The 72089-nt window shown below is 36.3% G+C and overlaps 2 protein-coding genes across 2 annotated transcripts; one reads left to right on the forward strand and one right to left on the reverse strand.

Moving 5' to 3' along the window:
• Positions 1-4656: 4656 nt before the first annotated feature.
• LOC114385954 lies at positions 4657-5596 on the forward strand. The gene is made up of 3 exons (XM_028345980.1): positions 4657-4734; positions 5165-5266; positions 5351-5596. The coding sequence occupies exons 1-3, from the start codon at positions 4657-4659 to the stop codon at positions 5594-5596; spliced, it is 426 nt and encodes a 141-aa protein (XP_028201781.1).
• A 42248-nt stretch (positions 5597-47844) lies between these two features.
• LOC114385955 lies at positions 47845-50983 on the reverse strand. Its single transcript, XM_028345981.1, has 5 exons — positions 50818-50983; positions 49153-49427; positions 48488-49069; positions 48166-48318; positions 47845-48084 (listed from the first exon to the last, which is right to left on the reverse strand). Exons 1-5 carry the CDS (start codon positions 50981-50983, stop codon positions 47845-47847), a joined length of 1416 nt encoding a protein of 471 aa, XP_028201782.1.
• Between the last annotated feature and the right edge of the window lie 21106 nt (positions 50984-72089).

Genomic DNA, 72089 nt, shown 5'->3' on the forward strand with positions numbered 1-72089 from the left:
TTACAACGTACATTACATTTTCATGATAGTATTTTTATGTTACGACCTCTACTAGTTAGCTAACAAGTGTAATTTATTATAATTTTTTGTAATTCATTTTTTTGTTGGTTCCATTGGTTTTTATTCTAAATACCTATTCTTATTTTATAACATATATGGTAGTAGCTATAACATAAAAATTGGTATTGAATCTTAGGTTATGCTTCTTCCCCCACCAATTATTCTTTTTAGTTAGAATAATTGTTATAGTTTTTCTTCTTAATTTATATTATAATTTTGTGGAGGACTTACTTTTTTTTAATACAAAGTATACTATGCTATATTATCATAGTGTGATAAATTATTTTAATAAAATTGTTTAGGTATCCTTTGTAATGGATAAGTAATGGATTTCAAAGGCCCGAAACTCAATTGATTACTCCATTGGTTTGAGAAAATTCTTAGATTTTGCTTTTAAGAATGGAGCTGTAGGAGAAACGATTCGGTGTCCATGTCCAAAATGTGGATTTATGAAATGGCAAACTAGAGACATAGTTGAAGATCACTTGCTATATAAACCATTTCCTCAAAAGTATGTTATATGGGATCTTCATGGTGAAAAGCAAGCATTAGAATCTTCTCAAGTGGAAGATGTTTTCCAAGATAGTGGTGTTCAACCTCAAAACCCAATGGAAATGATGATCAATGACTCATTTGAACAATATAGGCAACATGACCCTAATGTAGGTGCATCACAACCATTAAATGAAGATGAAATAGTAAATGATGAACCAAGAGAAGATCATAATGGCTTTTATGAGCTTCTAAACGATGGGAGTCAAACATTGTATGAAGGAAGCAAGTACACAAAACTGGAATTTATAATCAAATTATATCATATAAAAGTTTTGTGTGGATTAAGCGATAAGGCAATGACTATGATATTGGATTTGTTAAATGACGCATTTGAAAAAGCAAAGTTTCCTCCTTCTATTTATGAGGCAAAGAAAATTATTAACAAGCTTGGTCTTAATTATAAAAAGATAGATGCTTGTCCAAAACACTGCATGTTGTATTTGGGAGATGATGAAAAAAGTTTGGATGCTTGTAAGCATTGTGGTACATCTAGATGGAAACCCAACAAGAAGAAGAAAATAGCTACAAAGGTTTTACGTTACTTTCCATTGAAACCAAGATTGCAAAGATTGTTCACTTGTCGTAAGACTGCAAAAGATATGAGATGGCATGTTTTGGAAGACAATAAAGATGGATTGTTAAGGCATCCAAGAGATGGAGAGGCATGGAAGACATTTGATTTAATCCATCCTGAGTTTTCTTCAGATCCTCGAAATGTTCGCTTAGGCCTTGCTACTGATGGTTTTAATCCTGCTAGGACCTTGAGTTCTACCTATAGCATCTGGCCAATTTTCTTAATTCCATATAATCTTCCACCTTGGATATGTATGAACCGCACTTCCTTCATTCTATCAATGATCTTTCCAGGCAAGCAATCTCCTGGAAATAACATAGATGTGTACCTAAAGCCCCTTGTAGAGGAGTTACGTGAGTTATGGAGTGGTGTGGACACCTATGACTCATCCTTAAATGAAAATTTTAGAATTCGAGCAGCTCTTATGTGGACAATTAGTGACTTTGCTGGCTTAGGCATCTTATCTGGTTGGAACATACACACAGGATTGGCTTGCCCAACTTGCAATTTAGATGTAGAACCTTGTCTCCTTCGAAATTGTAACAAAGTGGTGTTTTATGGGGCATCATCGTTTTCTAAGTAGAAATCATAAATTTAGATTGAACCGTGTTCGCTTTGATGGAAGCATAGAAGAACGAAACCCACCATTAAAATTATCTGGATCTGACATTTTTTGACAAGTGGAACATATTAATACTACATTTGGAATTAGAGCTATTCAAAATGGAACAAGAAAAATATCTAGACAAGAAGTCACAGAGTGGAATAAAAGAAGCATATTCTTTGAACTTCCATATTGGGAGTCTAAATTGTTACGACATAATGTAGATTTTATGCATATTGAAAAAAATGCATGCGACAATGTCATGTATACATTGCTCCATGAGAAGGATAAATCAAAAGACAACCTTAATGCTCGAAAAGACTTAAAAAAAATTGGGCTTAAGGCCTGATCTTTGGCCAGATGATAATGGAAAGTATCACCTTGCTTTGTTTTCACTAACACGTGGTACCAAAAAGTTATTTTTGAAAACTTTGAAGACTATTACAGTACCAGATGGTTACTCAAGTAACATTTCCAGATGTATTGATGAGAAACTTAATAAAATATCTGGGTTAAAAAGTCACGATTGCCATATTATTATGGAACAATTGCTACCACTAGCAATTCATAACTTGTTGCCAGACCATGTGACTTCTGTCTTAGTGGAGTTCTATTCTTTTTTTAGAATACTTTGTGGTAAAACTTTAAATCTTCCAGAACTTCAGTTGCTCCAAGATCGCATTGTGGTTACACTATGCCACTTAGAAATGTTATTCCCTCCATCATTCTTCACAGTTATGGTTCATTTAATTGTTCATCTTATAGAGGAAGCAAAACTTGGAGGCCCAGTGCATTATCGATATATGTATCCAGTAGAGAGGTAAAGATTTAAATAATTTAAATTTATGATGTTATATTACAAATATCTTACTTGTACACTCTTTAATTGTTAGTTATTTCTATAGGGAATTAGGTCACTTAAAATCCTTTGTGAGAAACAAGGCACAACCTGAAGGATCCATAGCTGAGGGGTATTTAGCTGAAGAGTCTCTTACCTTTTGTTCTCGGTACGTTGAAGATATCGAGACAAGGTTCAATAGACCTAAACGTGTTTGTGATAACCCAATTGATAATGAGACTTTTTTTGTGTCCTCTATCTTCCCACAAATTGGAAAACCAGTATGAGCTTGTTCAATGTTCACTTTAACTCCAATGCAAAAATTGCAAGCTCATTGATATGCATGTGCTCCTTAATTGCACTATAGTCACACCATTTGTGGAGTAAGTAAAGTGACATAAACTTTTATTGTTATACTACTTATAAATAATAGTCATGTGTATTGATTATAATAATTAATTTATGTAGTGAATTTAGAGAATTCATAAAAAGGAGTTCAAGAGGAAGAAGACCTTCGTCTACAGAGATAAAGAAAAAAGTCAATAAAGAGTTTGTTGATTGGTTTAGAAAGCGGGTGAGTAGTCATTTAGTGGATAGGGATTTTTTTACTGTCTTTGTTTCAAACTTTAACTTCCAATTTTTTTAGATTATGAATCCAGATACAATGAATGAAATGTCTACTGATCTAAAGTTTTTAGCATGAGGACCCTTGGACAATGCAACAAGATTTACTGCATATAATATTAATGGGTTCAAATTTCGAACCTTGGCTCGAGAAGAAGGATTAAAAACACAAAACAGTGGTGTTTTCTTAACATCTAACACATCATGTGTTTCAAGTAGCGTTGATGGCAACTTAAGGCAAGCAAATTTACCTTATTATGGGAAGTTGGAAGATATCATTGAGATTAACTACTATGGTCGATTCTCTGTTATTCTTTTTAAATGTAAATGGGCCGATACTACACGAGATAGAGGGTATAAAAAGGATTGTTTGAATTTTAATTGTGTTAACTTTGATAGATTGATTCATATTGGTGATCATGAAGAACATGAACCATACATTGAAGCATCTCAAGCACAAATGGTGTATTATGTAGATGATGTAGTTAATGAAGGATGGAGTGTTGTTGTACACATAAAGCCAAGAGATTTATATGACATGGGAGAAGAAGTAGAAGAAAATGCATATGAAAATGAGCCATACCAAGAGCAACAACTTAAACAATTCTCTAGGCTTGATGATCAATATGTACAATTGGCTACAAACCATCTAAATGATGATATAGTTGATTGAATTGTAACTCCTAAAATAGTAAGAAATTCACACTTGTCTAAATATGATATAGTTGATTGACTTATAAATGTTGTTATTATTTCATTTATTAATTATTTTAATATTGTTTTAATTTTGATAGTATGTCATCTTAAATTTTATTATTCTTTATTTATTTTTCTCTTAATATTGTTGTCATGAATATGTAGTCATGCCAAAGGTGAAGCGTTTTAGAAATCCACAAAAATCAGCACCTCAACCACAATGTCATGGACCTCTAACACAAGCTCCAACACATTCTGTTCTAGCAATGAATCCTAAAATTTCTTCCCCACCAAGTGATTCTACACAAGCTCCTGAAGTCCCAACTGGTAATGTCCCTCTTTCTCATGTATCAACATCTGAAGTTCCACAAGAAGATGAAACAACTAGACGTCATGTTGGGCGTGAGTCTACACAATGTTGGACTGTTGAGGCAATAGGTATACAAGTATTGTATTTTATTTTTATTTTTGTAATTATCATCATATGAAGTATATTACATTTTCTTATTGAGAAATTCTTTTATTGTTAAAGACTATGAAGAAACGATCAAGAAGATTAAGGTGAAAGTTAGGGGAGTCAATAGCTTACCTAGGGAGTTACACATCATTGTGAATTTTGATGACCAAGGCCAAGCAATTGGTGAAGCACAAGCCTTGCTTGCAGGATTTCTTGGAACACTAGCAGCTGATTGAAAATTAGTTCCTATGGATTATGATAGATGGTCTGGACCTTCAGGCGTACCTAAAGCTTATTTTGATGATTGCTTTGAAACAATTTTAAAGGTATGTCAATTGAGTATGGGAAGAAAATGGGCTGCAAATAGGCAAAGCTTATGGAATGAATTCAACGATCCAACCAAAACAAGAGATGAAATCATAAAAAAATGTGTCGATAGGCATAGATAAAGATCAATGGGCTCGTTTTGTTAATTATAGTCATAAACCATCAACATTGGTACAATTAGATTGTTTTAATTATTGAATTGTTTTTATAGCTAATTATATGATTACTATTACAAGTTGTAAACTTGAAATTGCTTTGCATATAGGAACTTTGTAGGAGAAATAAAGAAATTTGAAGCAAGCAAGTTATTCCACACACTGGTGGATCCAAAGCTAATCCTAGAAGAAGAAATGAGTTGGTAATGACACTAAATGTTAACTTTTACTAATTAAAGAAGTTAAATGTTTACTTACTCTTTATTTATCTTAGTTGTTAGAAAATGGGAAGCTACCAAGTCGTGGACAATTATATATTGAAACTCATAAAAGGAAAGATGGATCATTTGTAAATGAAGCAGCAAAGACTATAGCGGTATGTTTTTCTTTAGTAACATTGTTTTCAAGGATTGTGCTTAATCTTAAAACTTTTATATTTCATTTTATTACATGTTTGCAGGAACAAATTGAAGTAGGATTGACTCAAAGCATAGTTGATGAATCTGAAGTTTCTCCTCTTGATGCTGTTGGTAGAGTGTTAGGGTTAGAGCACTCTGGGAGAGTGCGATGCATGGGATTAGGAGCTGTTCCTTCTAATACATTCAGGAACACAAGACTTCGAGCTTCTAGTCTGAGCTCTTCTTCATTTGGTGTTGCCTTTCCATCTTCAAACCAATGGCAAGAGAAATACAACAATTTAGAATAAGCTTTTAAGGCCTACATGATAATGAAGGAAGAAAGGATCCCTGAAGAATTAGCTAGTTATTTCACTCCTGATCAAACACATGTAAGTAATTAATATGCATACATCATTATGTATATGTGAGGTATCCTAAAACTTGTTAGTATAATACACAATGTACTCTTAAAACTATTTTACATATGTCTATAGTTTATTAATTTATTCACGCATATTAGTAAGGAAATATATTTTGTAATTGGTACGTGTGTTTATTAAGCTAATTAATTTACAGTTTTGTAGGTAGATTTTATAGTTAATCAACAATATTAAGGTAGAATTTTATTCATTTTGACTAGCTCTTAATACTCTTTATCTCAAGTTAGGTCTTTAAGTAAACATACATGACCAAGGTAATAACCATGCATAAGTTTAGAATATTAAAACAATTGTTTAGAATTGATTATTTTTATTGATGGTCATTATGATTTAGTATGTGTGATACACCCTTGTATATAGTATATGTGACTAAGTGTTTTTCTTTTCTTATTTCAGCCAAATGATGCTTCAAGTGTTCCTAATACACCTTTGGATGAAAGAGGATCTTCTGGTGCTAGCAACCCTTAGTTTGCTTATAATATATTTTGGATTTAAAGTTTAGTACAAGACTAATATTACTTTGTTATGGATTTTATGTCATACTTTGATTTACAATAGAAATTTGAATTATAAATCTTTGAACTATATGCTATTATTTTGGTTATTGAAATATAATTTCTACGTCCTCATTATGAGTTTTTTTATTACATTTTTTTATCGATATCATAAGAAAATGAAAAATTGTAATACATGTAGATTATGAAACTAAAATGAGTATACAAAATCATTATATACAAGAAAATAAGGAGAATTAGAAAATCAATTGTAAGCATGATTTAAAAAAAACCCCTCCATAGTATAGTTTTAAAACCTCTTTTAATAAACCTCCGCATTTAGCATAGGTTTAAAACCTCCTACAAAAAACCTCCATATTTAGTGTAGGTATAAAAACCTCTTCCAATAAACCTCCACATTTAGCATAGGTTTAAAACCTTCTTTAAAAAACCTCCACAGTTAGCGTAGGTTTAAAACCTCTACAAAAAAACCGCTGCAAAATATTCTCGATACCAGAGGTTTTCGAAAACCGCCGCTAATTGCTTGTGGCGAATATAACTGCGGAGGTTTTTGAAAACCTTCATAATTTATTTTGCGGAGGGTAAAAACCTCCACTAAACGAAAAAATAACCTCCATTATTTAACAGATTTGTTGTAGTGCTATTAGAGGGGTGTGTGTAGCTAAGCTCTAACTTCTCAAGGAAACTTTCTCAAGGAAGTTTCTCAAGGAAACTTCTCAAGGAGGTGAGCTTAGCTATTAGAAGGGGTGTGTGTAGCTAAACTCTAGCTTCTCAAGGAAGCTTTCATTTAGTTAGTGCCCTAGGTTATAAATAGAAGCATGTGTAATACTTGTCATAACTTTGATGAATGAGAAACTTGTGAGACTCACTTCAAAGTTTAACTTCTCTCCCTAATCTCCTTCAATTCCCACGCCCCCATTTCTCTCTCATTCTCTTCCTCCATTGAAGCTTCCTCTCACCTCTTCTCCTTTATCATCCGTTGCAACTCCATGGCTAAAAATCACCATTAAAGGACCTTATTGAAGCTCAAAAATTTAGTCTCCATAGAAGCTTCTCAAGCAAGCTTTCATCAAGTGGTATCTGAGCACAAGAGCTTCAAGTAGGTGCTCCTTAAACCTCCATTAACCTCAATTGTTGTTTCTTCATTTTTATCCATGTATTTCCTCACATGTCTTGTGTTTAATGTTGTTAACATGATTCTTTAGAACTTCCATTGATTAAACTTGCTATAGAAGCTAGATTTGATTTTCTATGGTTCAAATTTCTTGTTCTTGTTCTTGAACCATGAATTGTGTTGAGTTTAGGTTCCTTTGAGTTTTGTATTCCTATTTTTTTGTGTGGTTGAAACCTAAACCATAAAATTCTTACAAAAACATTAAAGTAGAGGAAAATCTAAAAAATTTAGAGTGACTTGTTCACCTATTGTAGTTTTGTCATAGAAGTCATGTCTATGTTGGGTCGAGTGGCCTCAGAATAATTAAGAAGGGGGGGTTGAATTAATTATTCATAAACCTTTACTAATTAAAAAATTACTCTTTTAAGGCTTTTACTTTTGTTGTTAATAGAATATGGAGTAGAAGAGAAACTTAACAGAAAGTAAAAGCGGAAATTAAATGCACAGCGGAAAGTAAAAGAGTAGGGAAGAAAGAAACAAACACACAAGAGTTTTTATACTGGTTCGGCAACAACCCGTGCCGACCTCCAGTCCCCAAGTGACCTGTTGTCCTTGAGATTTCTTTCAACCTTGTAAAAAACCTTTTACAAGCAATGATCCACAAGGGATGTACCCTCCCTTGTTCTCTTTGAACCTAGTGGATGTACCCTCCACTAGAACTGATCCACAAGAGATGTACCCTCTCTTGTTCTCAGTCAAACCCAAGTAGATGTACCCTCTACTTGTACCACAAAGGATGTACCCTCCAATGTGTTAAGACAAAGATCTCAGGCTGTTAAACCTTTGATACTTTGTGAATGGGGATACAAAAGAATTCTCAGGCGGTTAGACCTTTGCACACTTTTGTATTAGGGAAAGGGAAGAATCAAAAGAATTCTCAAACTGTGTCGTTTTGAATTCTTTGACAAGGGAGAAGGGAGACACAAAAGAATTCAGGCGGTTAGTCCTTTGTTCTTTTGGAAAAGGGAGAAGAGAGACACAAAAAGAATTTAGGCGGTTAGTCCTTAGCAAATTCTTTTTGGCAAAGGGAGAAGAGAATGAAAAGATGAATAGCACAAGTTTTCAAGGTTTAGAAAACCAAAAAACTTTAGAAAGCTTTTGGTACAAAGAAGAAGAAGAAGTTCAAAGAGATTCAAGGCTTGTAAAGGATTGTATGAAATAAGTGTTCAAGATTATTGAAATGTAAAACAAAGCCTTGCTTTTATAGACTCTCCACGTCTGGTCAAGAAGACCATTAAGAAGAGTTATAACTTTTAGAAAAACTTAAAACCCATTTGAAAAAGTCAAAACCTTTTTGAAGAGTTACATCTTTTGATTTTTCAGAAATAGTCACTGGTAATCGATTACCAAATAAGTGTAATCGATTACACAAAGCTTTTGAGTGAAAGGATGTGACTCTTCACATTTAAATTTGAATTTCAACGTTCAAGGGCATTGGTAATCGATTACCAAAACATTGTAATCGATTACAGCCTTTTGAAAATAATTGGAACGTTGTAAACTCAGTTTGAAAACTTTTTCAAACTCATTTTGCTACTGGTAATCGATTACAACAATATGGTAATCGATTACCAGAGAGTAAAAACTCTTTGGTAAAGGTTTTGTCAAAAAACCATGTGCTATTCAAAGTTTTGAAAAAACATTTTAATACTTATCTTGATTGAGTCTTTTCTTTATTCTTGAATCCTGAGTCTTGAATCTTGATCTTGATTCTTGAGATCTTGAATCTTGAATCTTGATTCTTCATTCTAGGCTTTCTTCTTGAGTCTTGAATTCTTCTTGATTCTTGAACTCTTGACTTGTTCTTGATTCACTTGAGATGTTCTTTGATTCACTTGAGTTGTTATTTGATCTTTGAGCTTTTTGTTCATCACCTTTGTCATCATCTTTTGTTGTCATCATTGTTATCATCAAAACACCTTTGAATCACATTCACCATGAAGCCTTGCTTCTACAATCTCCCCCTTTTTGATGATGACAACTTCTACAGTCTAGTCATGAAACTTGTCACATAAGATTCCTTATGTTGTGCTGAATTTTATTTTTCTTGTTTCTTTGTCTAACTCATTTGTTCATGAGTGTATGAAATTCTTTTAGCCTATTAGTTGATTTGATTCAAATCTTTCATGTTAATTAGTCCTTAACATGTTCATGCAAAATTCTTAGAGAGTCTTTGATTGTGAACCTTTTCTTGAACTTTTAGGTTTCCTTATGATTGTGTCTATTGTGAATTTGAGTTTTGCTGATTGAATTGCTGGCTGAAAGTTTGATCCTAAGTGAACCGTATATTCCATGATTACTTGGATCAGTTCGTGGTTGTGTTCATTGATGATATCCTAGTGTATTCAAGGAATAAGAAAGAGCATGAGAAGCACTTGAGGATTGTGTTGCATATCCTGAGGGATAGGAAGTTGTTCGCCAAACTGTCGAAATGTGAATTTTGGTTGGAGAAAGTGCAGTTCTTGGGGCACGTGATTTCTAAGGACGGGGTTGCGGTGGATCCGAACAAGGTGGAGTCGGTGATGGAGTGGCAACAACTGACAACTCCAATGGAGGTTCGAAGTTTCTTGGGGTTAGCTGGCTATTATAGAAAATTCATTGAAGGATTTTCTAAATTGGCATTGCCTCTAACTAAGTTGACTCGTAAGAATGAGAAGTTTGTCTGGAATGAGAAGTGTGATCAAAGTTTCCAAGAGTTGAAGAGGCGGTTGACGACAGCTCCAGTGTTAATTTTGCCCGACCCTAAGAGGACATTTGAAGTGTATTGCGATGCAAGCGGGCAAGGCTTGGGGTGTGTGTTGATGCAAGAGGGAAGAGTAGTGGCTTATGCCTCACGTCAATTACGTCCTCATGAAGTTAACTATCCGACCCATGACTTGGAACTAGCGGTAGTGGTCTTTGCTTTAAAGATTTGGAGGCATTATTTGTACGGTACTCGTTTTGAAGTTTTCAGTGATCACAAGAGTCTCAAATACTTGTTCGATCAAAAGGAACTCAATATGAGGCAACGAAGATGGATGGAGTTCCTTAAGGATTATGATTTTGGACTTTCCTACCATCCAGGAAAGGCTAATGTAGTAGCCGATGCGCTAAGCTGGAAATCCTTACATGTTGCGACTATGATGAGTTTGGAGCAGAGATTGATAGAGGAGTTCCGAGATCTGAATCTAGCAATCGAGATGCGACCCAAGAGCTTATTTGCGGGAGCATTACAGATCACCAATGAATTCATAAATCACATACGCGAGGCTCAAGAGGATGACCCATTTTTGCAAGGCAAGGTAATGGGGGGTAAGGATGTAGAGTTTGAGAAGGACACAACCGGGTTAATTAGATTCAAGGGGAGGATATGTGTGCCATCTTTAGATGATTTGAGAGTTAAGATCTTGGAAGAAGCGCATAAAAGTCGTCTTAGTTTCCATCCAGGAATGACTAAGATGTACCAAGATTTGAAGAGAAGTTTTTGGTGGCATGGCATGAAGAAAGATGTAGCTGAATATGTAGCAAGATGTTTGACATGTCAAAAGGCTAAGGCTGAACACCAGCGACCATCGGGAGAATTGAAGCCATTGGAAATTCCGGAATGGAAATAGGAGAGCATATCTATGGATTTTGTATCTAGTTTACCCAAGACTAGTCGTGGACATGATGCTGTGTGGGTCATAGTAGATCGACTCACCAAATCTACTCATTTTATTCCGGTGAATATGAAGTATAGAATGGAGAAACTCGTGGAGTTGTACATCAAGGAAGTAGTAAGGTTGCATGGAATTCCTTCTAGTATTGTATCTGACAGGGATCCGAGGTTCACTTCGCGATTTTGGACGAGTCTACATGAAGCCTTGGGGACAAAGCTGAAGCTTAGTTCAGCTTATCATCCTCAAACAGATGGTCAGACTGAACGAACCATTCAGACTCTACAGGATCTACTTCGGGCGTGTATTATAGAGCAACAAGGTAGTTGGATGGATTGTTTGCCATTGATTGAGTTTACTTACAACAATAGCTACCAAGCCAGTATTGGTATGGCTCCTTTTGAAGCTTTATATGGACGAAAGTGCAAAACTCCTATTTGTTGGTATGATGATGGAGAAGCAGTACTTCTTGGACCTGAAATGCTACAACAGATTAACGAACAAGTGAAGTTGATTCGAGGGAAGATAAAAGCATCTCAGGATAGGCAGAAGAGCTATTATGATAGAAGGAGGAAGCCACTAGATTTTCAGGAAGGAGAACATGTGTTTTTGAAGGTTTCTCCCGTAACCGGAGTTGGAAGAGCTCTCAAGGCTAGGAAGTTGACACCCAAGTATCTAGGTCCGTATCAGATTTTGAAGAAGATTGGGCCTATAGCTTATCATATCGCCTTACCTCCGAGTTTATCGAATTTGCATCCTGTGTTTCATGTCTCTCAACTGAGACGGTACAACCCAGATCCATCACATATACTTGCAGTGGACGAGGTACAGGTGAAGGATAACCTCACATATAGAGCACAACCTCAGAAGATCACTGACCGAAGAATGAAGTCGTTGAGAGGAAAGGAGATCGCGTTGGTGAAGGTGCAGTGGGGAACCGATGAGGGTGATTCTACATGGGAGTTGGAAGATAGGATGAGAGAATTGTACCCAAGTTTGTTCATAGAGTAGTTAATTTCGGGGACGAAATTCCTAAAAGGGTGGGAGTATTGTGACATCTTGGAAATTTCTACCCGGAATTTTCGAAAAAGATGTATTTTGAATGATTATATATATATAAGTATTATTCAGTGTATATGCATATATGTTCTTGGTAGAAATAGGAGTAGTGGGAGCAAGATACGCGGGTTAGGCTAATTAAGGAAGAGAAATCCATAACTGGGAGGTTGTGGGTTAATTCTTAATTAATTAGTTTAAAAATATCATTTTGCGTGCGACTTAAAATTTAACGAAACCAACCTCTGAACCACGCTCGGGGTTTTATTCTGAGCGTTTTGATATATATATTGCTTACTTTCGAAAACTGGCCCCGACGGACGCAGAGAAACGCGAGGAACTGGAACCAGATAAATGGCACGCAAACCGAGGAAGGATTTTAGCGTTTCAAAGGGCAGGTTTTTCTCACTGTTTGTGGCTGAGTATGAGTCACAATTAAAAGGGAAAGTGGGCCCTTTTTGCTCCACTCAAACGGAGACATGTGGCATAGCTTAAATAAAATAATAGAAAAAGAGAAAACCCTTTATTTAAAACCAAAAAGCTTTTCTCTCTCCTCACTCAGCCAAAGCAGAAAAATTCAGAAGCTCTCCCTCTCTCTCACGCAGCCTTCTTCTTCTCTTTTTCCTCCACCATTGTTGCCCAACAAAGCTCCAACCTTTGGCCATCATTTCTGCTCCAAATCGCGAAAGAAAGGCATTTTCGGGGTCGTGAAGTGCGTGTCTACGAGTCGGACTTCGAAATTTCAGGTTTGGGTGGACTTCTTTCTCCTTTGATTTTCGTGGGTATGGGGTTTTGGGAGATATGATGGGTAGTTTTGTTAGTTTTCTGCTTCATGGTAGTTATTTGCGAAGACTCTTGTTGAAAGTTTGTCGAAATTGCCATGTTTGGATGAGTTAAACATACCCATTCTGTTTTAGGGTTTTTGTGATGATGTTTGTAATGTTTATATGCTGAAATTGCTTATGGAAAACTATTAGAGATGAATGGTAGAATTAACCTAGGGTTAGAAAGTGAAAATGTGGTGTTGTGAGTGGAAAAAGAGTGAGGCTTTGAGAGTCGGAAGGTTAAATCTGGATTCTGTGGTAAATGGAGGTTAAAGTGAGTTAATATTAGCTTGAAATTCCATTTAGAACATGTGAGAAAGGTTAGGCTGTGCTAGAGAGAAAAACAAATGACCAAAGTGAACCAAGAGCCATTTCTAGGGCAAAATTGGGTGTTGAGGAGTCAAATTTTGATTCGGTGGAATTTTAGGTGTAAATTCAGTTTGAGCAAGTTTAGATTGATGTTATGGACTTGTGTGAGGTGAGAGTTTGCTTCAAATTTACCTTATTCTAAATTTCACTTCTCAAACCTAGAAAACCCATTGAATGGAGGGGTGTTGGACACCTAGATTCTGTGTTGCTGTGTTTTGAAGCTTGGTTTTGGGTTAGACATGATTGATACATGATTTGGGACTTGTAGGAATTGATTTGGACAAGATTGGATGAGAGGAAGTGTGATTTTCGAAATCTGCACTTATGCAGAATTTTGCTGTCAAAATAGGTGCAGCAGGATTTTGGCTTTGTGCAGAAAAATGCTTGTGTGTGGTTGGCTGTGGAAAGAGTGGTACAGAATGAGTTTCGGATGTTTGCTAGTAGATCCCAACGGTCAAAATGTAGGCTTATGTACTATAGACTTCCAGTAAAATTTTGGAGTCGATCCAACGGTTAACGAATTGGATCGAAGGAATTGTTACTGGGGTCTTTAAGTGAGAAAAGCTGTGATTTGGTTGGTGTTTTGGCAGAGTTTTCTGCCTTTGCTCTGTTTTGTTTAGCTGTGATAGCTGTGCTGTTTGAATGTTGTTTTGCTTGGATGTTGGGGAAGCTTGGGAGGATTGATGGGGACCCGATGTTGAGAGAAACGAGGATATGGGCTACGTGGGAGTACGTGAGCTCAGTTGGAGGTGGGCAACAGGGGATGGTGGGTTTATGCGCGCTTTGTGGATGTGGAAAACTTGTTGTGCACCATCGCCCGACCGCCACCTAGTACCACATGTGATGGGTACCCCATAATCCTACAAGCTTAAGATAAGGAAGTGTTGAAGGGTGAAACTTCCTGCTTTTATTCGTTGACCACAGAGTGGTACCTGGAGATATGTCGCGGGGGTCAGGAGACCTTGGGGACGTCAGGTGGGGTGCTATTGCCCAAAACCAAGCTTGACCAATCCTGACCCAACCCGGGCATAGTCGGTCAGTGAGAACCTGTTATGTACCTAAGCAGGCGAGCTCCTGGCAGTCAACAGATAAAATGAACAAAGACCACAAAGCAAGGAGGCTTGTGGTGGCTGACCAGCTGTGAATTTTGTGTGATATATGGGTTGTGGCCTCTGGTAATCGATTACCAAGGGTGGGTAATCGATTACAAGGCTTAAAAATGAAGACAGGAGGCTAAGATGGTCTCTAGTAATCGATTACCACAGGGTGTAATCGATTACCAGGCTTGAAAACGAGGTCAGGAAGCTAAGGGAGCTTCTGGTAATCGATTACCAGGGGATGTAATCGATTACCAGGCTTAGAAAGGGGACTGGAACATTGTGGAGGCCTCTGGTAATTGATTACCAGCCTGTGTAATCGATTACACAGAGGAATGGGTCACTGGTAATCGATTACCAGGTATGTGTAATCGATTACATAGTGCATTTTTGCATATTTCATGTCCTGAGGCTGTGTAGTTCAAGTTTAGCCTCTGGTAATCGATTACCAAGGCTGTGTAATCGATTACCAGAGATGAAAAGCCTTAAGATACTCCTTTTTAATTGCATGTAGTGGTTATGAGACGCATTTGTGTTGCGGCATAGTTAGATTCTTGTGAAAGAGTCTACCCCTTTCTTTTCTTTCTTGTAGATCGTGATGGCGGCGCAGCTAATCCGTAATCGAGTAGAGATGGAGTGCCTAGAGGGAGTTTGGGAGACCCTCGAAGGCAACACGAGGTGCCGATTTTGGGGCACCATTCGATTCACGGCTACTTCTTTGGTGCATCCAGATGAACCTGCACGGACGCTTCAGCGCACTGTGGAGTGGATACTACCCACGCCTACACCATATCGTCTAGTGGAGCCCGTCCAAGTGATCGAGGTAACGTCATCCGAGGAAGACCCCGAGGAGGATCTGGAGGAGCTACCTCTTGAGCCTGCTGTGGATGCCCTTGACTTTCTAGGGGGTGATGAGGATCCACTTCTTGAGGTGGATTCTTCCGAGGAAGTCATGTCGGCATCTGAGGCAGACTCTACGGAGGATGGTGGTCCGGGGGAGATGGCGATCAGCGGAGGCTCTTCATCCTAGTGGACAGCTCTTTGGATTCGTTTTGTATACTTTTGAGGGTGGGTGTATCTAGGACTGACTGTTAGGTTTACTCTTTTGTTTTTGTATGGGTAGACCTGATGTATAGGCATTTGATGATTGTATACATGTGGCTGAAGCCACCACTATGAACACCTTTGCTCTGGATGACACTATGTATTTTGTAAAACTCCCATATTTTGGACAGCTTTAAATGATGAATGCATTTATGATCGATCTTGTTATTTGAAAAGAAAGCATTAGCAACTTTATTTGTAAAAGAGTTTATCGACCGTATTATATTCTTTTGTTTTCACGTGACGACCTAAAGTAATGACTGGTACATTCTTCCTTTTGAAAAAGCAAAATAGTTTAGAGATTATGAGCGGTAAGAAAGAAATGACTCCGAATAGAGTTGTGAACTGGCCATTCAGGACTTTATAGTGAGGATTTTCCTTCTAAACCTAGTTATGGTGAAAAGAGAAAGAAATGAGAAAGAAAAAGAAAAAAAAATTACCATGGGTTTTGTTATTTAAATTATTACTATTAAACCAGTCATTAATTTAGGGACGCCACAAAAACTCTATTGTTTTAGATTTCATTTCATTTTTTGGTCTTTGGTTATTGTTTGTCTCTTTGTTTCCTTGTTTGTGAGTTGCCATATAGGGAATTGGTAAGGAGGATTGGTGCCATCCCTTGAAGAATTTGAGTCAAGAAGCAAGGGGCCAAACACCTTAAGAGCTATTGGACTAAGAAACACTCCAAATTGAGTGAAACACCAAAGAGAGAACAGCTGATGCAATCCTACCCCCAAGGGTATTGGATAGAAGAATCCAAGAAGATTAGGCCAAAGATGTAAGAGAAGGCCCTAGGGTTCTCATGAGCCTTAGGATAGATTTCAGGCCCATGTGCTAAGTATGAGCCCACTTATCTTTGTACATATTAGATTAAGGTTTCATTATTTTTGGGCCTTGTATTTAGGGCTCCATAATGTAGTTAGGATACCTTAGAAATGTAGGATTTTTCAGCCCTTGTATTTTAGGGCACCTAGACTATAGTTTTTGTATTAAGGGTAGTTTTGAAATTTCACATGCATTAAGTGAATATTTGATGTGTGTGTTGGGAAATAAATTTAATTGAATTGGGAGAAGCCCAATCCAATTACATTTTAGAGGGGGAGGTGAGTATTTGCTTGCTACACCCTATTGCCACATCATATAGTCACACTTTGTGCATGTCTTTCATACTTTACATGTCTCATGACACCTAAGCAGACTTAATGGAAAATCTTAGACTTGAGCTTGGATTAGTGGGCTGAACCATAGCTAAAATTCACTAATCATAATTAGTGAAATTTTGGCTCCGAAATTTGGTTCCACAAATTCAATTTCAAATTCAAGTGAAATTTGAATAGAAATTCAAATTTCCCTCCAATTTTGTGTGACACTTAGGCTATAAATAGAGACCAGGTGTGTGCATTTTTTTCAACTTTGATCATTTGAGAATTACACTTCAAAGTTCAGACCTTATTTGAGGCACAAAATTTCGTGCTCTTTCTCTCCCTCTCCCTCCACTCATCTTCTTCTTCCTTCAGGCTCTTATCCATGGCTTCCTATGGTGGTGAACTTCTTCTTGACTCATCTTCTCCTTGAAGTGGCATCTCCAATCATCTTTCTTCCTTCTCCATTCCGATGTTTTTGAACTTCAAGAAGCAAAGGACTCAATTGATGAAGAAGATCCAAGGCCTATAAGCTCCACATGGAGCTACATCAACAACCAACAAAATTGAGGACTTCTTTGTAACTTTGTAATTGGAAATTTACTTATCTTCATTGCTTTCAAATCTTGTAATGAAAAGGCCTTTCATTTAAAGTGTGTTAGGAGCCTCCAATAGGTTACCAAACTTCCATTTGTGTGTAATAATTTTAGGCAATTTTTCCCTTAGGATAGTGAGTGTTTTGTTGGTAACCTTAAATATGGGGGAATTGCTTGGTGAACCCAGCAAATTTCCTAAATGCCGAAAATACCCTTATGGTATTTTTGGTTATAAATAGCAGTAGGATTTTTTCATTTTTGCAGCGCTATTTTTTTCCCACAAAATTTCTGTAACTCAGTGTACGTTGCTTCCGTTAAGGGTGGTTTGGAAGAGTATTTGTTATCCGGTGATGTACGTGCGTTGGTAAGGAGTATACGGTGGATTCTGGTCGGTTTTCGTTGTCGGAGAAGAAGAGGTATGCAAAGTACATACGGATTGCTGATCTGTATGGGTCATATGGATTGGCAATCCATATGGCCATACGGATTGGGTCATACAGAATTTTTTTAATTTTTAATTGTTAAATTAATTATTAATAATTTTGTAAATTTTTTTTACTAGTTTTAGTAATATTACATTGGTTAAAAATGAATATACTAATGATTAATAATTAAACAAATTTATATGAGAATGATTATGTATTTACATGTATAATTGAATAATGTTTTTAATTGAAGGATGTATTTATTAGATTTATATGACATTTTAATGAAAAAGTCCTGTAAAATATTTTTTGTGTAAACAACTATATTTGTGTGAATTGAATTTGTATTTGTTGTTATTGAATTGAATTTGTTAAATGTTTTATTAAGATGGATGAAGACCAGTGGATGTATGATAGTATGATATCTGAAGAAGTTGAAATAAATGTTGAAAATGAGGAAGATGCTGGCGTTAAAGTTGATTGCTCTGATGCCTTTAATACTTCTAAGGTATTTGTGCAATTTGTTGTTGTTGGTACAGTAATTATATTACATAGATGTTTACTCATGGCAAACCTGATTTGAATTGTGTTCTAGTTGTTTGGTAGTCGTGATGAAGTTTGAGAATGGGCTCAATCATTGGTTCATGACATTGGATTTGTTGCCATTATAATGAGGTCAGACACCAATACCGGTGTTTGAGGAAGAGCCTCATTTTTGTTGATAGCTTGTGAAAGGAGTGGGTAGTATAGGCCTAAGAAACATAATTTGGTAAGAACATGCACTGGCAGTAGAAAATGTGGATGCCCGTTTAAGTTGCGTGCGAAACCAGTTTTGGGAAGAGATGGCTGGATGGTGAAGTTAATTTGTGGGATTCACAATCATGAAATGGCAAAGTCATTGGTTGGGCATCCATATGCAGGTCGACTAACAAAGGATGAGAAGACTGTTGTTGCTGATATGACGAAGTCCATGGTGAAGCCAAGAAATATTTTGTTGACGTTGAAGGAGCACAATGACAACAATCAAACAAATTTACAATGCGAGACATACTTACTGTTCTTCCATAAGAGGGAGTAACACCGAAAGGCAACAACTTATGATGCTGCTTGATCAAGACCAGTATATTCACTGGCATAGGCTGAAGGATGATAATGTTGTACGTGACTTGTTTTGGAGTCATCTTGATGCAATAAAGTTAACCAATTCTTGTAATTTGGTTTTCTTGATCGACAGTACCTACAAAACAAATAAGTATAAACAGGAATGACATTCTCCACTGGTTTTGCTTACTTGGAAGGAAAATGTCTTAATAATGTTGTTTGGGCTCTAAAGCGGTTTCAGGGTCTTTTCATGAGAGTTGATGCACTCCCCGGGGTTATTGTCACTGACAAGGATTTTTCTTTGATGAATGCATGGGATTATATGATAGAGGCTTGGGGGAGTTTGGTTGACTGTCCCCACGAGAGTTCTTTTGATGAGTACCTTAAAAACTTTGAAATGGCTTGCTCTCCGTGGTCTATGTTTATGGACTATGTGTGTCAAACATGGGTGATTCCACACAAAGAAAGATTTGTGAAAGCAAGGACAAACAAAGTGATGCATCTAGGAAACACAACCACTAACAGGTATGAATATTGATTTTTGTTTGTTTTCAAATGACAATGATGCAATTGTTTACATGTTTTTGTATATTTCATCTGTAGGGTTGAGAGTGCTCATTGGTCACTAAAGAGACTCCTACAAAACTTTGTTGGTGACATATGCAGTGTTTGGGAAGCAATGAATAATATGATGACACTTTAACACACCCAGATTAAAGCATCTTTTAAGACAAGCACGCATGTGGTTGGGCATGTATTTAAAGTAACCTTGTACAAAAAACTACTTGGCATGGTATCAAGGTACGCTTTAAATGAAATTTCTGCAGAGTATGAGCGTGTAGCTTATGCAGGCAAAAACCCTTCACGATGTGGATGTGTCATGAGGAGTATCCACGGTCTTCCATGTGCATGTGAGTTGTTTAAATATGTTGTTAGCTCCATACTACTGAAGACAATCCACATTTTTTGGCGGAGAATTAGTTTTTCAAATCAAGGGTTAAGTGAGATACAGGTGACCATAACTGAGGAGATGGAAACCATATTGAAACGCTTTGAGCAGCTCAATGTTTATGGTAAAATACATTTGAACTCAAAGTTGCGAGAAATTGCTTACCCTGATATGAACTCCATGTGTCCTCCTCTAGAAAAAGTGAAGTGTGGATCATGCATGTTTTGATGATGTCAAAAAGAAATCACTTGATTGTCATCATCAAAAGGGGGGAGAATGTGAATGTATGATGATTTTGATGATGCCAAAGAAGAATCAAACAAGGCCACTTCAAAGGATAAGCATTTGCTTCAAGATTAATTCAAGATTTCTTTAACAAACAAAGCCTTGTTTCATGATTCACTAAAGATCAAGCCTTGCCTCAAAACAAAGGGTTTCAAAGTCATGCAAGGCTTTAGTAATCGATTACTAGGAAGTGTAATCGATTACCAGAAGGGAAGTTTGAAAAAGAGCTGTTGAAAAGGGTTTTGAATTTGAATTTTCAACATGTAATCGATTACCATATGTCTGTAATCGATTACCAGCAACGAAACTCCTGAAATTCAAATTCAAAAGTCATGACCCTTCAAATTATAACTGTGTAATCGATTAAACAAACATTGTAATCGATTACCAGTGGAGAGTTTTCAAAAAAACTGCCAACAGTCACATCTTTTCACTGGATTTTTGAAAGGCTATCAAAGGCCTATAAATTAGTGACTTGGGAACGAAATTGGTAGAGAGTTTTGCTGGTCCAAAATGTCTTATCCTCTCAAAAGAAAATGAGAGAGATATTCCAAGAGAACTTCATTGTCAAATGCTCTCTCAAAAGAAACTCTTGGGCAAACACTTGCAAATCCATTAAGAGTTCATCCATGGACTTCAATTGTAATATCCTTCTCTTCAAGAGAGAATTCTTCTTCTTTCTTCTTATTCAATGAGATTGATTAAGGGACCGAGGGTCTCTTAAGTTATAAGGAATGCTGAACACAAGGGATGGGTTGTCCCTGTGTGGTTCAGACTTTGTAAACAGATTTTTACAAAGGGAGTGGAAAATCTCAAGTGGGTTGCTTGAGTACTGGACGTAGGCACGGAATTTGCGGAACCAGTATAAAATTGAGTTTGTATTCTCTCTTCCCTTATCTCATTTATTTTGTTGCAATCAATTTTGTCTTTCATGTTTAAAGAACATTATTAAATTAATTGTTGCTTCTTCTGCATTTTGAGCCTATCTCATTTAGAAGGGGGTTAAAAGTTTGTTAGTGTGAAAATTAATTCACCCCTTCTTAAGATAACTGAGGTCACATGTCCTACATGAAGATCAAGGGTGCTCCATAAAAACCACTTACCAAACAACAAAAGTCAACAAAACATGATTCGTCTTATTAGGAGTATGTTGATGCGTTACACTCTGTGCAAAATGGTATTTCCTCAGTGAAACGTAGTGCATCATTATCTCAAGACCCAATACAGAGACAAAATATTCCTATGTTGAATCAATTTCATCCTTGCATCCAGGATTCTATTGAAAACATTATTGATGTCAAAGCAGATGGTAATTGTGGTTATCGTGCAATAGCTGCGTTATTGGGTATGGGTGAAGAATCGTGGTCATTGGTGAGGAATCATTTGCATAAAGAACCGACTAGCTGGTCTGAAGAGTATATCAACCTGGTTGGTAGCATAGACAAATTTAAGGAATTAAAGCGTTCTCTACTTGTTGACGACTTATCTAAGGTGTGTAGTTTTATTATTATGTCATTTATTGTTAAAATAACATTTTAAGTAACTAGTATTTGTTGTCTGTTACATGTAGGTTACAATGGACAAGTGGATGAATATTACAAATATGGGATACGTCATTGCTTCACGATACAACGTGATCATTGTTTCTCTTTCACGACAATAAAGCATGACATTTTTTCTTCTTAGAAGTCAGGCACCACCAGATTCTTTTGTGCATCATGTAATATGCATTGGTCATGTGTATGAAAATCATTTTGTACAGGTAATTGCATAATTATGAATGTAGTAAAACTGCTAAAAATTTAGTTAGGTATCTAACGTTCAATTTGTTTGTCATCATGTAACATGTTTTGTTACGAGACCACTGTCCTTTACCACCAGTGGCGTTGTTGTGGAGTACACATTGTCATTCTCAGGCAAAGCAATGGCCTACTCCGTACATAGCTAGAATGCAGTGTTACTGTTAGTCGGTGAAAACGACTAACTTTTGTGTATAAAACTTGCATAAATTGTGTCAAACTCTCCCTATTTATGGTTATTTTGTACTGTTATAAGTATTTTCTGTTAAGTATAGGTAATAAATACTTAGTATTTCCATTTTGTATGTTTAATAATCATTTTCTCTCAATTTCAGGTTAATTAGCTAAGCTTTGGAAAAGGCTATTTTCACCTTCTCGCTAAGCCAATATGTTGGCTTAGTGAGCATCCGCTAAGCGCAACATTCCTAGGCTAAGCGCGAGGAAGAATCCAGAAGAAGTTGAGTCGTACATGTTTTCTAAGTGCACCGCTTCATCTCTCTAAGCGCACCGCTTCAGTTCATCCGCTAAGCGAGAAAGGCACGCTAAGCCAAAAATCACTAACGTGCGCTAAGCGGTCAATACGTGCGCTAAGCGCATGAGCACGAACAAGGCCACCTATTTAGGCCTGAAATCAGATTTTGTGAAGGGAGTTTGGACAGGAATTCAGAGCTTTGCATGTCTAGGGTTTCTAGAGAGAGAAAGGTTCAAGTTCCAAAGAGTTTTGAGAGATTTTGCTGTGTGAAGATCTGCAGAGATCAGAGCTCGAAGCAGGAGCCGGTTTGAGAGCTTGAGATGAGTTTGTGAGTGATTGTGAGATCCTAGAGGTGAAGGAGACATCCTCACCACTTGTAGTTTTGCAATCTTTCATCTTGATCTTCTCTTTGTTGTTAAGAAGGCTTCCTGGTATGGAAAGAAAAATCCTCTGTTGGATCTTCCCTGTAGGTACCTGATGTAAATATATGTTTATCTATTTAATGATGTTTTATGTGTTCTCTGTGCTATCTGCTTTTCATTCCAGTATGCCTTTACCTTGATCACGTAGATGCATGCTTTGTTAGGGTCATTCAATAGTGGAAACTGGTCTGACTCTAAAGTCCTTGATAGTGTAGGGTTGAGTTGTCGTGCTTTCACGAGGAATCGGGGTGCAATAAGTTAGTTGAGTATGTGTGTCTTAATACAGTCCTAGTTGATTTAAGTCTTACAAGAGGAATCTACGAACGATGCTTGATCAGGATTAGGCTAAGCTATCATGAGGAATCGGGGTTTAGTATTTCAGGAGACACATAAGAACACATGAGCATTGTTAGATAGAGAATATCTTTTTAGCATCAGGCACCTATTAGGAAGACCAACGTGTTCTGTACTAGTTTTTTTTACACATCATTTTTCTCGTGTGATTTTTCTTTCTTTTTGCTCAAATAGTTTATACACTTGTTCATATTCACACTTACTTTTACACAATAGACGCCTATTTGCTGAATTAGCTTACCAAATAACACAAGTTCCCTGAGTGTTCGATACTCGGTTCTTACCGTTTTATACTACTTGTGCAATCCGGTGCACTTGGCGGAAGCCTAAACAGTTACACAACTTTGTCTAGGCTGAATACTGAATTTGTTGTTTTAGGTGAACCATGAACATAAAATTTTATTAGGATTCAGGTTTGTGTAAATTATTATTTTTTTGACATTCAGAATTTTGCTTTTAGTCAGTATCTTTTAAAGGCACAAAACAATTAAAAGCTTTAAACATTACATTAACTTCAACATAGTGGAAACAAATAAAATTTGCATGAAAAACTACAATTAAGTAATACTAATTTTGCATTGAATCATGTTGCGATTGAGACACTTCGTCTTGCATTTCCATTACCTGTTTACTTAAAACAATTAAAATTTATATTGACCCAAATTGTTTCCTGTAGTTAGACTGTACTAAGACCTTTAGCAAGTCATCGCTAGTTTTCAGCTCAATAATTTCAAATTTGATAATTTTATCTAAATACTTATAGTGGCTTGGTTGTCGAAAAAATAATCGCCTTACCATTTGTGATTCATGAATACCATAAGGGGGAATCCCATGAGGTGCAACTTGCTTGATCAAATCCTTTAGTTCATCGATGGTACATCCGGAAGGAATGTCAAACTTTTTTGGATTTTTTCCTGTGAACGAGTAACCGACAAACTCATGTTGGTGTGGCATGTTCCACCTCCCGTTGTAATATAGCAGGACATCATGAGCAGGGGTCATAGTGACTTCAAGTAAGTTTAATATACAATCTGGTGTTATACCAATGGTGCATAATAAATCAATCAGGCCAACACACGAAAATTGATGATTACACATTAACATTGTGTTAACATCATCATCATTTTTCAATTGTATACATTGAAAGGGAAATTGGTTACCTGTATCTGTGAATGGCTGCCAGTAGTAAATTTCATCCAAATATTGTTTGTTGGTTAGCTTAAGGGTATTGTGTATTCTAGTTTTTAGCGTTTCAAAATCACAAGCGTTAGGTACTCGAATGGGTACTGGAGTGGAAGTTTGAAAATAAACACTGCTATCATTGTGAATAATCGATCCATTTGGAGAAATAAAACCCAATGTGGAGTTCACAATTGTCTGACTGCTTGTTTCTCCCAAAAATTCCATACTTTGTTCTAAAATTTGGGTTGGGAGATAATGTGTGATTTTTTAGAGTGTTGGCGTGAGTCATATATATAGATGGTTTTCACTAACACTGCTTCAATTTTTTTTAAAAAATAGAGACGCGTGCAAATGATTTCTGTTTGTGTTGTCAACTATAACAATGTGGTGTTATGCTTTATCTTGCATCAGAATGTGTTGTCAAGTCTGACAATGTCGTATCACGCTTTATCTTAATATGCATGCATTTCACAATGTGTTGTCAATTCTGACAACGATGTAACATACATGCATAATTTATTTTAGTTGCACTAATTAATTTATTTCTTAACGCAACAATTAAGTAATAATTAAGGATAAATGAAGAACAACAATTTATATCACATAATGATTAAAATTAAATAAAAAAGTGTCACTATCCATAAATAAATATACAAAATAAATAAAATATCCAAAATAAATAAATATACGAAAATTATACACCGAAAATTTTCAAAGCCAAAATAAAACTTCAATGACCATCCGTCTGCCGCCTTCGCCTCGATCTGTGACCTACAGTTGGCTGGCCAATGTAGCGTCTTGCGATGCCCACGCATTCTTCAACAATAGTATAGGCTTCTGCTCCTTCGGTCAAGATCCTCAGGTTTAGTAACCTGTCCAACCTATCAGCAATTGCTACAAAGTCATCCAAGCAAGTGAAATAAAACAAACATAACAATTGTTAGTAATCAAATTCTAAACAAAGCAACAAACAAAAAAAACCAAAAAAAAAATTACCATGTTAGTCGCCTTATATGACTAACTTTTGTATAGAAATCATTTTCCAAAACTTGTATAGTTCCCCAATTTATGGTTATTTTGGAGTAATCTTGTAAATAAATCTTGTTCTATGGTTAAAGATGTCTCTAGAACATTTCCATTGGATTTAATGATGAAATCTGTGCATTTTCAGGTGGAAAAGAGGCTAAGTTTTGAACTGCAAAAAGTAGCAGTTGGGCTAAGCGCGCATCCACCACGAAGCGCAGCTTCAACGCGCTTAGCGCGAAGGAGAATCTGGTAGGGCATCAGCATCAAGGCCGCACGCTAAGTGCAAGATCAGTGCGCTAAGCGCAACATGTGTCTTCAACCAGGCTCAATGCAAGACTGGCGCTAAGCCCAAACCCACTTACTCGCGCTAAGTGCGAGGGTGGCGCTAAGCGCAACGTCGCAATTTCAAAGCCTATTTAAAGCCTGTTTTATGCAGAATTAGGGCAGACACTTTTGGCATTCTTTGCTCAGACTTGTGCACACTATTCCAGAGTGCCTATTTCAGTAAAAGAGCCCTAGAAGCAGCAAGAGGAGCAGCTTGTGCATTGAAGCCTAGGTTTTGAAATTAGGGAAAGATTAGTGAGTTGGAGAGTGAGTGTGAGATGCTGAGAAGAGGAAGAGGAATCCCCCTTCTTGTGTAAGGAACTATCATTCTCTGCTTTTAATCTCATTTATTGTTAGGGTTTCTTTGTGATGGCTGGCTAAACACCCTAGTTGGAGATTTCTAATGAACAGTTGATGTAAATACTTAATATCTAATTGATTATGTTTTCTATGTTCAATGCTTTCTTCAATGCTTAATGTTTGTATGTTTTTGGTCTGATCATCCATTTGTGTGCATAGTTAGGTGACTGTAGCATTGGGAAATGTACTGTTGCCTTAGAACTCGATTGAAGCAGGATCGAAACTTAGTCTCACAAGAGGGATCTGCGGATTAAGTTTTGGTTTTAATTATGTTGTTACAATAATGCTATTTAGTCTAGGCCTAGTCTTACAAGAGGGATCTGCGGATGAAGCTTAGGCTAAACTTTCGTAAGCTGCTTGAACTGAGTCTAGTCTTACAAGAAGGATCTGCGGACGAAACTCAGTTTAAGTTAGTCTAAACCTAAGAAGGTCGTCTAAATTGGGCCTAGTCCAACAAGAGGGATCTGAGGACGAAGCTTGGATTGATTCGGTCTAGGGATCGAGGTTTAGTAATTTAGGCTATAGCATAGAACACAAGAGCATGATTAATTAGAGAAATATATTTATATGCATCAGCTTGTTTGTTAGAAAGACCCAACATTTCTACCTACTGCTGTCACTTTTACTTTGCATTTTATAGTTTTTAGCATAAAAGTTTAGTTTAAATTCTGTTTGAAATTATCAATCATACATGTTCTCTCAACAATGCTTCATTTATGAACTTAACTCAGGCTAACATTAGTTCCCTGTGTTCGATACTCAGATTCATCCATTTTAATTTTTAAATACTTGACGATCCGGTGCGCTTTCCGGCAAATCAGATTTCCCTTGAATATATTTGTGCGAAGAAAAAGTGGAACAAAAAGTAACTGCAGGGGAAATCCAACAAAGTATTTATGGCACCGTTGTCGAGGAACTAAGCTGTTAGTAGGGTTTAGTTCAGTTTTGCAGCATTGCTTTATTTTTGCTTTCTTTGATTTATTGATTCTTTTGACTAACATAGTAGTTATAGCACATTCATTGTTCTTTTGAACTGGATAATTGTTGTTCTGTTTTCTTGTATGCAAAGAAGATCTACTGCAGGTGATCTGATCCCCATTGATTTGGAAATTAACGCCACTTGTAGAAGACGTAATCAAGAGAGAATTAGAATTTTTTTGCAGGATTTAGAAGCAGCATCAATTCTAGAGGAAAAACCTCAATCTTCTTAGGCATCTTCTAGTTTTCCTATTGCAGGACATTCTCATTTAGACCATATCGAAGACCATATCATGGTTGAAGAGCCAAGAAAAGTCACCTTGGAAGATTATTCAAGTTCTAATGTGCCATAATTTTTCACCAGCATTGCATAACCAGAAGTTCAAGCACAAACCATTACATATCCGCCATCATTGATTCAGTTGATTCAAAATAATTTGTTTCATGGTTTACCAAATGAAGATCCATATGCACACTTAGCCACCTACATAGAAATATACAATACTATTAGGTTGGCTGGAGTGCCTGAAGATGCAATCCGATTGAGCTTGTTTTCATTTTCTTTACCGGGAGAAGCTAAGAGGTGGCTTCATTCATTTAAAGGCAATAGTCTCAAGACATGGGATGAGGTTGTGGAGAAATTTCTCAAGAAATATTTTCATGAGTCTAAGACTGCAGAAGGCAAAGCCGCCATCTCTTCTTTTCACCAATTTCCCAATGAATCTTTGAGTGAGGCCTTGGAAAGATTCCATGGTTTATTGAGAAAGACTCCCACTCATGGATTCTCAGAACTTATACAGCTCAACATTTTTATAGATGGGTTAAGACCTCAGTCCAAGTAGCTGTTGGACGCTTCGGTAGGTGGGAAAATCGAATTGAAGACCCCTGAAGAAGCCATGGATCTCATTGAAAATATGGCTACAAGTGACATTGCTATTTTGAGAGATAGGGCCCACATTCCTACTAAAAAGAGTTTATTGGAGCTAACTTCCCAAGATGCATTGTTGGCACAAAATAAGTTGTTGTCTAAGCAACTTGAGGCATTGACTGAAACACTAAGTAAGTTGCCAACTCAAATTCATTCTGCACATACTTCACATGCTTCTGTTTTGCAGGTTGCAGGATGTACCATCTGTGGGGGATCTCATGAATCTGGATGTTGTATCCCAATTGAAGAACAAACCACTCATGGAGTCAATTACATGGGAAATCAGCCTAGAAACAATTTTAATGCAGGAGGATTTTCTGGATTCCAACATGGCCAGCAATACAATCAACAACAGGGACAATGGAGGAACCACCCTGGAAATCAATTCAATAGAGATCAAGGTGGACCATCTCCAAGGCCACAACAACAAGGGCCTAGTCTCTATGATCGCACAACGAAGCTGGAAGAGACTCTAGCTCAGTTCATGCAGGTTTCTATGTCCAACCAGAAAAGCACAGAGTTTGTCATAAAGAATATGGAGGTCCAAGTGGGACAGCTTGCAAAGCAATTGGCGGATAGATCATCAAGCAGTTTTACAGCTAACACAGAGAGAAATCCCAAGGAGGAGTCTAAAACTGTGATGACTAGAAGCAGAATGGCAATCCATGTGGATGAGAGTGAAGCTGAGAAGAAGATGAAGGAACATAAACAACAGCTAGCACCTAAGCCAACACTTGAACCAGTTTCTGATTTTGTATAACTTGAAGAGATTAATGAGGAGGCTGAAGATGATAAGGAAGAAGAGACACCAATAAAAGAGAAAGAAAAAGAAAGAATAAAAGAAGAAGAAAAACAAAAACAAAAAAAGTTGAAAAATGAAAAACAAAAAGAGAAAGTTGTTGATGATGAGATGAGGAGAGGCAAGAATGAGGCAAACACTGAAAAGAAGAAGGATACTAATCCAAATGAAGGTAAGGAAGTACCTTATCCTTTGGTACCTTCCCGGAAAGAGAAAAAAAGACATTTGGCCAGATTTCTTGATATCTTCAAGAAACTGGAAATTACTTTGCCCTTTGGAGAAGCACTTCAACAAATGCCCCTCTATGCCAAATTTTTAAAAGATATACTGACAAAGAAGAACTGGTACATCCATAGTGATAGAATTATGGTGGAAGGCAATTGTAGTGCTATGATTCAACGCATTCTTCCACCTAAGCACAAAGATCCTGGAGTTGTCACGATACCGTGTTCTATTGGTGAGGTTGTTGTAGGAAAATCTCTTATAGAGTTGGGAACTAGTATCAACTTAATGCCTCTCTCCATGTGTCGGCGACTTGGAGAGCTTGAGATAATGCCTATACATATGACCCTTCAGTTAGCTGATCGCTTCATCACAAAACCGTATGGAGTGATTTAAGATGTTTTGTTGAAGGTGAAACACCTTATATTTCCGACTGTTTTTGTGGTGATAGACATAGAAGAGGATGCTAATATTCCTCTCATTCTTGGCCACCCATTCATGTCTACTGCAAGCTATGTAGTAGATATGGGAAAGAAGATGTTGCAAATGGGCATAGAAGATCATAAAATCAGCTTTGATATATTTCATGAAGATAAAGAGCCACCTGACCGGAATGTCTGTTTTAAAGTTCATGTGATGGAGGAAAGAAGACCTGAGAAGAAGGTCCTTGAAGTGGGAACTTTATTGGATCCTAGATAACAGGATGATGCGTCAAGCTAATGATGTTAAAGGAGCGCTTACTGGGAGGCAACCCAACTTTTCTTTCCCTTTTCTATCTTCATTTTTTATTTCTTGCATGTAATTAGGATATCTTGCTTGTGATTGTGATTTATTTCAGCTTGTTTAGTAATGAAAAAAAGGGTTTTTAAATTATGTGTGAAGAGATAAGCAGAAAATGACTTAGAAAAATTTTCAGATTGCTTATCCGCTAAGTGCAGACCCTATGCTAAGCGCCATTTGTTCACGCGCTAAGCCGAGCTTGCTCACGCTAAGTGCAAAGACCCCTGATTGAGTGGCTGAATGGTTTAGCTAAGTGCACATCGTTGCGCTAAGCCCAACATCTTCACTGTAAGTTGCACCTTAAGCAGTGGGCTTAGCATGGATGATGCGCTAAACGCCACTTCCTCTCTGTGAAAATTTATTATAGCTGCACTAAGTGCGCCATCCTGCACTAAGCCCCAGATTCATTCTGTAAGTTGAGCTTTCAAGCTGAGCTTAGCAGGAAAGGATGCGCTAAGCGCCAACATCGTTCTGTTTTGAAATCATTGGACGTGCGCTTAGTGCATGTAGTGGCGCTAAGCCTGAATCATTCTCTGTAAGTTGAAACCTGGTTGCACGCTAAGCCTAACTTCGTAGGCTAAGCGCATTTTGCAGGACCAATCAAAATGTTGTCATCGCTAAGCGCGCTTTGCTGCGCTAAGCCTAGGTATGCCTCTAGAACTTGAATTGTTAGCTATGCTTAGTGCGAAGAGCTAGGCTAAGTGCTTGAGTTTTTTTTTAAAAAAAAAAAAACAAACGTCAGGAGTTTACGCTAAGCACACAGCTGCGCTAAGCGCTTCTGTCGTGATTTCTAAAAAAAATAGGCACTGCCTTAGGCAGATACCGAGTTTTCTTTCTAAAAATTTTGTACCTCTGCCTTTCCTTTGCTTCATTGTCACTGTGCTCAAGTGCTATTGCATTGCATTCCTTTCTTCCTCATACTTTGCACACATCCAAGTAAGTTCATTGACTACCTTTTTCATCTTATTTCATGCTTCAAACCTTAGGATAGTTGATTTATGGTTTTCGTGATTTGTATTGTTGTTAGGTTAAGTTACTTAGTTTTAGGGTTAGGTATTTTAGGACTTTAGGTAGTTTACAAGCCCATTAGGGGAAATGTGGCAGAAATGGGTGAAAACCCCTATGTGTATTTCTGGGAATTGCAATGAACACGCTAAGTGCACCTGCAACGCTTAGCCTGTTCATCACAACTGTTAAATTTTTTAGGATTTCTGATGATCGCGCTAAGCGGACCATGTCGTGCTAAGCACGTTCATCGTGGCTGTTGAACCAAAATGATGCAGACGCTAAGCGCGTCTGTGCGCTAAGCATCAATAGTATACTGAGATACTCAGAGTAGTTCAGGCGCTAAGCACAACTTACTGAGCTAAGCGCCACTTAGGTTCTGTTTCTTTACCTTTGTAATAAGGCTAAGCGCAGGCCTCTGCGCTAAGCCCAAGTCCTTTACTATTTCTAAAATTGTAGGTTTAGGTTAAGCGTGCCTTGCTGCACTAAGCCTAATCTGCAGACAAAAAGATTTTGAGTCTCTAGGCTAAGCGCGAGTTTGCTACGCTTAGCCCATGAGTAATTTTGTGAAGGGGCTAAGCGCCAAATTGCTGTGCTAAGCGCCCAACTCTGTTTTCAATTTTAATTTTTCTATTTTCTTGAGAATAAACATGTGCTAATCTCTTGTGTTTTGTCTTATATTTTGCATATGGCTTCTAGGAAAAGAAAGGCACCTTCTACACCCTCTCAAGTGCGATATGACAGATCAAGATTCACATCCTAGGAAGCTTGGGAAAGATACACAGACATTATTGTGCCTAGGAAATTGCTACCTGAGAGAAATGTGGTGGTCTACCCCACAGAATTTGATGAATTCCTAGATGAGCTGGAAAGAAGACACAAGAGGGAGGAGTTGACTGACTTTCTAGATGGCAACATTGATGTTGCCATTGTAAAAGAATTCTATGCAAACCTGTATGACCCCGAGGACAAATCACCTAAGCAGGTGAGGGTGAAAGGTCATCTGATTAAGTTTGATGAGGATACTCTTAACATATTTTTGAAGACCCCTGTTGTTGTGGAAGAGGGGGAAACACTTTGTGCTTACTCTAGATTTGCACTCCTGAGGCCTGATCCTCAGGAGTTAGCTGCTAAGCTCTGTATCCCAGGGAGGGGATTTGAGCTTAATGTTGATGGTTATCCGATGAAGATTCTGAGGAAGAACATGACCACTCATGCTCAGACTTGGAGCGTTCTTTCCTTTTCAAACCTTATTCCCACTTTCCACACTTCTGATGTCACTCTTGACAGAGCCAAACTCATTTATGGCATCATCATGAAGATGGACATGAATGTGGGGTACCTCATCTCCCACCAGATCTCCCTCATAGCACAACATGACACATCTAGATTAGGATTCCCTGCCTTGATCACATCTTTATGTAAGGCTAGGGGAGTTTAGTCAGATTCGAGGTCCCTGGAGAGCCTGAGTCCTGCCATTAATTTTTCATATATTAAGAAGAACTATTGGAATCTTGATGATCCAATAATAACTTTTAGAGGACCTAGGAAGGCCAGGGGTAAGAGATCTGAGGCCCCTTCCACTTCAGCAACATCAGAGGCACCAACACCTTTTTCTTCTTCAGTACCCCCCTCTTCATCAACTCATATTCCAGTTATTCCCCCAGCACCTCTGCAAATGCCACTCCCAGCTCCATTATTTGCAGGACCATCAGACTTTTTATTCACACCACAGATGCTTTACTCCATGATCCAGAGCATCCACAAAGGGTAGTCCATTATCATGTAGAGCCTTTAGAGCTTGGGCTTGCCCTCCATTATGAGCATGGAGGAGTTTCAGGCTCAGGTGTCTTAATGCGGTCCTGGTTGAGTTTAGTCTTACAAGAGGAATCTGTGAATGATGCTTAATCAAGATTAGGCTAAACTATCATGAGGAATTGGGGTTTAGTATCTTAGGAGACACCATAAGAACACATGAGCATTGTTAGATAGAGAATATCTTTTTAGCATCAGGCACCTATTAGAAAGACCAACGTGTTCTCTACTTGTTTTTACACATCATTTCTCTCACGTGATTTTCTTTCTTTTTGCACAGATAGTTTATACACCTGTTCATATTCACACTTACCTTTACACACCAGACACCTATTTGCTGAAATAGCTTACCAAATAACACAAGTTCTCCGAGTGTTCGATACTCGGTTCTTACCGTTTTATACTACTTGTGCGATCCGGTACACTTGCCAGAACCAGCGAACACGTTTTTGGCGCCATTGTCGGGGAACTTCTTTTTATTTGGGAAGTTAGCTCATTTTTAGGTGTCTATTCTTTATTTGTTATTTTTTGATTGTTTTTTTGAATATTTGTTCTTAATCCGTATTTGTCTTTTCTTGTTAAACTGGATAACCGTTGTTCTGTTAGTATTCTGGATGTATAGACTCCCCTGTAGGTGATCTAGTTATTCTTAAATAAGGCAACTCTTTCACCACTATATCATGAAGATTATTATCTCAATTCCGTTAATGAATTGTGATCTAGCCGAAGGAGAGCATCATAAGGATAATTGTTATTTTTATTCTATAAATAACTTTAACCGAAAATAGGAACTGGTCATGTATGATTACCATGAGGAAGAAAGAGTCCCTGATCTTGAAAGTATTTTGGCAGACTTCATGACATACCAAGCTAGTTCTAAAGGTTACTATTATTTTATGCAACAACAAGGAACTCAATTTGAAAGGAACCAGTCTTCTATAGGTTATCAATGGGAGTCATACCGCCAATCTGATTATCACAATGAAGCAAATGGAGTTCTTAATCTGGATGATCTGTTAATGCAATTCAAAGATACTGTAGAGTCAATACAACAGGCTTTTAGAAGAACTGAAACTTAGATTAGTAAATTAGTGTATGACATGACTAACACTGCAGCCAGGAAAGAGAAAGAGCATGCAAAGATTGAAATACATCAAGAAAGCATTCGTCAAGTTACCTCCATCCATCATCAATTGACCAATGAAGAGGAAAAGCCTGAAGTCTCCAATACTCCAGAATATCCCTACTTTGCCACTGGTGGCTATGTTGAAGGAAAAGATAAAGGTAGATTGGAACTCAGCATAGAGGATCAAAAGATCTCTTTCGACCTCTTCGAGGCCATGAAACACTCAGATATGGATGATGCCTATTTTGAAGAAGAAGAGGTGGAGCAGGAAATAGCATTGTTAGCCTCAACCATGGTACTACAGTCTCCTTTGGAAAAAGAACCTGTCTACGGGAGCGATTGCTTAGCTTGTGATGAAGAGCTCGATGATTCAAAAGACAATGGTGTTGACCAGGTGGTTTTTGAAGAATTGGAAAAACTGAGACCAGCAGAAAAGCCCAAAGCAGAATTAAAAACCCTTCTAGCACATTTAAAGTATGTATTTTTGGGGGAAGATGAGACCAAACCTGTTATAATTAGCAACTCTTAGAAGAAAGAAGAAGAAGATCAATTGGTGCAGATTCTAAAACGACGTAAAGCGGCTATTAGTTGGCACATTTCTGATCTAAAGGGAATCAGTCCATCATATTTTATGCACAAAATCAATTTAGTAGCCAATTATAAGCCTGTGCGACAACCCCAGAGAAGACTGAATCCTATAATGAAGGAGGAAGTAAGAAAAGAAGTGCTCAAGTTATTAGAGGCAGGCCTTATCTATCCAATTTCAGACAACTCATGGGTTAGTCCTATTCAAGTTGTTCCAAAAAAAGGATGGATGACAGTAATAAGAAATGATCACAATGAACTAATTCCTACCAGAACAGTCACAGGATGGAGAATGTGCATTGACTATAGAAAACTTAATGAATCCACAAGAAAAGATCACTACTCGCTTCCCTTCATGGATCAAATGCGTGAGAGACTTGCAGGGAAATCTTTCTACTATTTTCTGGATGGTTACTCGGGTTACAATCAGATTGCAGTAGATCCTCAAGACCAAGAAAAGACACCTTTCACATGTTCCTTCGGTGTTTTTGCTTATCGCCGCATGCCATTCGAGTTATGTAATGCCCCCGCTACTTTCCAGAGATGTATGATGGCTGTTTTTACGGACATGGTAGAAAAATGTATTGAAGTCTTTATGGATGACATTTTAGTTTTTGGTGCATCTTTTGAGAACTGTTTAGCAAATCTAGAGAAAGTGTTACAACGCTGTGAAGAATCTAATCTGGTGCTTAACTGGGAAAAATGTCACTTTATGGTTCAAGAGGGCATTGTGCTGGGACATAAGATTTCTAAAAAAGGAATTGAGGTGGATAAAGCTAAATTAGATGTTATTGATAAGCTCCCACCCCAAGTCAATGTGAAAGGCATACACAGTTTTTTGGGACATGCAAGGTTTTATTGGAGATTCATTAAAGACTTCTCCAAAATTGCTAAACCCTTAAGCAATCTGTTGAACAAGGAAGCTGTGTTTGTATTTAATGAAGAGTGTCTAAAAGCCTTTAAAACTCTCAAAGCTAAATTGGTTTTTGCTCCTGTGATTACGTCACCAGACTGGGGGCAAGAGTTTGAATTGATGTGTGATGCAAGTGATTATGCAGTAGGTGCTGTACTTGGGAAGCGGAAAGGTAGAATATTCCACACCATCTATTATGCTAGCAAAGTTTTGAATGATGCTCAGATTAACTATGCCACAATTGAAAAATAATAACTGGCAATTGTGTTTGCACTTGAGAAATTTCGGTCTTATCTGGTAGGATCAAAAATAGTAATTTACACTGATCACGCAGCAATTAAATATTTGTTGCAAAAAGTTGATTCCAAGCCACGATTAATCAGATGGATACTGCTGCTTCAAGAATTTGATTTGGTCATCAAGGACAAGAAAGGGTCTGAAAATGTGGTAGCAGATCATCTATCCAGATTGGTGAATGAGGATGTCACTTCAAAGGAAGATGAAATAAAAGATAAGTTCCCTGATGAATCTTTGTTTTTGATTGTAGGAAGACCCTGGTTTGTTGATATGGCTAATTTTAAAGCAGCATGGGTCATACCTAAAGATCTCAATTGGCAGTAGAGAAAGAGGTTCTTCTATGATGCTCAACATTATGTTTGGGATGACCCACACTTGTTCAAAATAGGTGTGGATAATCTCCTTCGGAGATGTGTGACAAGTGAGGAGGCCAAGGGCATATTGTGGCATTGTCACAATTCACCATGTGGCAGGAATTATGGCGGAGGCAAAACAATAACCAAGGTCTTACAGTCAAGATTCTTTTGGCCAACACTTTTTAAAGATGCCCATCATTATGTCTTGAAGTGTGACCAATGTCAGAGAATGGGAGGAATTTCCCGAAGAAATGAGATGCCCCTACAAAATATCATGGAAGTTGAAGTTTTTTATTGTTGGGGTATTGATTTCATGGATCCATTTCCTTCGTCCACATGGAATAAATATATTCTAGTAGCTGTTGATTTTGTGTCTAAATGGGTGGAAGCTATGGCCACTCCAAGGAATGATGCTAAGACAGTGGTGAAATTTATCAAGAAGAACATTTTTTCTCAATTTGGGGTACCTCGAATATTGATCAGTGATGGTGGTTCGCACTTCTGTAATACTCAGCTTCAAAAGGTATTGGGTCAATACCATGTGAATCATAGAGTGGCGTCCCCCTACCATCCGCAAACTAATGGGCAAGTCAAAGTATCCAACAGAGAATTAAAGCAAATATTAGAAAAAATAGTGACATCAACCAGGAAAGATTGGTCAGCCAAATTGGAAGACGCATTATAGGCTTACAGAACTGCATACAAAACTCCAATTGGTCTGTCTCCTTTTCAACTAGTGTATGGCAAATCATGTCATTTACCGGTTGAAATGGAACACAAGGCATATTGGGCTCTAAAATTTTTGAACTTTGATGAGAAGGCATCCAGGGAGCACAGAAAGATTAAAATGTTGGAACTAGAAGAAATGCAATTAACAGCTTATGAATCCTCACAACTTTACAAAGAAAAAGTCAAGACATATCATGATAAGAAATTGTTAAAGAGAGAATTCAAACCGGGACAAGAGGTGCTACTTTTTAATTCAAGATTAAAATTATTTCCTGGTAAGCTGAAATCCAAATGGTCTGGACCTTTTATTATTAAGAAAGTTCGATCTTATGGTGCAATAGAGCTATATGACCCATAATCTCAGAATCCGGATAGAACATGGGTTATAAATGGCCAGAGGTTAAAATTGTATCATGGTGAGGAATTTACAAGAAAACAAGGCACTGTTCATTTGATCACCCAGTGAGGCAAAAACGTCAAGCTAATGACGTTAAAGAAGCGCTTCCTGGGAGGCAACCCAGTTTTAATTTCTATAATTTTTGTTTTCATGCATTTAATCATTTGAAACTTGTTGTATGATCTGTACATAGGAGTATATCAGCCTATCTTTGAATGCTTAACATAAGTGTTTCAATTTCTTGGAAAAGGACTGAAAAATAACTTAAAAAACATTTTCTGAAAAACAGTCCTTTCACTAAGCTCAAGCCTCACACTAAGCACATCTCTGTTCATGCGCTAAGCCGCGAGTCTCAAGCGCTTAGCGCCCAACCTTTGCATCTGAGGCTGATTTGGTCCGCTAAGCTGGCCAAGGTTGAGCTAAGCTAACTTTAATTCAATCTGAATTCAGCTAAGCTTCAGCCTGATCGCTAAGCGACAACTTATCCATGGCTAAGCATGACCTATTGTCGCCAAGTGCAATTCCTTACGACCAAAATTGAGGTCCATGAAGCTAAGTGCCAGTCATGGTAGCTAAGCGAGTTTCAGTGCGGCAATATGAGCACTAAGCGAGTCTCTCTCAGCTAAGCGCATGCTCCTCTGTACTTAAGATGCATCATTTTAGCTAAGTTGGCCAGAGCCTGGCTTAGCGAGAGTTGTAGCTTTTCTAATCTGCAGACCTCGCTAAGCAGACTTACCCTTGCCCTAAGCCAAGTCTCTGTTAAAAAAAAAATTGAATTTGAAACGTCGGCTAAGCGCGCGGATTCGTTAAGCAACAGGTCTTGAAAAACCAAACGTCTCTCTTGCTTAGCAAGACATTTCGCTAAGCGCAAGTGTCAAAAATAGCTTGGTTAAGTGTAACATCAGTATATTGACAAGCTCCCAAGGAAGAGGACAACTATGGTATTCTACATAAACACTCTCTTCTCCTTCGTCCTCTCTCATCCAAAAAAAATCTCCCAATTTTGTATCTACATTTGTGCTTGCTGCATTGTTTCTTGCTTCAACAATACAAATGGCATCAAGAAAGAGAGCAAGAACTGAGGACATCCCTTCATCATCCAACCCATCTCCTTCGACAACAGCCATGGAACCAGATGCCTAACAAGCACATTCTTTAATTCCTATGTTGCAAAGCTTATTCAGGGGATAGTTGATGATCGTATACAACCAATAGGAGTTGGCTCACAACAGGCCAATCATATCTATGGAGCAGTTTCTGGAAAAAGTGACATGGCCTGAAGCTCAGCTCCCTCTGGAAAGAGCCCATAAGGTTGTTCCTCCTAGACTTGTACCAGCTAGGACTGAGCCGACATCAGCTGAACCACAACCTCCTGTAGTAGATCCACCTGCTTCTCCGGAGCTTGAGACATTGTCTCCTTTGGAACCACCTCTGATAATCATCCTCGATGACTCAGCTAATGAAGCTACTGCTCCTCTTGATTCACCATCTTGCAACATAGAGGATGGTTCTGACTTTTCTGACTGGATGGACTGCTGAGGAAGTTGTGACTCATACTGACAAGAATGTTGATATCCTTGGTGTTTTTGTGTTCTTTTGTTGCCTTTTAGATTATTATTATTATGGTCATGGTTTTAGTACTATAATCCCTTTTTGCTAGTTTTATTTATGAACAGTTAATATGCTTATTCTAAAGTATTTTGAACAATTTAACTTGGTTTTTAATGACATGGCAGCGAAACACTTTTATCTTTTTGTGAAAAATGGTTTTATGCTTTTATTTTGAATTGAGTGCATGATTGTGATGGAGTTTGTGTTTCTTTTCATGAGTTTGAGCAAGTGTGTGTGTTAGACAAAGAAAGAACAAGAATATGAACTTGCATTTAGAATTGTTAGTCAATAGACATATTGATTGTGAAAGAAAAGCTTGAACCAAAACCGGTGAGAGTGTGACCTTAAACTGTGAGTGAACGACTAGCTATGAGTAAGAATCTTTGCATGAATCTCTGAATTTTAGAATGAAATGTATAAACTAGGACATGATGAAGACCATAATTGTACATCCACAAGCCTTTTGACCAAAAAGCTTACCTTGAATGATAATTATATCCTTTGCACCCTTTTTGAGCTGAATGATATTGTCAAAAATTTGAACCCTGAACTTAAATAAATGTCTCCTGATACCTTATTTAGATTCTAGGAGAGCATATGGTTCAAGGCAAATTTACCCCAAATTTGGGGGAGTGGAACTAATTGGGATGCAAAGAAAAAAGAGAAAGCATCAGCACACACAACAATTAAGTTGTATGTTAAAAAAAAAAGAGAGAAAGAAAAGAATAAAGTGTGCTGATGTAACAAGGTCAAAAGCAAATGAAAGTAAAAAGCTAGTGAGCAAGCTAAGTGTATTAAAAAGACCATTGGGATAAGTTTGGGATTTGTGCTCTCTGAGAATCTAAACCTTTGAATCCTAGAAAAACCAATGAATTTTTGTAGCCAAGCCTCACTACAAGCCTGAGAAAGCCCTTTTGATTCTATTTATACATTTCTGACTTTATGGCATGAGATGAAATTCAAAGATTGGACCTCTTACTAGTTGTTATGAATGGATAGCTTAAACACTTGTGCTTGAGTGAAATAGTAGCCGTGAGACTGGGGTTTAAACTACTTTCCTTGATATCTGTTTTATGCCTGAATCCATCTATTTGTTTAGGTTACATTTCATTCTTCTCTTTGGATAACTACATACCTTGTGAAAGACAAGTGATGAGAGCATTTTACTCCATTCTCTTATTATGCAATCAGTAACTTTTGTAGCACACACCTTTGTACATAGTCACTGCATGTCATTGTCACTGGAGGACAAGTGAGTTGTTATCTCTTTGCTTGAGGACAAGCAAAACTGTAAATTTGGGGGAGTTGTTAGTCGGTGAAAACGACTAACTTTTGTGTATAAAACTTGTATAAATTGTATCAAACTCTCCCAATTTATGGTTATTTTGTAGTGTTATAAGTATTTTCTATTAAGTATAGGTAATTGTAGAAGCAAGCTTCATGATGAATCAAGATTGATTCAAAGAGTTTTGATGATAACAAAGATGATGACAAAAAGCTCAAAAGTCAATAACACTTCATGATAACAAAGATAATGATCTCAAGAATCAAAGAATGAGTTCAAGATTGAATCAAGTACACTTCAAGGATCAAGAGGAAAGTTGAATTCAAGAATCAAGAATTAAGATCAAGATTCAAGACTCAAGATTCAAGAATCAAGAGAAGACTTAATCAAGATGAGTATTAAAAAGTTTTTTCAAAAACTGAGTAGCACATGAATTTTTCTCAAAACCTTTTACCAAAGAGTTTTTACTCTCTGGTAATCGATTACCAGATTATTGTAATCGATTACCAGTAGCAAAATGTATTTAAAAAAAAACTTTCAAACTGAATTTACAATATTCCAATTAATTTCAAAATGCTGTAATCGATTACAAGTAGTTGGTAATCGATTACCAGTGTGTTTGAACGTTGAAATTCAAATTTAATTGTGAAGAGTCACATCCTTTCACAAAAAAGCTTTGTGTAATCGATTACACTGATTTGGTAATTGATTACCAGTGATAGTCTCTGAACAAAATCAAAAGATGTAACTCTTCCAATAGTTTTCAAGTTTTTCTAAAAGTTATAACTTTTCCAAATAGTTTTTAAGTTTTTTTAAAGGTTATAACTCTTCTAATAGTTCTCTTGACCAGACATGAATAGTCTATAAAGCAAGACTTTGATTTGCATTTCAAGTATCTTTTCAATTCATTCTTTTGACAAAAAAACTTTTGCCAATTGATTTCTGAATCTCTTAGAACTTTTTCTTCTTCTTCCTTTGCCAAAAGCTTTCCAAAAGTTTTCTAGTTTTTCAAACCTTGAAAACTTGTGCTATTCATCTTTTTCATTCCCTTCTCCCTTTGTCAAAAAGAATTCGCCAAGGACACAATCTGAGAATTCTTTTTGTGTCTCTCTTCTCCCTTTTCCAAAAGAACGAAGGACTAACTGCCTGAATTCTTTTGTGTCTCCCTTCTCCCTTGTCAAAGAATTCAAAACGACACAGTCTGAGAATTCTTTTGATTCTTCCCTTTCCCATATACAAAAGATTTCAAAGGACTAACCGCCTGAGAATTCTTTTGTATCCCCATTCACAAAGTTTCAAAGGTTTATCCGCTTGAGAACTTTGTCTTAACACATTGGAGGGTACATCCTTTGTGGTACATGTAGAGGGTACATCTACTTGGGTTGTTGACTGAGAACAAGAAAGGGTACATCTCTTGTGGATCAGTTCTAGTGGAGGGTACATCCACTAGGTTGTTCAAAGAGAACAAGGGAGGGTACATCCCTTGTGGATCTTTGCTTGTAAAAGGATTTTTACAAGGTTGAAAAGAAATCTCAAGGACCGCAGGTCGCATGGGGACTGGATGTAGGCACGGGTTGTTGCCGAACCAGTATAAAAACTCTTGTGTTTGTCTTCTTCTTCCCTACACTCTTTAATTTCCGCTGTGCACTTTAATTACCGCTTTTACTTTTGGTTAAGTTCATTTTTATGTTCTTTACTTTCTTAACAACATAGTAAAAGCCTAAGAAGGGTAAATTTTAATTAGTAAAGGTTCGTTAATAATTAATTCAACCCCCCCTTCTTAATTATTCTGAGTCCACTTGATCCAATAGTAATAAATACTTAGTATTTTCATTTTGTGTGTTTAATAATCATTTTCTCTCGATTTCAGGTTAATTAGGCAAGCTTTGGAAAGTGCTATTTTGTACCTTCTCGCTAAGCCAATATGTTGGCTTAGCGAGCGTCCGCTAAGCGCAACACTCCTGGGCTAAGCCCGAGGAAGACTCTGGAAGAATATGAGTTGTACAGGTTCGCTAAGCGCACCGCTTCATCTCTCTAAGTGCACCACTTCAGATCATCTGCTAAGCGAGAAAGGCGCACTAAGCCAAAAATCACTAATGTGCGCTAAGCGCACGAGCACGAACAAGGTCAACTATTTAAGCCTGAAATCAGATTTTGTGAAGGGAGTTTGGATGGGGATTCAGAGCTTTGCATGTCTAGGGTTTCTAGAGAGAGAAAGGTCCAAGTTCCAAAGAGTTTTGAGAGATTTTGTTGTGTGAAGATCTGCAGAGACTAGAGCTTGAAGCAGGAGCCGGTTTGAGAGCTTGAGATGAGTTTATGAGTGATTGTGAGATCCTAGAGGTGAAGGAGACATCCTCACCACTTGTATTTTTGCAATCTTGCATCTTGTTCTTCTCTTTATTGTTAAGAAGGCTTCCTGGTATGGAAAGCTAAATCCTCTGTTGGATCTTCCCTGTAGGTACCTAATGTAAATATAATTATATCTATTTAATGATGTTTTGTGTGTTCTCTGTACTATCTGCTTTTCATTACAGTATGCCTTTACCTTGATCACGTAGATGCATGCTTTTTTAGGGTCATTCAATAGTGGAAACTGGTCTGACTCTAAAGTCCTTGATAGTGCAGGGCTGAGTTGTCGTGCTTTCACAATGAATCGGGGTGCAATAATTTAGTTGAGTATGTGTGTCTTAATGCGGTCTTGGTTGAGTTTAGTCTTACAAGAGGAATCTGCGGGCGATGCTTGATCAAGATTAGGCTAAACTATCATGAGGAATCGGGGTTTAGTATCTCAGGAGACACCATAAGAACACATTAGCATTGTTAGGTAGAGAATATCTTTTTAGCATCATGCACCTATTAGGAAGACCAACGTGTTCTTTACTTGTTTTTACACATCATTTCTCGCGTGTGATTTTCTTTCTTTTTGCATAGATAGTTTATACACCTGTTCATATTCACACTTACCTTTACACACCAGACACCTATTTGCTGAAATAGCTTACCAAATAACACAAGTTCCCCGAGTGTTTGATACTCGGTTCTTATGGTTTTATACTACTTGTGCGTTCCGGTTCACTTGCCAAAACCAGCAAACAGAGACCAACCCTCTTCTTCTGGAGGGGGTGGAGCCTCTGCAGCCCAGGAGCGTGATACTTAGGAGCCGCCAGCACCAGCACCAGCAGAGGAGGAGGAGACTACTCCAGATCAGACTCCACAACCATCTCCAGCCCCAACACATATACCTGAGGATGCTGCACCAGTTGCGAAGTTAGAGTAGCCTATCCAGGATTCATCAACAGCTCCAGCACTGGATCTTAATGAAGACCAGCCACAGGAGGAGCAGGACGTTTAAATTTTTGCATTCTTAACATTTTAGTTTATTTTCAGTTATTTTATGATTTATGTCATTTAAATTTCAGCATTTAAATTTCAGTAGTGTAGTTGTTTGTTTACTTGTACAAAAAGCTTGATTGAATAGTGAATTGGTTGAACTTTGTATGCAGTGGCTTGTTTGGTATGAAATGAGTGTTTGAAAATGATTTGATTGAGCAAATGAATGAATTGAATGGATTGGGATGATTAGTTGATCGTTTTGATCAAGTTTGCAGTCATTAGAAGAGAATGAGCATGTGATTGGAAGTATGTCTGAAAATGTTAGTTGGTTGTCAGATTGATTGTGAAGGAATGCATTAATTGTATCTCGGTGAGAGTGTGATCTTTAAATTTTGAGAGAAAAAACTATCATTTAGTACTGAGTTTTGCATGAGTCTCTGAAGTATGGACTGGATGCATGAATTTGAGGATGATGAAAGCCATGTTTGATTATGAATAGCCAGTTAGCCAAAAGGCTGACCATATGTTTGAATCAATTATCCCTTGCACCCAATTTAAGCTGAATGAATTTATTGATTGATTGAACCTGGAGCCTATTCAGTTGTATCTTCTTCTACCTTATTTTAGGTTGTAGGACAGCATCATCCACAGAAGCTAGGTTCAAAGCAAATTTGTCCCAAATTTGGGGGAGTTATTATCAAGGTAAATTTGTCCCAAATTTGGGGGAGGCACTGGGTAAGGATTGAAATGGTCAAAGAAAATAATATACAGACACTATTTATGTATATAATGTTAAAAAAAATTGTAAGTACAAATAAAATTAATAAGTGTGTATTGTTGGATCAAGTGGCCTCAGAATAATTAAGAAGGAGGGTTGAATTAATTATTCCTAAACCTTTACTAATTAAAAATTTACTCTTCTAAGGCTTTTACTATGTTGTTAAGTAAATGAAGAATAGAAAAGAAACTTAACCAAAAGTAAAAGCAAGAATTAAAGTGCACAACGGAAATTAAAAGAGTAAGGAAGAAGGAGACAAACACACAAGAGTTTTTATACTGGTTCGGCAACAACCCGTGCCTACATCCAGTCCCCAAGCGACCTGCGGTCCTTGAAATTTCTTTTCAACCTTGTAAAAATCCTTTTACAAGCAAAGATCCACAAGGGATGTACCCTCCCTTGTTCTCTTTGAACAACCTAGTGGATGTACCCTCCACTAGAACTGATCCACAAGAGATGTACCCTCTCTTGTTCTCAGTCAACAACCCAAGTAGATGTACCCTCTACTTGTACCACAAAGGATGTACCCTCCAATGTGTTAAGACAAAGTTCTCAGGCGGTTAGTCCTTTGAAACTTTGTGAAGGGGGAAACAAAAGAATTCTCAGGCAGTTAGTCCTTTGAAATCCTTTGTTTTAGGGAAAGGGAAGAATCAAAAGAATTCTCAGACTGTGTCGTTTTGAATTCTTTGACAAGGGAGAAGGGAGACACAAAAGAATTCAGGCGGTTAGTCCTTCGTTGTTTTGGAAAAGGGAGAAGAGAGACACAAAAGGAATTCAGGCGGTTAGTCTTTGGCGAATTCTTTTTGGCAAAGGGAGAAGAGAATGAAAAAGATGAATAGCACAAGTTTTTTAACAAAGAACTTTTCTTGGAAGAAAAAACTTTGAACAAAAAACTTTTAGAAAGATGAAATAAGAAAGTTCTGAAAGAAATGAAAGAAGATATTGAAAGATAGAATGGTTGAAAGAGATGATAGATTTGAATGAGATTGTTGTAATGTTTCATGCCAAGGTCACATATTTATAGTTTCTTGATAACTCAAGTCAAAACTTGTAACTCTTGGCAATTCCTTTAAAACTAATCACTTAAAAAGATATGACTTTTGAAAGAATCTTCAGAAACAAATCACTTGAAGAAATGTGACTTTTGGAAATGAATTTTTCGAAAACAGTCACTGGTAATTGATTACCATAAAAGTGTAATCGATTACACATCAACAAATGTGACTCTTCATTTTGAATTTTGAAAATCTTAACGTTTTAAAACCACTGGTAATCGATTACTATAATCTGGTAATCGATTACCAGAGAGTAAAACTCTTTGGTAATGATTTTGTGAAAACTTCTTGTGCTACTCAATGTTTTGAAAAACTTTTTAATACTTATCTTGATTAAGTCTTCTCTTGATTCTTGAATCTTTGAGTCTTGAATCTTGATCTTGATTATTCTTGAATCTTGATTCTTGATTCTTGAAATCAAATTTCCTCTTGATCCTTGAAGTGTTCTTGACTCAATCTTGAACTCATTCTTGAATGTCATCATCCTTGTTATCATGAAGTGATCTTGACTTTTGAGCTTTTTGTCATTATCTTTGTTATCATCAAAACTCCTTGAATCAATCTTGATTCATCATGAAGCTTGCTTATACATGTATGCTGCAAAATCATGAAATTAAGCTAAGTGCCTAAATAAAGGGCGACTATGGGTTAGGAATGAATGAAAAAGTGAAGGTTATTCTATGGATGAATGCTCTCCTAGAACCTAAGCTTTTGAATCCTAGAAAAACCATGAATTTTTGGCAGCCTAGCCCCATTACAAGCCTAGAAAGTCCTTCGGATTCATTTTGTGTGTTCATTGCTGTATGATATAAGATGAAATGCAAAGGTTGGAACTTGTGTTGGTTGTTTATGATGGAATAAGCCTAAACACTTGAGCTTGAGTGAAACAATAACTATGAGGTTTTGGTTGATGATCCTTCCTTGATTTCTGTCATGCTTACTAGCTTATTTCAGTTGCGACTTTAATGCTTATGCTCCTATCTTTGAAAAGCTGCATGCTTGTGAGAAGTAATTGATTTAAGCATTCCATGATATTCAGTTCATATGGTTGAATTCCTTTATGAATCAGACACCATTTTCTTTTGATTGACCACTGTCTTTATCACTTGAGGACAAGTGAGTTGTTCTTTCTTTGCTTGAGGACAAGCAAAACTGTAAATTTGGGGAAGTTTGTTAGTCGCCTTATACGACTAACTTTTGTATATAAATCATTTTCCAAAACTTGTATAGTTCCCCAATTTATGGTTATTTTGGAGTAATCTTGTAAATAAATCATGTTCTATGGTTAAAGCTATCTCCATAACATTTCCATTGGATTTAATGATGAAATTTGTGCATTTTCAGGTGGAAAGAGGCTAAGTTTTGAAGTACAAAAAGTAGCAGTTGGGTTAAGCGTGTATCCACCGCTAAGCGCAGCTTCAGCGCGCTTAGCGCAAAGGAGAATCTGGAAGAGCATCGACATCAAGGCCACGCGTTAAGCGCGAGATCAGTGCACTAAGCACAGCAGGTGTCTTCTGCCAGGCTCAGCGCAAGACTGGCGCTAAGTCCAAACCCACTTACTCACGCAAGCGCGAGGGTGGCGCTAAGCGCAACGTCACAATTTCAGAGCCTATTTAAAGCCTATTTTGTGCAGAATTAGGGCAAACACTTTTTGCATTCTTTGCTCAGACTTGTGCACACTATTCCAGAGTGCCAATTTCAGTAAAAGAGCCTTAGAAGCAGCAAGAGGAGCAGCTTGTGCATTGAAGCCTAGGTTTTGAAATTAGGGAAAGATTAGTGAGTTGGAGAGTGAGTGTGAGATGCTGAGAAGAGGAGGAGGAATCCCCCTTCTTATCATTCTCTACTTTTAATCTCATTTATTGTTAGGGTTTCTTTGTAATGGCTGGCTAAACACCCTAGTTGGGGATTTCTAATGAACAGATGATGTAAATACTTAATATCTAATTGATTATGTTTTCTGTGTTCAATGCATTCTTCAATGCTTAATGTTTGTATGTTTTTGGTCTGATCTTCTATTTGTGTGCATAGTTAGGTGATTGTAGCATTGGGAAATGTACTGTTGCCTTAGAACTTGATTGAAGCAGGATCGAAACTTAGTCTTACAAGAGGGATCTGCAGATTAAGTTTTGGTTTTAATTATATTGTTACAATAATGTTGTTTAGTCTAGGCCTAGTCTTCCAAGAGGGATCTGCGGACGAAGCTTAGGCTAAATTAGGCTAAACTTTCATAAGCTGCTTGAGCTGAGTCTAGTCTTACAAGAGGGATCTGCGGACGAAACTTAGTTTAAGTTAGTCTAAACCTAAGATGGTCGTCTAAATTGGGCCTAGTCCAACAAGATGGATCTGAGGACGAAGCTTGGATTGATTCGGTCTGACGAGGGATCGAGGTTAAGTAATTTAGGCTATAGCATAGAACACAAGAGCATGATTGATTAGAGAAAAATATTTATATGCATAAGCTTGTTTGTTAAAAAGATCCAACATTTCTACCTACTGCTATCACTTTTACTTACTTTGCATTTTATAGTTTTTAGCATAAAAGTTTAGTTTAAATTCTGTTTGAAATTATCAATCATACATGTTCTCTCAATAATGCTTCATTTCTGAACTTAACTCAGGTTAACATTAGTTCCCTGTGTTCGATACTCGGATTCATCCGTTGTAATTTTTAAATACTTGACGATCTGGTGCGCTTTCTGGCAAACCGGATTTCCCTTGAATATATTTGTGCGAAGAAAAAATGGAACAAAAAGTAACCGCAGGGGAAATCCAACATACCACTGAATGTCAAGGATGATGCACATCAATGTCTGCCTCATTAGGTGCTGCTACCACCATCGGTTGTTGATACATATCTGGTTCAACAAATTCTTCATGTTGCTGAACTCGAGGTACTCTAGGAGGATGCCCTGGCTATGCCAAACTCATGAATGGGTGTGATATCATGTAAAACCAATCCATGTAATCTGGCAAACAGTGGCCAGGCACTGCACATAATTGCCCTACAAGTGCAATATACTCACTAAACTGCTTCCATCTATCATCAATTTCTGCAACAGACAGCAAAGACGCAGCAAGGTGTGGCGGAATAGCCTGGATGTAGCTGAACTGTCGTATAACCGTCTCCGATCGGTGAATGACCGTCAAGGGGCCCTATCTGAGATGGTTAGAAAATAATGAGATGATCTCAAATTCTCTAAATGAATGGTGGTCACCGTACGGAATCTAGCACACCGCGTCAAGGGTCAGTCTTTCCAGACACCTCCGATACGTGGAAACGGGCAGTGCCTTGCCAGAGGTCCATCGACATGCACATGATCTTCTCTCATCATAATCCTCAGTAGGAACAATGGAAGCAATAGATGGAAAATGCTTGTAGATCCAACACTAAATATATTTTACAAACATATTTATTAAAATACACGACAACATTTAATAATAAACTTCAATGAAAAACTTTTTGTGACATCTTCACTAACCTATAACAGAGTGATATATCCTGCAAGCTGCCTAGCCGTGCTCTTGACTTGTCATTTAAATTATCATACATTTGCACAAGTGCAGCAGGGCCCCATGCATAACCTCTACTCTGCGTCAAATCATGCAATGCATCCAAGAATACCACGTGCACGTGTGTGGCACTCTTGTTAGCAAAGATTGTGCATCCAAACAGATGCAATAAATACACTCGCGCTGCTACAATCCAGTCACATGCCTCGATCTTCAGCTTATACACGTCGCGCAGCCACGATAGTCGAACATAAGAGCCATGACACTGAATCATCTCAGCTCTCGCCTCTGTAGCGCTGACCTTGAGCAATTCCACCAACATCTCGACAGCGTCATCGACTTTGAGTAGCTTGAAGCTGTGGAACACCCCTGCAACGGGAAAATGTAGCAACGATGCAACATCATCCAAGGTGATAGTCACCTCTCCGATGGGCAAATAGAAACTGCTAGTTTCCTTATGCCAGCGTTCCATAAAAGCAGACATTAGTCCCCGATTGCCCGTATCTAGGGAACAAGTGATCAAAGGACTCAGTCCACTAGCCGCCACAAGGCCTTCAATCTCTGGGGCAGGCCTCCCAAACTTAGTCATCTTCCTTCCATGGGAAGATAGCTTCAACTCAGGACGTTCCTACAAACAATAATATCGACAATAAAATTAAAAAATTATTAACTACTAAACTATGTTCTTTATGTTTTCTAAAAATTACATACCTCTCCATTCCACACTCTCAAAGCAATGTGATTTTCATAATCTTTGAGAACTGATGTGTCATGGGATCCGCCTGGAAAACCCTCAACATCAATAACACCTTCTTGAACAGGTGCTTCTGGCTGGTTGTCGACTAATTTCTCCTCGGGTGTAGGAGGGTCCTCAACAACAACCTGTTGTTGTCGCTGTCTACGGGCCGATGTAGTAGGCCATCGCCGTTGGGGGGCATCATCGTCATTGTCGTCTCTCCTCCCCAACACTTTTCCTATTGCTCGGCCTAAAGCTCAACCAAGACCTCTAGTTCTAACCATTATCTGCATAATACTTATCCTATTTTTTATATTCAATGGCCCAAATTTTAATAAATGATTTCAATCATTTTTTATAACTTACACATTTGTTATACAATTAAATTATTTTTATAACTAATTTTAATTAATTTAAATATAGTCTTACATTTGGAAATCTTAGGTAATCTAATCTTATTCTTAATTTGATAAATGTAATCTAATCTTTCTTGTCTAATCTTACTCCTAATATGGGAAATCTAATCTAATCTTAGTAATCAAATCTTACTAATCTAATCAAATGTAATGTTATTTTACCAAACATAATTAAATAAAAAACTAGCCAAATAATATAAATAAGGGAGACCTAAAGAAAAATAATCAACAACACTAACCAAATCAGTCCATACATAATCAATTTTCAATAATGATTAAATTTCACAAATGATTATGATACTACAACAAATAATTACACTAAATTTTATTAACAAAATCACTAAACCATAAAACATTTCAAAATAAATACAACAAAAATAAATTTAAAAGCTGATTTTTAAATTAATTTAAACAAAAAAATTTCAAAAAATTCAGCCATCTTTTTAAAATTTAAAAAAACAAAAAAAAAACATATGGATTAGTGATCCATATGGAAAAGTATTTTTTTTAAAAAAAAAATCTAACAGTCCTTTTTAACTTTCAAAAAAAATTAAAAAAAAAACATATGGATCAGTGATCCGTATGGTTCATACGGATTGTCGTCCATATGGCAAAGTTTTTTTCAAAAAAATTATACACTCCTTTTTAAATTAAAAAAAAAACAAAAAAAAAACATATGGATTAGTGATCTGTATGGCCCAGTTTATTTAAAAACTTTAAACAATCCATTTTAAATTTCCAAAAAAAAAAGTAAAAAAAAAAACCATATGGATCAAATGGTTCATATGGATTGACAATTTGTATGAACCATACCGTATGGCAGTAGTGACAATTATTTTTTTATCAAAAATTTTAACCAACGAATATTTAAACATATTTTTATAATTTAAATTTTTTTTAAAAAAATCCAATTAACATAAAAAAAACCCATACGGATTACTGATCCTTACGGGTCATATAGATCAGTAATATGTATGAACCATATGGATCAGTGATCTGTATGGCTCATATAGATTACTAATCCGTATGAACCAGTAATCCGTATGGGTTTTTGTCTACAAAAACCCATTTTTCCGGTGAAGCTTCACCACAAAATCAAAACCAACAACAATAGCCACCCAAAACCAATTACAAACAACAATACAATCATGCAACAACATCACAATAGCAAAAAATCATTGAACACTTCAACAAAAACAGCTTCAAAGGGAAGGGACCACTTACCTGGAAGAAGAAGATCACCCAATGACTGGAAGAACACAGGAACAACCACCAACGGAAGAAGTGAACGGCGGAAGAACACCGGAATAGGAACAACCACCAACGGAGGACCGGAAGAAGAACAAGCAATAATCGTGAATGGGTGGAAGAGGAAGACGAACACGCGCATAGGCAGAAGAAGATGAATAAGCGGATGAGAGGAAGCTGAAGATGAAGAAGTGCCCTATGAACAAAATGCAGGAAATGCATTGTACGAACGACTAACTTTAAGATTTTATAGTAATAGGGTGAAGGGCATTTTGGACTTTTCGCCATGGGTGTTGGGTGCCCCAGCAAAAATGTTGGGTGCACCAAGTAACACCCTAAATATGGTCATCCAAACACTCTTAGGATCTGCCTAGTTTACATTTCTTGCACTTTACTTTCATAGCTTATTTTCTTTACTAGTCATGCCTAGTTTATCTTGTTATTGCATAATACTTTCTTCATCTTCAACTTTTACCTTAGCTTTTACCTTTGCAAACCCCCAACAAGAAAGAACCACAACTTAGGAATCAACATGAGTCATCATTCATCTAGTGTTAATGGTGAGGGTACTAGTCATAAGGACCCTCTATCTAGAATCTTAGATGAGTCGAGTTCCCTTAAGTTATGGGAAGAAAAACTAGAAAGAAAAGAAAAAGGAAAAGAGAGGGTAGAAATAAATCATGATGAGAGGGAACAAATAAGGGAAGAAGAAAAAAGGAAAATACTAAAAGAGTTAAGAAAAGAAAAACATGCCTCCTATAGTAGTCATGACTCTTGCAAGAGCCTAAGTGAAGAAATTCGTGACTATTATGAAGGGAGGCATAGGTCACATCTGATACCTCATTCCCATAGGAGAGAAAAGGAAAGAAAGCCTCAAGAGGCTAACATTAACCTCCCATACTTCCATGGGAAGGACAATGTAGAGGCTTACTTAGATTGGGAAATAAAGGTAGAGCAACAACTTAAAAGGAAGTCTACTTCAAAATCTTATGGCTCTCACTCTTATCCAAAGAAAGAGCAAGGTCAAGGCATCTTAGGGGTGACACCTTCTAAGCCCAAAGATGATAAGGGGAAGACAATAGAAAAGCAACCCCCTAAGGCTAGTATGCAAGAGAAGACTAGCTCTATAATGTTCTTTAAATCTCTTGGAAGAGACACATTACTTCTCAATGCCCCACCAAGAAAACCATGATTATGAGGGGCCAAGACATTTATAGTAGTCAAGATGAGGCTACTACTTCACCTTCCTCTAGTGAAAGTGAAGAAGCAAAAGGAGAAGAATCTAGTGAAGAAATCTACCCCCAAGAAGAAGGACAACCTTTAATGGTTAAGGAGGAGTGTAATGAGGTAAGTGTCTCCTCCAAGAGGTTAGCTAAGAAGGAAAGTCATTTTGCAATAAAGACAAACATAAAGAAACTTCCCCTCTTAGACAACCTCCACATCTTTTCCTTTGTAAAAAGACACTTGTTAGCACTGCCACACCTCTTGGGCTTGAGATTATTCCTGAAGTAAAGAAGTTGTTGGATGAGGGTTTGGTCGATAAGAGCTTAAATCCTTGTTCTTTGTTGGTGTCCAAAATAGGTATTATTAAGCACCAAATCCATAAAATAGGTGGTATGATGAATGTGTTGAGTGGTGCAACCCTCTTTTGTAAAATCACTTATGCACCCATGATTTGTGTACATAGGGACTCATTAGGTAGGTTTGTTCTTATTTTTGGTTTCAATACAACCCTAGGTGCTCATATGGGAAACCTTAGTTTTGTCATACTTTTTTGTAGGAATAATCAACATGAAAATATAGAAAAAGGTATGTTTTATTGCATTACTTTCCTTCATTTTTTAAATAGTGATCTAGGGGTTCCCACGGACCCTAAGAGAATAAAGGTCATTCCTGAGTGGTCCACTCCACCAAGTATAAGAGAAATCTAGGACTTCCATGACTTAATGAACTTTTACAAAAGGTTTGTCACATATTTTTTCTATACTTGTAGCACCACTCATTGAGTTTGTGAGGAACCATGTTCCCTCATGGGAAGATGCCCAAGAAAGGGGTTTTCAGACCTTACCCTACTCTAACATACCAAACACCACTAATATATATGTTTTTATTCTTTTTATAGGTGTCGAGGGAAGAAACATAGAGTATCAAGAAACTTTGGATTTGAAGTCAAATCCTTTCCAAGGGGGAGGGGATGATGCAATCCTACCCCTCAAGGGTATTGGATAGAAGACTCCAAAAGGATTAGGCTAGAGCGCTAAAGAAGGCCCTAGGGTTCTCATGAACCTCAGGGTAGATTTCTGAGCCCATGGGCCAAGTTTGGGGGTCCACTCTTATTTTTAAATATTAGAATATGTTTTCTTTCTTTTGGGTCTTGTATTTTGACCATTCTAGTAGTACAGGGTTTTAGCCTTGTATTTCTGGGCATTTTGCGTAGTCTTTATAGTAGGGACCTTTTGTATTTTCATATATTTTGGCATGGGGTGAGCTTAGCTATTAGAGGGGTGTGTGTAACTAAGCACTAGCTTCTCAAGGAAGCTTTCATTTAGTTAGTGACCTAGGCTATAAATAGAAGCATGTGTAACACTTGTCATAACTTTGATGAATGAGAAACTTGTGAGACTCACTTCAAAGTTCAACTTCTCTCCCTAATCTCCTTCAATTCCCACGCCCCCCTTTCTATTTCTCATTCTCTTCCTCCATTGAAGCTTTCTCTCTAAGCTTCTTATCCAAGGCACTCTCTTAGCGGTGAAGCTTCTCCTTCCATGGCTTATTCTCTAGTGGATGACACCTCCTTTCACCTCTTCTCCTTTATCTTCTACTGCAACTCCATGGCTAAAATCACCATTAAAGGACCTTATTGAAGCTTAAAGATCAAGCCTCCATAGAAGCTTCTCAAGCAAGCTACCATCACTATTATATGAAACACAAAAACCTTAATGCAGAAAGATTCACTTTTACTCCTTATTAAACTCTTGAAATTAATTTAATTAATGAAAATACGTATAATTTTTTTGTGAAAACCAACATATCATATGGACATCAACCAAAAGGTTCTCAAGACATATAACATAAAGGTACATGTGCCCCAAGGCCTTACATCATCAAAACATCATAACCAAATCTTCAACAAATCTCTAAGGGTCCTATTAAGGGAATAAATATAACAGATCTAAAATCATATTTAAACCATAAGTTGGTCCCTACTAAGACAAAGCATAAATAAAAGACTGAGGTTCAGATCTTGTCCTTAAGTCCATCACCAAGTCCATTTCAACCCTAAGTGACATGCTCCTCGGAAGCTACATCAAAATCTGCTCCAGTGTCAAATGACACGATCATCACAGATCAACAAAAAATGAAAGGGTAAGCACATTTTGAAAAAAAACATCATATAATTGAAAATAACATAAGATCACCATTTCAGAAGATATATAGAAAATCTTCACATATCCAATAACAATGTCATTATACAACTCATCAAGTAACACGTCATTTTCAAGTTGCAAATATTAATGCACATGTCTAACTATCATGTTATGCCATGTTGACTCTTTACTCCCGGAAGATTCTACCTTTGAGTGGTTAGCCCAAGTACATCCCTTAACATAGTCGTACTTTATGATCTGACCATTCGAAGAAACTTGAATTAACCCTATGGAGGAAGTGCAGTTTTATAAAAACTGGATGAACGTGTATAGTGGCTTACCTCAGCGAGACTTGGAAGAACCTTAACCTATTTAGGGATTCGCCTACCCATCCATTCTATAGGCCCATTCCCATTAGCCACCACCAGCAACCTCTAACACTAGGTTGAGGGCCTTTTTTGCACCCTCAACTTAGGTGTCTACTCACATGCAATGCCATTCATCAATACATGCATGTTATGATGATACACTATATCACATTCCATATATCATCAGTTTATTATTCACATCATTGTTCAATTCATCATTAATTCACTAAACATGAACTCTCACATAGTTCATCTAAACATCATGAAATTTTCCACACCATAAGTTACCATAATCAACACCAATAATATGAATATGTATTACATGGGAATAACAAGATATATAAACTCCATTCATCCAATTTAAGGTTCACATACACTTCAAGAAGTAATTAGGATTGGATATCAAATGAGATACACAAAATAAAACTTGATAGACAATGTTGCTTTAGTGTGACTTACTATATGCTTAAGCATGGTATTTACTTCTCTTTCTATTAGTTCTCGCTTAAGCACACCCTGACCTCACTTAAGTGTGAGCTTATAGAAGCTAGCTTCCCTGCCTTGCTTAAGTGCACCATTGGCCTCACTTAAGCATGACAGGTTTGTAGCCAGCGTAATTTCTGTCGAAAATCCTCTAGTGGATCCTAATTTGAATTCCAGCTCAAATCTTTTATTTCTAAACATGAACATCGAATCAAACCACATTTTAGGAACCAAAAAATGCAATTTAGCACACATAAACACAAGATTAAATATGGTTTAAGCTTTCCTTACTATCAATTCAATGAGTTAGCTTTAGGATGAAGAAGAGGAATAAAGGGGGAGATTTTGGGTCCAAAATGAAAGCCTTTATTAACTCCTACAACATTTCTGCATCATCCATACCACCACAAACCCTAAAACCAACACAAAACACATTAAAACCTTGTAAATGAACTCTTTCATGGATTTTTGAAGTGTGTCCATTGTGGGAAAACAAAAATGAGATCAAAGAGAGTAATATTAAGGATTACCTCACCTAGGAAAAACCAACAAACCCTAAAGGGAGAAGAAAAGAGCTCCCTTTTTGCACAACACCAAAACTTTAAGCTCCTACAATGGTGGTTTCTTGGAGAAGAGGAAGTGAGGGAAATGAAATGTTTTCTTTTGAGATAAGTTTATGAATATGAGGGGGTTTTGAGAGTTTTTTATGACTCTCTAGCTTCTCTATTTTTTGCACCTTGGCTTCTACTAAGCACACCTACTTCTCTCTCATAAATCAAAAGCTCATCCCTCTAGGCCAAAACACACCAAAAACTCACTTACACACCAAAAACTCATAATGAAATTGAACAGTATTTTGCCAAAAAATGAGAAGGCGGAGACGAGTAACCTTTTGGCTTAACTCATCTCCATGAAGTATAAGGGCAAAAGTAGTATAAGAGAGTACATAATGGAAATGTCTAACTTGGCATCTAAACTAAAAGCACTTAAGTTAGAGCTTGGTGAAGACCTGCTTGTGCATTTAGTTTTGATCTCACTTCCTACACATTTTGGGCAATTCAAAGTGAGTTATAACACTCAGAAGGACAAATGGTCCCCTCCCTGAATTCAACAAGGACTAACCGCCTGAATTCTTTTTGTGTCTCTCTTCTCCCTTTTCCAAAAGAACGAAGGATTAACCGCCTGAATTCTTTTGTGTCTCCCTTCTCCCTTTTCAAAGACTTCAAAAAGACACAGTCTTAGAATTCTTTTGATTCTTCCCTTTCCCTTAAACAAAAGATTTCAAAGGACTAACCGCCTAAGATATCTTTTGTTTCCCCTTCACAAAGTTTCAAAGGACTAACCGCTTGAGAACTTTGTCTTAACACATTGGAGGGTACATCCTTTGTGGTACAAGTAGAGGGTACATCTACTTGGGTTGTTGTAATTGAGAACAAGAGAGGGTACATCTCTTGTGGATCAGTTCAAGTGGAGGGTACATCCACTTGTTTGTTCAAAGAGAATAAGGGAGGGTACATCCCTTGTGGATCTTTGCTTGTAAAGGTTTTTACAAGATTGAAAAGAAATCCCAAGAACCGCAGGTTACTTGGGGACTGGATGTAGGCACGGGTTGTTGCCGAACCAGTATAAAATTCTTGTGTTTGTTTTCTTCTTCCCTACACTCTTTAATTTCCACTGTGCACTTTAATTATCGCTTTTACTTTTGGTTAAGTTTCTATTTTTGTTCTTTACTTTCTTAACATTATAGTAAAAGCCTAATTTGAATCTAGTAACATTAAGAAGGATAGATTTTAATTAGTAAAGGTTCATTAATAATTAATTCAACCCCCCCCTTCTTAATTATTCTGAGGCCACTTGATCCAACAAGTGGTATCAGAGCAGGTATCTTGTAGAAAGTTTAACAACTTCAAGATTCATGGCCTCTTTAAATTCTTTGTTTATCAAAAGTAATTTCAGGAATAGGTTATTCCAAGATCATGATGAAGACCAAGTCAACTTGTGTCTCATGACAAAATCTCATGAAAACAACAAAGAAAAATCTGTAAGGAAGAAGTGGTACATCGACAGTGGATGTTCCAAGCATATGACGAGAGATGTATCCAAGTTTACAACAATTTCTCCCAAGAAAAGTGGACATGTTACATACGGTGACAACAACAAAGGAAAAATCATTGGAGTCGGCAAAATAGGTACGAGTTCCTCTACTCCCATTAAAAATGTGTTACTTGTAGAAGGTTTAAAGCATAGTCTATTGAGTGTTAGTCAATTATGTGATAAAGGATATAAAGTATCCTTTGATTCTGAAAAATGTATTATCAAGCATGAGCATGACAAAGATATTGAGCATATAGGTTTCAGAGAAAATAATGTTTACATGATTGATTTAAAACAAAAATATGAAAATAATACATGTTTTCTAAGTAAAGATAGTGATACATGGTTATGGCATAAGAGAATTGCTCACATTAACATGGATCATCTAAATAGATTAATTTCAAAGGACCTAGTTGTTGGTTTACCAAAATTAAAGTTTGAAAAAGATAAGTTTTGGGATGCATGCCAAAAAGGTAAACAAACAAAAGTATCTTTTAAATCTAAAAAGATTGTATCTACTACTCAACCATTACAATTATTGCATATGGATTTGTTTGGACCCTCTAGGGTCATGAGTTTTGGTGGTAGTTATTATGCCATAGTAATTGTTGATGATTATTCTAGATATACTTGGACTTTATATCTTACTCACAAAAATGATGCATTTCATGCATTTAGAAGACTTGCCAAAGTCATCCAAAACAAGAAAAATCTCAAAATTATCTCCATTAGAAGTGATCATGGAGGTGAATTTGAAAACAATGATTTTGAAATGTTTTGTGATGAACATGGCATAGAACACAATTTTTCTGCACCTAGGACACCCCAACAAAACGGTGTAGTAGAAAGGAAAAATAGATCTTTAGAAGAAATCGCTAGAACCCTTTTAAATGACACACCACTTCCAAAATATTTTTGGACAGAAGCAATCAACACCGCATGTTATATTATGAATAGAGCCCTAATAAGACCCATTCTTAAGAAAAACCCCATTATAGGAACTAAGTGGGTATTTAGAAATAAACTAGATGAAAATGGTATAGTAATTAGAAATAAAGCTAGGCTAGTTGCAAAAGGGTACAACCAAGAAGAAGGTATAGACTATGAAGAAACATTTGCACCTGTAACAAGATTAGAAGCCATTAGGATGCTTTTAGCTTATGCATCTATTATAAACTTCAAACTATATCAAATGGATGTCAAGAGTTCCTTCTTAAATGGTCTAATCCAAGAGGAAGTATATGTAGAACAACCTCCTGGGTTTGAAAATTCACAAAAATTAGATCATGTCTATAAGTTAAAGAAAGCACTTTATGGGTTAAAACAAGCACCTAGGGCTTGGTATGAAAGATTAAGTAAATTCTTATTAGAAAAGAATTTCATTTGAGGAAAAGTAGATACCACCTTATTCATTAAAAAGAAGGATAATGATATCTTATTGGTACAAATATATGTTGATGATATAATCTTTGGATCTACTAATGAATCTTTGTGCAAGGAGTTTTCTATTGATATGCAAAGTGAGTTTGAGATGTCCATGATGGGTGAGTTAAATTAATTTCTTGGACGACAAATCAAACAAACAAATGATGGGATCTTTGTCAACCAAGCAAAATATTGCAAGGAACTCATTAAGAAATTTGGAATGGAAAACTCAAAACACTTGGCTACTCCTATGAGCACCAGCTGCTACCTTGACAAAGATGAATTCGGTCAACCCATTGATCCAAAGCAATACAGAGGTATGATTGGATCTCTACTCTACTTATCTGCAAGTAGGCCAGATATTATGTTTAGTGTATGCATGTGTGCAAGATTTCAATCAAATCCAAAGTTTTCACATCTAATGGCAGTAAAAAGAATCATAAGATATCTATTAGGAACAGTTAACTTAAGATTATGGTATCCTAAGAATTCTTTATGTAATTTAGTAGGATACTCAGATTCGGATTTTGCTGGATCAAAAACAGGTAGGAAAAGCACTAGTGGCACATGTCTATTCATAGGATCTGCTCTTGTCTCCTGGAATAGCAAGAAGCAAAATAGTGTAGCATTATCCACAGCAGAAGCAGAATATATTTCTGCTGGTAGTTGTTGTGCACAGATTCTGTGGATGAAACAACAACTATCTGATTATGGAATTGTATTAGATCACATTCCCATAAAATCTGATAACACAAGTGCCATAAATATATATAAAAATCCAGTCCTTCACTCTAGAACCAAACATATAGAAATTAGGCATCATTTTATTAGAGATCATGTTCTAAAAGGTGACTGTGTTTTAGAATTTGTAGATACTAAAGATCAACTTGCAGACATCTTCACAAAGCCACTAAACAAAGATTCTTTCTACAATATTAGAAGAGAATTAGGACTGTTAGATGCTAGTGACTTAACAAAATGATTTATATTTTTATGACATTTGAACATTTAGTATTTCTTTTAATATTTGCTTAGTATGAATGAACATTTATGAATTATGTTATATGACTATGTGGTTTACATTTTAATTTGGTTTATTCATGTCTTGCTTCATGATTAGTTTAGAATCTTTTATGATTGATTTACAATGGATGCTATGTGTATGTTTTTTTTAAAAAAAATCATGTATGTTTTACGCACATTGGGTTTTTGTTGATGCCAAAGGGGGAGAGAAAATAGGGATTAAATCAAGAACTCATATGCTTGAGTAATTTAATTTCAAGTGAAGCTTAAACTCAAAAACAAAGGGGGAGAATATGGAGAATTAAGTGAGTGATCGACTAGGAAAAAGAATGTGTATATGTTTCTTGATTTCAGGGTTGTCATCATCAAAAAGGGGGAGATTGTAGAAGCAAGCTTCATGATGAAGAATCAAGTTGATTCAAGTAGTTTTGATGATGACAAAAAGCCCAAGAGAATGATTTCAAGATTGAGTCAACAAGTTCAAGATCAAGATTAATTTCAAGTTTCAAGAGAAGATGAATTCAAGATTCAAGAAATGACATCAAGAAGAATCAAGATTCAAGAGAAGATGATTTCACAAGGGAAGTATTGAAAAGAATTTTTCAAAAATAAAACATAGCACAATTTTGTTTTACAAGAAAAGTTTATCTCAAAATTTTCTAAGTTACTAGAGTTTTTACTCTCTGGTAATCGATTACCAGTGACAAAGTTTGATTTCAAAAGCTTTTAACTGAATTTGCAACGTTTCAATTGATTTTTAAATAGTGTAATCGATTACAATATATTGGTAATCGATTACCAGTGTATCTGAACATTGAAATTCAAATTAAATTGTGAAGAGTCATATCTTTTCATAAAATGCTTTGTGTAATTGATTACATGGTTTTGGTAATCGATTACCAGTGACAAGTTTTGAATAAAAAGTCAAGAGATGTAACTCTTCCAATGGTTTTCAGGTTTTTCTCAAGGTTATAACTCTTCCAATGGTTTTCTTGACTAGACATGAAGAGTCTATAAAAGCAAGATCTTGACTTGCATTTATATAACTTTTTAAGAACTCTTACAACTTTTAGAATTTCTTGAACTACTTTTGAGAAATCTTAAAACCTTTGCTTCTCATCTTTCTTCTTCTTCCTTTGCCAAAAGTTTTCTAAGTTTTCTATTTTCCAAACCTTGTTCTTCTGCAGAAAACAAAAGAGTGCTATATCTTTTCATTCTCTTCTCTCTTTGCCATAAAGAATTCGACAAGGACTAACCGCCTGAATTCTTTTTGTGTCTCTCTTCTCCCTTTTCCAAAAGAACGAAGGACTAACCGCCTGAATTCTTTTGTGTCTCCCTTCTCCCTTTTCAAAGAATTCAAAAAGACACAGTCTAAGAATTCTTTTGATTCTTCCCTTTCCCTTAAACAAAAGATTTCAAAGGACTAACCGCCTGAGATATCTTTTGTTTCCCCTTCACAAAGTTTCAAAGGACTAATCGCCTGAGAACTTTGTCTTAACACATTGGAGGGTACATCCTTTGTGGTACAAGTAGAGGGTACATCTACTTGGATTGTTGTAACTGAGAACAAGAGAGGTTACATCTCTTGTGGATCAGTTCAAGTGGAGGGTACATCCACTTGGTTGTTCAAAGAGAACAAGAGAGGGTACATCCCTTGTGGATCTTTGCTTGTAAAGGTTTTTACAAGGTTGAAAAGAAATCTCAAGAACCGCAGGTTGCTTGGGGACTGGATGTAGGCACGGGTTGTTGCCGAACCAGTATAAAATTCTTGTGTTTGTCTTCTTCTTCCCTACACTCTTTAATTTCCGCTGTGCACTTTAATTATCGCTTTTACTTTTGGTTAAGTTTCTATTTCTATTCTTTAATTTCTTAACATTATAGTAAAAGCCTAATTTGAATCTAGTAACATTAAGAAGGATAGATTTTTAATTAGTAAAGGTTCATTAATAATTAATTCAACCCCCCCCTTCTTAATTATTCCGAGGCCACTTGATCCAACAATAAATAGGAACTCTAACAGGTTAAAATCTAAAGCAAGGTTATGGTCCCCAATACACCAAATCAGAAATTGTATTCTCTTCTCCCTATCTGACGAGAAACCTAAGGTCCTAAAAGAAAAACAATAATTTGGTTGAGGAAGAACACAAAATCAACAGTTCCTCAGACTCATCAATTCCGCTGCTTATCATGGATCTAGGTATTTTTCACAATCTCTCTTGATAATCTAACGTAATGTATTTCCGGTGTTTATTGATATTTTATTAAGATCGCTAAAATGCCAAACATGGTAACCTTAAATTTTGTGAAACTAATCTGTTTTGTTTTTTTTGTTTGTTTCTTACTTTAATTCTGGTTGATTGTGTTGTTGTGAAAGGGCAGAGCGTCGTTGGAATCGTTGGCGAAAGGAGCAATTTGATTCTCATGGTGGTTTTTTGTTACCGAATTGTGGGATCAATGCCAACGCTGCTGTACAACTCAGACGTTTCCGTCGCAACTCTTGTCGCAATGATGAATTTGGAGGTTGCAAAATACGGCAAAGTCGTAGGGACCAACAAAGGTGGCGGTGGTGGGAAGAAGAGGAAAGCTAAAAGTATCCGAAAGCGTTACTTTGTAATACAAAGAAGACTTCGTCAGTGTTAGCATTCTGATGCAAAGAACGCGATTGAGGGATGTGAAGGTACGGAGAACTTAAGTTTAAATAATAATTTAGTTAGTGATGTTCCTATGTGGAAAACTACTGAGGATTTTTCTTGGCTTTATATACTTGTTAATGTTGAAGGTAAAGGTCGCAGTTTGGAAGGGAGAGTGAATTCGAAAGGCGAGTGTGGCAATGGTGGGTTGAGAATAAATGCTCCTGATGATGTTGCATCGAGAGACGATGCTAAGAATGATTCGAAATGTCTCTTGAACTCGACAAATGAGAAAGGAGTAGATGGAAGTAAGTAAAAACATAATCTTATCTTTTTACGTATTTTTCTACATTTATTTTGTTATCCTTTATTTTAGGGATATATATATATATATATATATATTAAGTTTTCAATTTCATATAAACTTTTTTCAGTTACATAAAAAATCTAATTTCTTTTTCATTCCTTTTCTTTTGTGTTTTTTTTCTTTCTAAAAATTATTTCTGAAATAAGGGTAAAATATCAGAATTTAAATGGTCTTTTATGCAAAAAAAAAAAATATTTTTTTTATTTTTTTAATTATTGGTTGATTACTTATTTGCATAAACTTTATTTGTGTTTCGTATAATTTATAACATTTTACTTTTCAAAATGTAATTGCAGTCCAATATTAGTAATTGTTTATTCTCTATTTTATTTAGCCTTTAACTGTTACTTGAGTAAATGTACACTATGACAATTTCTATTCAATAGATAACCTCCCACGTGCTTTGTTTTGATCCCACTCTTCCGTATATTGATCCCACTCTTCCGTATAACTTCTCTTATGCTTTTTTTTAATACAATTATTATTTATATTTTTAATATTTATTTATTGCAGTTTTTGTGTAGCAAGACAAATATATCACCTCATAATGCTTAAGTCTATAGGCTTTGTGGTACTCAATCATTCTATAAACCTCCCTACTAAAGTAAATTAGATTTGCAAAACCATTTTATTCTAGACTTCTATGTACATTGTATAAATGGCAATTCTGGTATATACTATAGAATAAGTTGATGATGGATCAGTTGTCTTTGATCTATAATACCAACGATTAATTTGTTTCTCAGGATCTATAATTTTCTATATAAAAAATCAATCATATCCAAATAAAAATATGATAAAATAAATTTTAATATTAATTACTTTTTATGAAAAAAGTATCTTAATTAATTATATTTGCCTTGCATTGTGGGCTTCTATGTGCAATGTAGGTGATTTATGTATGTGTTGGATGTGAAAAATCCTATAAAAGTTCTATTTGGTAGAATATAAAGGTGTTGTGACAAAATTATCATGAAAGGAAAACAATCCATAAAATTTATGTTATCCACGAGATTGACTGACATTCACAAGGAAAAAAATGTTATTTTTCAAATTTCACCTCAAAAAAATATTTTTTAATGCATTTCTTAAATTGTCGCATTCAAGATATTCCACCAATAAGTTTTCAGATAAACAAAATCAGTATAAATATGCATGGATAACTTCTATAAATAAAAACTTTTTTAATGTTGTGTAGTTTTAACATGTATATTTATCTACATCATTTATTTTAGTGACTCAACTATTTTGATAATCTATAAGTATAATACAAAAAATGAGGCTGCACTTCGGTGTCATTGCATGAAATCACAATATTGCCAATACAATGAATGTTATTATAAGAAAGGAAGGAGTGATTTTACTAATTATTTTTTAAAAAAAATTTAATATGGTTGAAGCTAATTTTTTGATGGTGAGAGAGATGAAGATACCCTTTCATACAATGTATGTATAGAAACACATGTCCATCTTTATTAGCTTTCAACTTACCATATTGTCATAAATACGTAGAGGAATAAAGAAAAAAATTATATGAATAAACATGTTTTTAGAAAACAACTAAACTAAAATTAATATAAACAATAATGTATAAAAAAATATTAATTTTAAAGAAATAGAAATACGAACAAATAGGCACGACAGCACGTTTCCGCTAGTATATAATAATTTTGGTACATAAATTTAAATTATATTATTAGTTAAAGTACTAAAAATTAATTAATTACTGTTCAAATACTTTTTAAAATATTTAAATAATAATTATAATTTTAATACCTTATATAATTTTTTACAATCTTAAGAAAAGTACCTAGTAATTATATAATTTAGTTAAAATTATTATCTTTTTATAATATTTATAATCTGTAAAAGAATAAATCAAGATTTATTTTTAAAAAATATGTAATTTGAATGATACAGTAGTTTTGTCATTTGAACATACTACATCCGTTTCTAATACAAGACTTTTTTCTAATACAAGAATTTTTTTTTAACTAACTCACATTTTAAGAAAGATGGTTAATGCAGTTAATAGTATTAACTTTATTTACAATTTATATTATTTTTTAAAATTATCCTTAAAATTATCATCATCTTTCTCTTTCTACTTAATTACTTTCTACCTAAGGAACTAATATGTGTCAATATTCTTTTTGGATCCATATAAGAGAGAATGCATTTATCTTTTTAATTCATAGCATTTATTATAAATTAAGGATATTTAAGTAAAAAAATAATTAATACAAAAGATAACTTGAAAAAAATCTTATAAAAAGGAACAAACAAATTTAAAAAAAAAAAAAACCTTATATTTAGAGACAAATGTTGTCATTTATATTCTATTCTATTATTACCTTGTCGGTTATATGATGCACATCAACATTAAATAAGATTAAAACTTATATTTCTCTTATCATATCATCTTAATCTACTCTTATATTTTATTATATCTTATTCTATTTTGACCATCAAATGAGTCCTTAAAATACCATTTTGGAATATGAATTGGAAAATACATTTATGTTTATTGAATTATGGATGTGGTAATCCCGAAAGAAAAGCCTATGAAAAAAAGAAACACATACATGTAAGGTTAGTTTAGAACATTTGAAAATATTAAAGGAAAATAAGAGGTGTAGGGTGAGTTTTGAAGGGTGCAGGAAGAAAGACACAAATCCCCCTTACTTTTAAGGAAACTACTTGCCCAAACTACATTGGGTCTGCTAGAAGTCATGTGTGAAACCTTGGGGTGATGCAAGGTGCACCCAGCATTTAACGTGAATGGGCAAAAATGCCCCTGCTTTAAATTTAAAAAGAAAGAACATGCAGCCATCTCCTTTACGCGTTCCATTTTCTTCTTCCTTGCGCCTGTTTTCTTCCTCCTTGCACTGCCGTCTCCTCCACGTGTGGTCGTTCGAGCTTCTTCTCCTCCGTTGGGTGTCGGCATTGAGGACCTGCATTGAAGGGGCTACTCCACCGTCGAGGTAAGTTTCTTCTCCCCGTTAATGGCTGCCGTTTCCATTTTTGGTTTTTGTATGCTTACGGATGTTGTTGATCCGTATTAGAAATAAGAATCAGTTTATTCATACGGGTGTAGTTGATCCGTATTAGAAATAGGAATGAGGTTTATTCATACGAATCAACACTACTAAAAAAAAGCTTTCTACATCGCCCAATTAACATCGGTTATAGCTAAAACCGATGTTAACGAAAGCGCGGTGGCATTTTTGTAATTAAATGGAGTTACTTAACATCGGTTTTAGAAAAACCGATGTTAACTAATTCATGTTAACATCGGTTATTTAAAAAACCGATGTTAACATGATGTTAAGATGAATATGGTAACATCGGTTTGGGCAAAACCAATGTTAAGCTCATAGAGTTAACATTGGTTTTGAGGAAGCCGATGTTAAGGAGTTGATTTTAACATCGGTTTGTTAAAAAAATAATGTAATGTATTTGATGTTAACATCGGTTTTGTAGTAACATCGGTTATCCATTAAAAACCGATGTTGTTATGTTTATAAGTTAAAAAAAATTGAGATTTCACAAGCCGCGCGCGTTCGAAAACCTTGCCCTCCCTTTTCTCTTTGTCATCCTCCTGCCTGAAATCGCTCCTCTTTCTCCTCCTGCCTGAAATCTGCCGAAAACCGCTCCCTCGACACCCACATTGTCGTTGGTCGAAGCCACAGAACCCCCTACACTGCCGGAAAACCCACATTGTCCTCGCTGGAACCCACAGAACCCACATTGTCCTGGGTCGAAGAAAACCCTACATACACTGTTGCTACTAGGGTGCTGAAACACTCGTCGCTGCTCAAAGGTCAAAGCTTTCTCCGCGAGGTACGTAGGTCAAATTCGTTTATGCTAAGTTTCCTTGTGAGTGGTTTGACCCGAATTGAGAGTGGCATCGGATAATAAACAAAAGGTTTTTGTTTGCGATTCTACAGGCTCTGCTGACGTGCGTGTGTTGCTGGGTTCTCTTGATCAAGGTAACACTAACTTGTATACTTCATTTGACCTATTTTATTTTTTCTGGGTAATAATAAGTAATGTTGCATGATTTTTAGTAACGTGTTATTCTGTTTGCACTATAACAGAGAATGAACCATGATTTCTGTAGATGGATCCACAGGGGTCTTGAAATTGCCTGCAATTGCTTTAACATTTTACTGTCCAACAGAGGGGGCTTGACTGTTGTTGTTTGAACATATTTTTTGTTTCTTGAGCAAGTAATGCTTAAGTATAGATAAAGCTCCCTCCAATTCTTAGAAGACACCCCTACCTAGCAAGTATTTTGTTAAATAATGTTATTGAAGTAAATTTTTTATTAGATTTAATTAAATAAATGTTTAGTATTTTTTTCTTTCCTATTAGTCTGTTGATAGGTAACTGGAATAAAAGAAAAGCTAGGTGTCTATTGATGGTGTTGTTATCTTTGTAGGTACATTCCTTTTGTGAAGCCTTTGTTCTATTAGTTTATGTTTTTGAACATTTGAATTTAATATAAAACTGGATTTATCCTAGGCATTTATTAGGGCATATTTATTTGGCTGCTTAGGGTCACGTTCACCAAGAGTTAGGCATTTTCAGCCATGATAAACTGTTAATCTTAGCAGTTTTTATTATCTACAAATCATGATCTTTTACTTTTATCATTCACAAGATCACAACTCATGTTGGATGTAATAGAAGTTTGAGTTATACCGTGATGATTCACTTGTGATTTGTTTATCCTAATTTCTCATTTTCATGTATAGGTTATCTAGGTCAACAGAGAACTAGAGGTGAAGAAGTGGTCAAATTTGGTCGTCCAATAAGTAACTGTTTTTTCATTGAATTTTGATGCTTTGTTTACAGCATGGCCATTTAAGCTACATGCAATTATATTGTTAATGACTCTTGACTCCATCATCAACTAGATTGCATGTTTACCCATTGTGCATTTTCTTGGGTACTATATAGGAGAGAGATATTGGTGGTTAGTTTAAATAACTGGATGAAAGGGTTGTAAAAATAATTTTAATAAAAGGAAAAAAGGAAAGAATCTAGAAAATTGTAGTCCTATTGAAATAAAGGAAACTTAGATGAGCATAAAGAGAATGATAAATTACTAGAATGCATGAGGAAGTGTTGGAGATAGATATATTTTATAACAGATTGTACCATCTTCCTCTCTATATATTGGTATTAAGGGATTTATTAATTGAAACAAATGGTTTTTATTTATTTATACTTTTCAAGCATTTAGAAGAAAAAAATGTAAGATAAGGAGATGTCTTTGAGCTGATTTTGGTTTAAAAGAGAGAAAAGAGTGAGTTGGTTATAGAAGAGAGTGAGTTGGTTATTCTTCCATGCTTAATTTGTTGGTTTTCTGATAGTCATCTTTCTGGTTCTCTTATTTGGTTTCCATCTAGCTGTGAATCAGTTATCATCTTGGAATATTAAATATTAGCAGTTCTTAAATTTTTAGTGTAAGTTTTTTTTTTTTATCAGCAAAGATAAATAATATATATTGAAAGAAGTACCATAGGTACTTATAATACAAAGAAGATCCATATAAATGGTTCCACAATCAGACATTGATATTCTGAAGGGGAACCAAGCTATGGATACAAAATGCATATGAATTTACATGTATAAATCTCATAACTATGCAATCCCCTGCTGATACATAAAACTTTGTGGTAGATTACTTGACCAGTGATTGAAATGCACTATGAAATCCTTCTCAAAACCCCTAAGCCAAGACTATAGAAGGAATATGGCTTCTTCAAACAGCTTATTAGCATCAAAACTGATGTCGATATGAACCTTAACATCGGTTGTAAGAGAAAACCACTGTTAACGTTTGTATATTAACATCGGTTATTTGTGTATAACCGATGTCAGCGTTTGTATTTTAACATCGGTTATCTATAGATAACCGATGTCAACTCTTGTACATTAACATCGATTAGTTATAAATAACTAATGTGAACATTTGAATATTAACATCGGTTATGTACACATAACTGATGTTATACACAAAGAACTACACCAAATAAGTGTATGCATCATCAACGTTGACATCGGTTTTCTAGCAAAACCAATGTTAATGGAATATATTAACATCGGTTATCGTAGGAAACCGATGATAATGTATTACATTAACATCAGTTTTTCTAAAAAACCGATGTTAATATAACATATTAACATCGGTTTTACTGGAAAACCGATGTCAACGTTCATTATGCGTACACTTTTTTTGTTGTTGTTCATTGTGTTTAACATCAGGTATTTAGGGAACCGATGTTGTCATATATATGTTAACATTCAACATCGGCACTTTCAACGTCGGTTTTAGAACCAATGTAGAATGTTCTAAATAACCGATATTGAAAGTCTATTTTCTAATAGTGCAAGTTGATCCATATAAGTCTTAAGGATCAAGTTGATCCATATGAGTCATACGGATCAACTAAGTCCATATGAGTCATATGGATCAACTTGATCCGTATGACCATTTTTAATTAAAAAAAAAATTAATATAGGTAATTAATTTTTGAAAAATGATTTTTATTAGGTATTTGATTTGTTAGTTTTTTAAAAAAATAGGTATTGTGTGTGTTTTAAAAAATAATATGTATGATTGCATGATTTTATGAAATAATTTTAAATTTTAATAGTAAATAGAAGAATTTTGTACTTTAATTTATTTTAATGAAAATATTCATATGTTATTTAATTATGTATTTTGTGTTTTAATTATTTAGTCATATATGGTGTTATGAAATAGTTTGAAATGTTGTTAATTGATTTGAATGAATAATAGTCATATATAAGTTTAATATGTAGTTGTTATTTTTTTTTATCAATTTTGTGTTTTAATTATGTAGTCATATATGTTGATATGAAATAATTATAAATGGTGTTATTTGATTTCAATGAAAAGTAGTCGTATGTTATTCGTAGTTATACATTGTGTAGATGTTTACGGTTAGCGTTATGGGTTAGGGTTTAGGGTTATGTAGTCATATGTTAATTTGAATAGTAAATATTGAATTTGACTAAAAAATACATGTGTGTCAACATTTGCAAATCATGGTTAGAACTAGAGGGTTAAGTCGTGCCTTAGGTAGGGTTATAGGCAGAGCTCTGGGAGAGAGGATCATGATGATTCAAATGATGTTCCCCAGTGGCGAAGGCCTACATGATCTGCACGTAGGCAACGGTAAGCTACCCCTGTTGCTGAGGAAGAGTCTGTGGTAGCTGAAGACGTACATGCACATGGTGCAGAAGCTGTTCAAGATGCTGAGGGATTTCTAGGTGGGTCGCATGACCATCAGTGCTGACGGAGTATGGTGACCATGTTGCAGTCATCGTATGGAATGGATATGTATTTAAAATTTAACTTATTTGTTAAGTATTTGTTATTATTTAAATTTGTCATAATTATCATTATTATGTTTATAAGTTGTCGAATTATTTAATTTTTTTTTGCAGGAACGTCCTGAATTGAAGTTATCCTCCCATGGCAGGAAGGTTCAGAAATTTGGGCTCCAGAAATTGAAGGGCTAGTCGCTGGCACAAGATTAAGTCCTTTGATCGCATGTTCAGTAGACACTGGCGATCAGAGACTTATATCCGCTTTTATGGAGAGGTGGCATAAGGAAACTAGAAGTTTCCATCTTCCTGTTGGGGAGCTGATGATCACCCTAGATGATGTGGCATCTCTGCTTCATCTTCCAGTTATAGGCGCCTTCCATAGCTTCAAGCCTCTGCTCGTCGACGAAGCCATGTTGATGTTGGTGGAGTTACTGGAAGTCTCTGGAGAGGAAGCTAGAGCTGAGACAGCACAGTGTCATGCGACATACATATTTTTATCGTGGCTACGAGATATTTATCAAAGCAGATGTGAGGCCGAACATTAGACTGTTGTAGCTCGTGCCTATCTGCTTCATCTGTTAGGTTGCACTCTTTTTGCTAATAAGAGTGCAACACATGTTCATGTTGTTTTCTTAGACACTTTCCGAGACTTGAGTCAAAGCGAAAGCTATGCATGGGGAGCTGCCTCCCTAGTGCATATGTATGATCATTTGAATGATGCTTGTAAGAGCGGCGGCCGACATCTTGCTGGTTACATCACTCTATTACAGGTAATATTTATGTTTTTAATATGTTAATTTGGTCTATGTTTTCAATATGTTTTTAATATGTTCATTTGACATTTGTTTTATTTTGATCTAATCTTTGTAGTGTTGGATATATTAGCATTTTCCATCAATTGCTGAGTGTTTGACTGATCCTGAGTATGATGAGATGTGACCACGTGCCTGCCAGTGGATTGCTACGAAGGCTACTTCAAAGTCATTACCAGCATCGACGTACCGGAAGCGTCTGGATGCCTTAAGGTGAGCATCATGGAGTGCGGGACTTTGATTTGATATCATGCTTTCCAGGTCAGCTACGATGGGGTCCTGTTGTGGTCACACACCAACCAGAGAGGGTGGTGCGGCAATTTTCCTGGTCATCATTTGAAGATATTGACGATTGGTGGATGCATTACTCTGACTATCTTGCAGCAGCTGGGCAGATTTGTCTTGTGCCTGGACAGTGTGCATCTGACTACATGGACAGGTTCTTCATGATTTCTCATCCGTTCATGACACCCGCACATGCTGCTGATTAGCCCAGACATCCACCTGTGACGCAGGATGACACATATGTGGAGCCATATATCCCTGAGGTCCCAGTGTGATGCAATCCTACCCCCCAAGGGCATTGGATAGAAGACTCCAAGAAGATTGGGCCAAAAATGCAAGAGAAGGCCCTAGAGTTCTCATGAGCCTTAGGGTAGATTTCGGGCCCATGGGCTAAGTATGAGCCCACTTATCTTGGTACATATTAGATTAAGGTTTCATTAATTTTGGGCCTTGTATTTAGGGCTCCATAATGTAGGTAGGGTACCCTAGAAATATAGGATTTTTCAGCCCTTGTATTTTAGGGCACCTAGAGTAGTTTTTGTATTAGGGGTAGTTTTGTAATTTCACATGCACTAAGTGGATATTTGATGTGTGTGGTTGGAAATTAATTTAATTGAATTGGTAGAAGCCCAATCCAATTAAATTTTAGAGGGGGAGGTGAGCATTTGCTTACTACACCCCATTGCCACATCATATAGTCACACTTTGTGCATGTCCTTCATGCTTTTCATGCCTCATGACACCTAAGCACACTTAGTGGAGAATCTTGGAATTGATCTTGGATTAGTGGGCTGAACCATAACTAAAATTCACTAATCATAATTAGTGAAATTTTGGCTCCAAAGTTTGGCTCCACAAATTCAATTTCAAATTCAAGTGAAATTTGAATTTCCCTCCAATTTTGTGTGACACTTAGGCTATAAATAGAGGTCATGTGTGTGCATTTTTTTGAACTTTGATCATTTGAATATTAAACTTCAGATTTCAAAGCTCATTTGGAGCACAAAATTTCGTGCTCTTCTCTC

Source organism: Glycine soja, chromosome 15, assembly GCF_004193775.1.
Source record: "Glycine soja cultivar W05 chromosome 15, ASM419377v2, whole genome shotgun sequence".
NCBI lineage: Eukaryota > Viridiplantae > Streptophyta > Magnoliopsida > Fabales > Fabaceae > Glycine > Glycine soja.

Excerpts from the sequence above, each read along its gene's own strand:
- LOC114385954 (XM_028345980.1), top strand. The coding sequence starts at position 4,657 with ATGGATTATGATAGATGGTCTGGACCTTCAGGCGTACCTAAAGCTTAT. Across the intron at positions 4,735-5,164 it reads GCTTTGAAACAATTTTAAAG|TTGTTAGAAAATGGGAAGCT; the intron begins GTATGTCAATTG and ends TATTTATCTTAG. Across the intron at positions 5,267-5,350 it reads AAGCAGCAAAGACTATAGCG|GAACAAATTGAAGTAGGATT; the intron begins GTATGTTTTTCT and ends ACATGTTTGCAG.
- LOC114385955 (XM_028345981.1), bottom strand. The coding sequence starts at position 50,983 with ATGCGCGTGTTCGTCTTCCTCTTCCACCCATTCACGATTATTGCTTGT. Across the intron at positions 49,070-49,152 it reads TGAGAGTGTGGAATGGAGAG|GAACGTCCTGAGTTGAAGCT; the intron begins GTATGTAATTTT and ends TATTGTTTGTAG. Across the intron at positions 48,085-48,165 it reads AAAGACTGACCCTTGACGCG|GGCCCCTTGACGGTCATTCA; the intron begins GTGTGCTAGATT and ends CATCTCAGATAG.